General features: G+C 38.7%; 2 pseudogenes; both read right to left on the bottom strand.

Moving 5' to 3' along the window:
- Window positions 1–951, bottom strand: part of LOC125115479 (cytochrome P450 2C18-like) — a 1,955-nt pseudogene extending 1,004 nt beyond the window's left edge.
- An 18,748-nt stretch (window positions 952–19,699) lies between these two features.
- LOC125116650 (cytochrome P450 2C42-like) lies at window positions 19,700–54,232 on the bottom strand (annotated as a pseudogene).
- Window positions 54,233–60,296: the final 6,064 nt, after the last annotated feature.

Raw genomic sequence — 60,296 nt, 5'->3', positions numbered from 1 at the left:
AGTACAGTTGATTTACTATATTGTGTTAGTTTAAGGTGTACAACAAACTGATGGAGTTATATACAATTTTTCAGACTCTTTTCTATTACAGGTTACTACAAGCAAGGTATCGACTATAGTACAATTCTTTATTAAAAAATAAGTAAATTCAGGCAATTCTAATGCCCAGCTTAGTTTTAGATCTGATGGTATTACTAACACAGAAAGCAAGCAAGCATCATATAGGCAGGTCCTGGACATGCAGCATCCTCATGAAAGAACAATATCTTCCATCCTGCAGCATTCATAGGGTATAGACAGCAGCTTCCTACAGAATCCAAATGAATGCTGTTATCATGAATTAACACCAGGCATGATTTGCTTTTTCAGAAAAGTTCTATTTTCATGGCCACCTGAACAAAACACACAGCTTATATAAGTTATAGAGCACATAATATCTACAATAAATGTCTTATCACAAACTTCGTCACCAACCATTTACCTCTAGCCCCAAATCACAGCAACCTGCTGTGAAACAAAGGGAAGCAATACTCCCACTTTTTCCAACTTTATCATTTGGATTCTACCATACAGACCTAAGCATCTCTCTACTCACAAAACAAACTATTTTGCTTCTCCATCTATGACAATGACAGAGCTAAAAAAGCAAGAGGAATATCAAAATCTATAGAAATAATTTTACCTATTTTAACATATGGGTAAATGGAAAAATATTATTTTTAAAATTGGCCTTAATTTATTTACCCTTTGTAAGATGCTCAAGGAGTATTAAAAACTACTTACATTGCTTATGTATTTGCTGATGGCCTTAACATCTAACTGTAGGATATTTCCAAGAATTGGGAGAGAGGTGGGGCCAGGTGGGACTTTCCCTTTCCCAGAGCTCTGATTCCAGAGTGGCAGAAGAAGCAGATAGAAAAGACCAAGCACCAGGGCCACAGCCAGATCCATGATGCCCTCTCTTCCTACTTAGACCACTGTGAGCCTGAAATCTAAAGCTTTTATACCAATTGCTGTTAATTCAACTCATGCCTCTCTGAAGTATTAAAGACACCAGTCACATCCACTTTGCACACTATTCTGAGGTCACTCTGCCCACTGATAAAAAATAACCTGTCATTTAGCCTTGTTTTCTCTGTCACCAATGTTGATTCTGGTTTAATCATAGCCAGTTGGGATACAAATATTGATGATTAAAAAAAAAAAGGTTTCACTGTGCAGCCAGGATTGAGAACCATAGAAACAAATAATTTGATGCCACAAAAGGCTCATAACTATAGATTCAAAATAATAACCAGTTGGGAATGTATCACATTAAGGACAACCAAGGTGTACCATACCTTTTTTATTTTTAAACATGTTTTTCTTGTAATACTATATCTAACACTAGGATACTTTGGCCTTGAAAATGAAAGATTTTAAACTATTTTCATGTACTGTGCTAGCATTACCATCACTCATACATAAAACAGTTAATGACACCATCATATTTAAGATCTTTTACAAATCAAAAAGGAGTAAGCATCATGGTTCAGGTATCCAAAGTGGAGCCAGGTGGTCATTGTGGATGTGGTTTCAGACATGTCCTGCATCACTGAAACTTAAATTCTGACCTGTGTCAAACGTAAAGATTCCACCAGGCATTTTCAAAACAATATATGCTAGTAGTTTCTACCTACAATCTTGTATTTTCAAAGTTCCCTGCCCCCTTTGCAAATACACAATCATTTCTAACCCAACCAATCCTTGCTTAACAAGCACATTTACATCTTGCCATCTCTAATCCTAATTCTTATGGGGGTGGATGTAAGTGCTTATAAAACACTAATTTATGATCTTATGATTCTGCAGGTCAGAAGACTTTCCTTTCCCTTCTTGGCCTCACCTATGGCATATGGACATTTCTGGGCCAGGGATCAAATCCAAGCCACAGCTGTGGCAACACTGGATCCTTGATCTGCTCTGCCACAGTGGGAAGTACTAGAGGTCAGAAGTTTTAAAGCAAGGTGTCAACCGGAATGCGTTTCTCCTGGGGGCTCTAGGGGATAATCCTTTTCCTTGTCTTATCCAGTTTCTAGAGGCCACCTGAATTCCTTAGTTCATGACCACTTCCTCCATCTTCATGGACAGCAGCACAGCATCTTCCAATCTCTGATCCTGTTGACTTTCTCTTACAAGGACACTTGTGATTCCAATGGGCCTACCAGACAACCCAGGGTGGTTTTCTATTCTCAAGATCCTTAACTTTTTTAAACTTTCATACAATTTTTAATGGTTACTTTCCATTTAGGTATTAGGAAAATCTCCAATCCTAATTACTGACAAAAATTCATGTACCCTTGCAGTTTTGGCCTGTACAAAGGTCCCCCATTTTGTAGTCCACAAGAACACAAGTGCTTCTTGGATATATATACTCCTGGGCTGCTGTCCTAACAAACCTCAAATAAACACCTGTTGAGTTCAACCAGCTCTCCATTCTTGGAATTTGTGGTTAAGACTAACACAATTCAAACATCTTGAGTGATCAAAGACATATAAAGTCGTTATCTAAATAAACTGACATGAATTTACCTTGAAAGCTCCTCTCTCCCCACCAAAACAAACATTGAAAGGTAGAGATTTTGATTTTGTGTTTTTCAGATGAGGAAAGGGAGATGCTGGGTGAACAGGAGAGCTGACCAGTGTCACATGGCATGTAAACAATAAAACTCAGATTTACAAGGATATCATCCAATGCCCACTGTGATACACTCTCTTACACCACAAAATATACACTGCCTCAAAAACAATTTTAGAAAAACAAAACCAAACATGCAAAACTTACTCTGCATATAACCCAAATGACTGTTCCCAAAACAACAGGCTTCCCAATAAACAGAAATCCATGGACTTAAAGGAAAAAGAAGTCAAGATTCTCAAGAGAAGAAATCAAAAATAGGGATTCTCCCCTCTCCATCACCAAAGGGCAAAAACTTGCTCACATATAAGGGAAGAGGAAATCACAAAACTTTAGTGGGCAGGGCTTGAGAAGCTATGACTCGAGTCTCCATTTGGCCTACAGACACAATTGCTTCTGTTGCCTTCTGGAGTCTCTCTTTGTCAGAAATAATGGAACACAGTACTCACAGGGTTTAGCAAAATTCTAGAAAATGGGGACCTGATTGAAATAAAAAGCTATTTATTGGGAGCTCATTAGCACTCCTAGCATTCATTTAGTTCTCTCACCAAATCATCTGGAATCTCTCTCTCAACAACAGTGGCACAAAGCCAGCCTGAGAAATATTTTATGTCTTACACTGAACTCTTCACAATGGTAAATGTACTGAAGAAAACAGAGTAGAGAGACCTGAAAACAGGAGACTAAATGTAACAGTTGACCATGTTATAGGCTTGTTCCTAGGCTGGATTTTGATTTGCAAAGAAAACACAGCAATGAAGGTTATTCCAGTAAAATCAGGGAATTTAATATAGGTTGTACACTAGATATGCTATTCTACCAATGATAACTCCTGAGAATAAATGCTGTTGTTGCTATGCATACAAAATTATTGTTTTTGAGATATCCACGCTGAGGTAGGCAGGTGCTGATGCCTAGATGGACAGACTGATCACAGGGTATTAATGGAAGAAATATTCATATACTGAGGTATGGGGAGGTCATTCTGGCTTCTGTATCAATTTAAGCTGAATTTCAAATGAACTAAAACAGCTTCTTTGTGGCCCATCAAACATACACAGCACATCAGTTTAATCATTAAATAAAAAGGTACACTGGCCAGAAATAAAGAATGTCCATGTTAAAAAGAAGATTAATCATAAACAAATGCCTCCCTTCCTGGGGTGTTAATGCCAGGTGCCAAAGCCATACTGACTCACTGTGTACTTGCTGATCTGTTTTTTTTTTTTTTTTGAAACCTTGAAGGAATGAATCCCTGACTTGATGGTCTTTGTTCTGACAAGGTATAAAACATATGGAAAACCCGGCTTCTTCCAGTTCCTCAGAGTTTTCTGAGAGGCTCTGTCCTGGGCCATAGCCCTCAGTTTGGTTCAAATAAAACACCCCTCTATTCGTATTTTAGACTGTTTACTGATTATTTCCATCAACACTGCAAAATAGATACATACATACTAATTCATATCTTATATATATATGAGCATGCTCTCAATGTTTTTAGGCTTAAAATATTTAATGCAAAATTGGTGAAAACTTTCATTCCTAAAATTTATCATATAAAAGATCTATGACTCTATTTCTAAAATTATACCCTTGAATATTTTTATACAAGTAAGATATGAAAGTCTTTAAGATAAAAAAAAAAGATATGAAAGTCAACATATTTTCATCAAATGTTGTTCAATCAATTGGCTATGACACAATGAAGTGGTCACAGATAGAAGAGAAGACAATATAAATACACCCACATTAGGGAACATTTCTCACCTGATTTTATGTTGCCAGCACTGCCTTGATGCTGAGAAAATTCTGAGGAAGAACAAGTATAGACCAAAAATCTCTTATGACTGGGAACAGAGAAGTCCTGAACAAAATGTAACAAAACAGGAGTTCCCATCATTGTGGTTCAGCAGAAATGAATCTGACTAGCATCCATGAGGATGCAGGTTCAATCCCTGGCCTCACTCAGTGGGTTAAGAATCTCACATTGCTGTGAGCTGTGGTATAAATCACAGAAGTGTCTCACATCCCAGATTGCTATGGCTGTGGCTCAGGCCAGTGGCTAAAGCTCTGATTAGACCCCTAGCCTGGGAACCTCCATATACCACGGGTACAGTCCTAAAAAGCCAAAAACAGAAAACAAACAAAAAATGTATCAAATCTAAGTGTGTGTATATTTGCAATATGGATATTTGGTTAGGAAAGTGAGGCCAATATATATAATCACATCAATAGATGGATTTATCAAATGACACTTTCATGTTCATGGTAAAAAAAATAATTAAAAATGAGAGGGCAAGATTCCTTAATCTGATTTTTAAAATCTAACAAATTATACATAAAATCATTCTCAACAATGAGAAGTTAACTTCCACTCTCCTGTTGATCAGAAACAAATCAAGGATAAAACATAGATATTAACCCAGATAGCTACAAGGACCAAGTACAGAGAAACTGTAATTAACCTAGGGATGAGATTTTAGCAATAATTTTAAATTTAGTAAGATTGCTACATATAAAATCATCAAAATGATAAAACCAATTCTATTTTCAAAAGTTCTCATGTGACTCAGCAGGTTAAGGATCCAGCATTGTCAATGCTGTGGCTCAGGGTTGCTGCTGTGGCATGGGTTCAATTCCTGGCCCAGGAAGTTCTGCAAGTTGTGGGTGCAGCCAAAAAAATTATGCTTTCATATTCCAGATGAAAGAATGGATCTGGTATTTTTTTAAAAAATCTATAAAAACACAGACTTCTCATCATGGTGCAGTGGAAACAAATCCAACTAGGAACCATGAGGGTGGCAGGTTTGATCCGTGGCCTTGCTCAGTGGGTTAAGGATCTGGGGTTTCCATGAGCTGTGGGGTGGATCACAGATACATCTCAGATTGGTGTTGCTGTGGGTGTGGTGTAGGCCAGTGGCTACAGCTCTAATTAGACCCCTAGCCTGGGAACCTCCATATGCCATGGGTACGGCCTGAAAAAGACAAAAAGACAAAAAATAAAAAATAAAAACCCTGTAAAAACAACAGTAAACACCTAGGGACAACTAAATGAAAGATATGCAAGCCAATGCACCTTTAAAAAAAACATTATTGAGAAAATTAAGGAAAGGCCTTCAAAATTGGGAGGATATAGTGTATTCATTAATTGAATGGTTCAATATTCATTAATTGAATGGTTCAACATGTCATGAAGTTACATATTTTCAAACTGATCTAATGCCACTCTGAAAAAACTCTCAGCAGTGTTTTGGAAAACTGACAAACTAAGAGATTGATCTGGATATGTAAACAGGTAAGATTGGCCAAACAATATAAAAGAACCAGAACATATTTGGAAATCTTGTAGTGCTAGTTGTCAAAATCTGTTATAAAGCTCTATAGACTAAAGAAGAAGAAACACACAGTCTGTCAACCACCATATATGTTTTTTGTGCTTTTCTCAAATTGTGTTCACAGTGTATTACACCTATACTGTTTAAAGGGGAATTTCAAAACCACTGAGGTCAGAATAAGAGAAATCATTCCTACCTTGGGGATGAAGTATTTTCTGAATTTAACGTCACAAGTCACTGCATTGGGCAGGTTGGTGGGGGCCAGATCATGTACCTCTGGATCTCATGCATCACAGCATCCATGTAGGGCATGTGGGTCCTGTCCTGGAGGCAGGGGCTCTGGCGCCTGCCAATCACACAGTCCATCTCTTTCTGGATCCTATCTAATAAGAGACAAGTAAGACTGATGGGAAAAGAGAAAAAAGGCATACCACATGTGCATCTCAATTTAGGATTACGTAAAACATTATGAAGGTGACTTGACATCATTGCAAAGATCTATTTTATGCCCAGAAATGCACTAGACATACAGAGATAATTGATCTATCTATAATGTAGATACATTTTAGTTTCCTACAAGCTAGGCTTAAGATACAGCTCCAGAGACCTCTATCTTATCATCCATGATAAAACAAAGAAAAATGATGAAATGTTTCATAATATAAATTGAACATAAACACAAGAAGCTCAAGTTTGTGGAGAGAGAAAAACAGAAATCTAATTAATTTTATATCAAAGTAATATAGGGATTGAAAATTTGTGTTTCACTGTATTTGCGCATCATGTGTGTGCAATCTTCAATGCTATCACCAAATGCTATCACTGTCAACGTTCTAGCAGTTTCCTCTGAAATTCATGATCTATTTCTAAATATTAACTCTGTTCATACTTCTGACTTATAGATTTTTTTATCCAATATCTAATGTCCTGGAACGAGAGTTGAGAATTTACATCTCCATTCTTACCTCATAAAAAATATACTCACACAAACTCAGACACAAATGCCTTCATCCGTTTCCCCAATTATATTTATAGGAAATGTTTTGGCTCTTAGAATATTCACTTTAGGAGTTCCCACTGTGGCTCAGTGGGTTAAGAACCCATCACAGTGTTCATGAGGATGTGCATTTGACCCCTGGCCTCACTCAGCGGGTTAAGGATCCAGTGCTGCTGCACCTGCAGCACAGGTTGCAGAGGTGGCTTGGATCTGGTGTTGCTGTGGCTGTGGAACAGGCCAGCAGCTGCAGATCCCCAACCCCTAGCCCAGGAACTTCCATATACCACAGGAGCAGCTATCAAAAGAAAAAGAAAAAAAAAGAGAAAAAAAAGAATATTCATTTTCCACATCTTTCTAACTAACAACAATGTTCCCTGTTAAGGCAGCTATAATTTTGCTTGTTTTAGGTTATTTTCTTGGACTTAACCACATCTCTTTAGTTCAATTCATGAAATTCTATATCTTGATTTAGAATTATTTCCAAACACTCATGTAGCTTTTCAAACTCCTAATCGTAATTATTCCATTATTTGAAAACCAAAGATAACCTATCACCTCTCTTTTGTTCTTAGGGTCTGCCCTTACCTCTGATGCATCTGTCTAGTCTATTCTGAAATGCATATTTTCCAGTCCTGATAGCTAGCAACAGCCCTGACACTTTCATTCTTTTTCATGAGTTCTCAAGATTCCTGGAGTCCATGACATCCTCCCATATGACTTTAGGCACTTGGATGAGAAAGGGAAAAGAGAGTGAGTAAAAATAAGTATCAAACATACGAGTATGAAAATATCTTTTTAAAAATTAATGCACAATTTGATAATTACTGTTGAATTCTTTTTTTCTTTTCTGTATATTGTCTTTTTAGGGCCCCACCTGCTGAGACCAGCTCAGCAGGATGGGGCTGAAGAACAGGTGCTGTGGAGCTTAAGGAAAAAAACCAACCCAAAACAAAATGCCAACACAAAGCAAAACACAGAGACACAGATAGTAAACATGGGAACTGGGGGACTCAAGGTCTCTAGAACCAAGAGCCCCACCCTCAAGAAACCACAACACTTTTATTTTACTCTTTTGATGAGATCACATGTGGAGGGGCTATGGGTGGATAATCAAGCAAGAAGATTGGAAAAACATGTCTCACAACAATGGATGATCAAGCAAGAATATTGGAAAAACGTGTCTCCTGACATCTCCCCCTTTTTGTTTTTACAGGAGGACAAAAACACATCTTGCAACTTCTTTTCTTCATTACTTATTATCTCTCACTTCATGCATCTATAGACAGAGCAAGAGTCCAAGTTAAGTCTCACGTGGAACTCCTCAGGCTTCAGCTGTGCTTAGACTGACCAGTTTCCAGGGGTGGCCAGAGCAGGGCTCAGTGCTCTTTGATGATGGTGAAGGGAGTCTCTGGAACTTGACCATGAGGGGATTCTCGAGGTGCTGAACAGCCTCCCAGGTGTCCATGTCAGCTGCAGATGCAGACTTCTTGAGTATGATGTGATAGCAGAGGATGGTTCCATGGGATAATAACTGTAACCTTTATAGCAGCTGGGGTTCTATGCAACACTTAATTTGCAAATGTCAATCAATAGCCACATCAAAGAATGTATCAAAGCCCATATTCTCAATCCTCACCCCTGAGTTGGAGACTCTAACTGTGGGAAAAGGGGCGATGACCGCTCTAACTGCTGCAAAGGGGCATTGTCAGGGAAAGCAGTTAGGTCTCCATTCATGGGATGGACAAGTGGGCCTTGATACATTACTTTGGATACCCCTTCTATCAACATTTGAGCATTGATAGCTCAATCAAGATGTAATGAAGCAAGAAATACAATTAATTATACAGGGTCTGAATAAAAGGATCAAGATCACAATGAATATAGCGAAAGAAATATTTTCACCAGGAGGAGGAAGTCAGCTGGTTCCACAGGGCAGCTCCAAAAGCTGGAGCTGGATAGGACAGCTCATGAATCTATTGTTGAAAATCTTAGCAGGGAATGAGACACATTCTGTGAACAATCAGGAATACAACATTTAGATTTTATAATAGCAAGACCTTAGTTAAGGAAATGTAGAAACCTTGATTAGGCTCCATTGGCATATATTCCCCCTTCTTTTTTTAATTTTATTTTGGGGGGCATTCTATTAACCATGGTCTGTGAAATAACAGATTGTGAACTGAAAGGAAATAATATTTTCTTCAGATTAACCTGATACTTTCCATGAGTTTCTGCATTAATCACCAGGTTTTAATACTAATAAAAGAAGAGCTTTACATTTGACTGACATACACTATCATTTTGCTAAAATGTGAGGGATTGCTGAGTAATTATGTTGTGAGCCACATGGGAAGTCCTCCATTGCCATGTGAATTGAGGCTTTAACCTCTTACAAAATATCTTTCTAAAAGAGGAGCTGGAGTCTGGAACAATCAGAAAGGCTTTGCGAAAAGAAAATGGATTCCCAGTCACAGCTCAAAGGCTGTGTAAAGATTTTGTCACCGGCTTGCCAGAAATATGAATGTGGCAGATTCATGAGGGAGGGGCCCAGGATTGGAGAGGAGGACTGAAAAGTGGCTCCGTATTCAGAAGGAAGTCAATAGGTTGTCTTCCTACATTTAGAGTCACTCAGGGCTCCTGAGTGGTGATAAGGACAGGAGCCATTATGGAAATGCCCTGCCAGTCCTGATCCTGGGCCTGAGGGGTCAACCACAGAGACCTTCATCTTCAGGGGCAGTCCCTCCTCCAGTGATCTCCCCAACATATGGGGCACAGCTGAGTCTAAGGGCATTCCCATTTAAAGGACCCCTCTTTTCCACAGAGGAAATAGGCTCTGGGCATAGGTCTCTGCCCTAGCCCTCTCACCTTGGAAACTCCCAGGTTAACTCCCTGTAGCACCATAACTAGAGCCTCAGCCTTTTCTCTGTCTCTCTTCTTGTTCTCCTTTCATTCTTCCTGGCCCTGATTATAACATATTTGAGTTGCTACGCTGAGGAGGTGCTCCAGGTCCTGATCAGAACCAAAAGCCAATTTTTTGGAGCTTTCTCCATATACTGGCACCAATTGAGCTGTAAATTTATCCTTAAGAATTATTTGGCCCTCCATTGTTTCTGGGTTGGTTGGTATATGTTTTCTCAATGACTTTGAGTCTTTCTAAGAAAATTGATAGACTCTCTTGTTCCCCTAGTAAACCTCCAATAGTTTTTAATGGGCTTTATTCATGAGACTTTTACTCCCTCTACTATACAAGTAACAAAGTGATTTCTATGTCAATTGTGGTTATCTCCCTCATCAACAGACCAACTGGGATCACTCATAGAAACCACCTGACACCCTTTGGGAAGTCTTGTTCTATCTCTTCTAATTTGCCTCTAGCATTTATAGCATCATTCCCTTCATCTGCCCCAGCTTTGATTTGACACGTTTCAAAGACTTTATGTATATTTTTTTTCTCAAGGCAATGTCTGTTTTAGTAATAACACAATGTCCTTCCAGGCTAACTCAAAGGACTGTGAGACCCTGAAAGACAGTGACCTCACAAATGTCTCTTAATTTGTTCCCATGATATTACACTAGAATTGTACTCATAGGGGGTAACAATATGAAGTAAAAGACTAATTAATTCCTTTTTGACTCTTCATAAGCATAATTTCCATCCCAGATTTGAATATTTTTAAAGTCAAGAGGAATTTTTTCACAAGTCAATTTGAAGCTTGCTATTATCAAATTCAGGATAGGGAGGCAAGAGGCCTGAATCTTTCCAACTTATGGGGCTTTTGGCTTTAGTTATTATTTTGTTGTTGTTGCTGTTGTTCGCCTGATTGGCTGGAGACTGTCCAAGAGAGTAATTCATTAACAGAACACAGAGGTTGATGGCCCATACAGACAGGAATCGGCTTCCCCTTAGGGGACCAATCCCAAACAGTTCCATAGGAACCATTAAGCAGTATGACCCCCTCTATGGCCCTGCATATATTCCAATGAATTTGATTTTTCATTCTCTTGAAGGTACATAAAGTTCTGTCAGGCATCCCCATATTAACTGGTTTCACCTGATGATAAGCAAAACTCCAGTCTGTAATTATTTGGAGTGAGTGGCTTTCTTTAAATTAGCCATTGCTTGGGCTAACATTGAGGCCTTAAAGGACTCCATTCCCACTCCCTGACAGGCTTTAATATATTCAGCAATGTTAGCTTTTCCTTTTAAAAATCCTGTGGCCTTTTTGCAATCAGTATTTGCATTTTCACATGCTAACAATTTAAAAATAGTATCAGACACCTCAGAGTTAGTAATTTGTCTATAATTACTAGTAATTATAATGCCTCTTGTAAATGAGCTAGAAATTCAGTATAAGGTTCCTTAGGGCCTTGTAGGATCTCTTGAAAAGAAGTATTTATTTGACCCTTAGATTCAATTTTATCCCATGCCATCAAGCAACATTGCCTAATCTGTTCAATAGCTAAATCATTCATTCTCATTTGATCTTGAGGATCACCCAAAGGACCAATCCCTAACAACTGTCCCATTGTATTCAGAAGATTTTGAGCCTTTCCTCCAGTGTGTATTCTTGCCTCCTTTGTCATAGATGAGTTGGCTGTAGGAGCATGGGTTGAATTCTGGGCTTTCTATCCTGTTCCACTGATCTATATGTCTGTCTTTGTGCCAGTACCGTACGGTTTTGATGACTGTTGCTTTGTACTATTGTCTGAAGTCATGGAGCCTGATTCAGGCTTTGTCTGGATGTCTTTGGATATTCTGAGTCTTTTTTGCTTCCAAACAAACTTTAAAATATTTCGTTTGAGTTCTGTGAAAAATGTCCTTGGTAATTTGATAGGGATTGCACTGAATCTGTAGATTGCCTTAGGTAGTATGGTCATTTTGATAATATTAACTCTTCCAATCCACGAGCATGGTATATCTTTCCATCTCTTTGTGTCATCTTTGATTTCTTTCATCAGTGGCTTATAGTTTTCAGAGTACAGGTCTTTTGTCTCTTTAGGTAGGTTTACTCCTAGGTATTTTATTCTTCTGGATGCGATGGTAAATGTGATTGTTTCCCTAATTTCCTTTTCTGCTCTTTCATTGTTAGTGTATAGAAATGCTGTCAATTTCTGTGTATTGATTTTGTATCCTGTGACTTTGCCAAATTCATGGATGAGCTCTAAGTTTTCTGGTAGAGTCTTTCAGATTCTCTAAGTATAGCATCATCTCATCTGCAAATAGTGATAGTTTTACTTCTTCCTTTCTAATTTGGATTCCTTTTACTTCTTTTACTTCTCTGATTGCTATGGCTAGGACTTCCAAAACAATGTTGAATAGTACTGGCGAGAACAGACATCCTTGTCTTGTTGCTGATCTCAGTGGGAATTCTTTCAGCTTTTCACCATTGAGAATGATGTTAGCTGTGGGTTTGTCATATATGGCCTTTATGATGTTGAGGAAGGTTCCCTCTCTGCCCACTTTCTGAATGGTTTTTATCAGAAATAGGTGTTGGATTTTGTCAAAGGCTTTTTCCGCATTTATTGAGAGGATCATGTGGTTTTTATTCTTCAGTCTGTTCATGTGGTGTATCACACTGATGGCTTTGTGGATATTGAAGAACCCTTGCATCTCTGGGATAAATCCCACTTGATCATGATGTACAATCCCTTTAATGTATTGTTGGATGTGGTTTGCTAGTATTTTGTTGAGGATTTTCGCATCAATGTTCATCAATGAAATTGGCCTGCAGTTTTCTTTTTGTGTGGTATCTTTGCCTGGTTTTGGTATCAGGGTGATGGCGGCCTCATAGAATGAGTTTGGGAGTGTCCCTTCCTCTGTGATTTTTTGGAATAGTTTCAGAAGGATAGGTGTTAGCTCTTCTCTAAATGCTTGATAGAATTCGCCTGTGAAGCCATCTGGTCCTGGACTTTTGTTTGTTGGAAGTTTTTTAAGCATAGTTTCAATTTCCATACCTGAGATTGGTCTCTTCATCTTTTCTATTTCATCGTGGTTTAGTCTTGGAAGATTATATTTTTCTAAGAATTCGTCCATTTCTTCTAGGTTTTCCATTTTATTGGCATATAGTTGCATGTAGTAATCTCATGATCCTTTGTATTTCTGTGGTGTCCGTTGTTACTTCTCCTTTTCCTTTCTAATTTTATTCATTTGAGTTCTCTCTCTTTTTTGCTTGATAAGTCTGGCAAGCGTTTTATCAATTTGTTGATCTTTTCAAAGAACCAGCTTTTCGTTTCATTGATCTTTTCTATGGTTTTCTTTGTTTCTATCTCATTGATTTCTGCTGTGATCTTTATGATTTCTTCCCTTCTACTCACTTTAGGTCTTGTCTGTTCTTCTCTCTCGAGCTGCTTTAGCTGTCAAGTTAGCTTGTTTATTTGAGCTTTTTCTTGTTTCCTGAGGTGGGCTTGTCTTGCTATATACGTTCCTCTTAGAACAGCTTTTGCTGCATCCCATAGGTTTTGGAGTGTCATATCTTTGTTGTCATTGGTTCCTAGGTATTTTTTAATTTCCTTTTTGCTTTATCCAGTGATCCATTGGCTGTTTAGTAGCATGTTGTTTAGTCTCCACATGTTTGTGTTTTTTGAAGTTTTTTTCTTGTTGTTGATTTCCAGTCATATAGCATTGTGGTCAGAAAAGATGCTCGATATGATTTCAATTTTCTTAAAGCTACCGATGTTGGATTTGTAGCCCAGGATGTGATCAGTCTTAGAGAATGCTCCATGTGCACTTGAGAAGAATGTGTGTTCTGTTGCTTTTGGATGATATGTCCTATAAATATCTATTAAGTCCATCTGGTTCAATGCTTCATTCAGGGCCTGTGTTTCCTTATTGATTTTTCTGCCTGGATGATCTGTCCATTGCTGTAAGTGGGGTAAGTCCCCCACTATGATTGTGTTATTGTCAATTTCTCCTTTTAAGGTTGTTAGCAGTTGCCTTAATTATTGTGGTGAACATGTGTTGGCTGCATAGATATTCAAAATTGTTATAACATCTTTTTGGATTGATCCTTTGATCATTATGTAATGTCCTTCTTTGTCCCTTAAAATATTCCTGATTTTAAAGTCTACTTTGGCTGATATGAGCATTGCTACTCCAGCTTTCTTTTGATCCCCGTTTGCATGAAATATTTTCTTTCATCCTCTCACTTTCAATTTGTATGTGTCCCTAGAAGTGAAATGGGTCTCTTTAAGACAGCATATGTATGGGTCTTCTTTTCATATCCATTCAGCAAGTCTATATCTTTTGGTTCGGGTGTTTAGTCTGTTAACATGTAAGGTAATCATTGATATGTATATTCTTATTGCCATTTTATTAATTCCTTTGGGTTTGTTTTTGTGTCTCTTTTTTCTTTCCTTCTTCTCTTGTTCTCTCCTCTCTGGTTTGATGACTATCTTTAGTGTTGTATTTGAGTTGATTTTTCTTATTTGGTTGTGTATCAATTGTATATTTTTGGTTTGCAGGTATTGTGAAGTTTTGATATGAGTCTATATGTATATGAGATTGTTTTAAGTTGTTGTTCTCTTAATTGCAAGTTTATCTCCAGTGTCCTGCATTTGTATCCTCCTCTTCTCATGATTTCTGATTTTGGTGGTATAATTGCACATGGATGATTTCATATGTTTACTGTATACATATCTTTACTGCTGACCATTTGTGGAATTTTTGTTTCATGTTGCTGTCTTTTCTTTTCTGCCTAGAGAAGTTCTTTAATATTTGTTGCAAGGCTGATTTAGTGTTGCTGAATTCTCTCAGCTTTTGCTTATCTGAGAAGCTTTTGATTTCTCCTTCAAATCTGAATGACAGCCTTGCTGGGTAAATTAATCTTGGTTGGAGGTTTTTTCCTTTCATCACATTGAGTATATCATGCCACTCCGTTCTGGCCTGCAGAGTTTCTGCTGAAAAATCTGCCAATGACCTTATTGGGGGTTCCCTTATTTGTTATTTGTTTCTTTTCCCTAGCTGCTTTCAAGATTTTCTCTTTGTCTAATTTTGGTCAGTTTGATTAGTATGTGTCTCAGTGTATTTCTCCTTGGGTTTATTTTATATGGTACTCGTTGTGCTTCCTGGATTTGAGCGAGTGGTTCCTTTCCCATGTTAGGAAAGTTTTTGACTATTTTCTCTTAGAATATTTTTTCTGTCCCCTCTCTCTCTCTTCTCCTTCTGGCACCTCTATGATATGGATGTTGGTGCGCTTAATGTTGTCCCATCGTTCTCTGAGATGCTCTTCATTTGTTTTCAATCGTTTTTCTCTTTTCTGTTCTGCATCCATAATTTCCACTAATCTATCCTCCACCTCGCTTATTTGCTCTTCTGCCTCCTGTATTCTGCTGTTAGCTGCTTCTAGTGAATTTATTTCAGTTATTGTATTTTGCATCTCTTCTTGTTTAAGTTCTATATCTTGTATCTCTTTGCTCAGTGTTTCCTGTAAGTTATCCATCTTTGCCTCCAGTTTATTTCCAATGTCTTGCATCTTCTTCAGCATCAACAGTCTAAAGTCTTTTTCCTGGAGACTGAGAATCTCCTCATCGCTTAGCTGATATACTGGGGGTTTTCCTTTCTCCCTCATCTGAGTTATAGTTCTCTGTCTTTTCACTTTGAAAGGTTTTTGGTGTGGTGGCCTTTTTACAGATAATAGAGTTGTAGACTCTTGTACTTTTGGTGTCTGCCCCCCATGTGGCTGAAGTCAAATTGGGGGCTTTCTGTAGGCTTCCTGATGGAAGGGGCTGATGCCTGCCCCCTGGTAGGAGGAGCCGATTCTAATCCCTCTGGTGGGTGGGGCTTAGTCTCTGGATGGGATTAGAGGCAGCTGTGTGCCTGAGGGGTCTTTAGGTAGCCTGTTTACTGAGGGGCAGGGCTGTGATCCCACCTGGATTGTTGTTTCCCCTGGGGCTTCTCAGCGGCTGGCTGATGGGTGGGGCCAGATTTTCCCAAAATGGCCCCCTCCAGGGAAAGGCATGGCTGCTGAATATTCTCGAGAGCTTTGCATCCAATGGCCTTCCCTCACAACAAGCCACATTCACCCCTGTTTTCCCAGGATGTCCACCAAGACCTGCAGTCAGGTTTGACCCAGATTCCCTTGGAGACTTTGCTTTGCCCTAGGATCCAGTGCACGTGAAAGTCCATGTGTGCCTTTTAAGAATGGGGTCTCCATTTCACCCAGTCCTTTGGAGCTCTTGCACACAAGCCCCACTGGCCTTCAATGCCAGATGTTCCAGGGGCTCTTTCTCCCCATGCCAGATCCCCACACGTGAGACTTTGATGTGTGGTTCAGAACTCTCACGCCTGTAGGTGAGTCTCTGTGAACCAATTAGTTTCCAGTCTGTGGGGCTTCCCAACCAGGAGGTATGGGGTTGTTTATATCGTGAAATCACCCCTCCTCCCTCTTGATGTGTCCTCCTCTTTATCTTCTGGAGTAGGATATCTTTTTTAAGGTTTCCGGTCCATTTGGGGAAGGTTGCTCAGCCTTTAGTTGTGAATTTTGTTGTTTTTAGGAGAGAAGTTGAGCTCCAGTCCTTCTATTCCACCATCTTAATCCCATCTACTAACAATTTTTGACATAAAGTATATTCAGTCTAATATACTACTGCTTGTTCTCTTTTGGCTACCATTTTCATGGAACACTTCATTACATCCATTTACTTTCTGTACAACCATTAATCTAAAGTGAGCCTCTAGTAGACACCACATAGTTGGATCTTATTTTGTGTGTGTGTGTGTGAGTGTGTCTTTTGTCCATTCATGGCCACACCCATGGCATATGGAGGTTAACAGGCTAGGAGTTGAATCAGAGCTGTTGCTGCCAGCCTACACAACAGCTGCGTCTACAACCTACACCACAGCTCATGGCAACACCAGATCCTTAACCCAGTAGGTGAGGCCAGGGATCAAACCCACAATCTCATGGTTCCTAGTCAGATTCGTTTTGTTTCCACTGCACCACAGGAGAGATGGGAACTCCATGGATCTTATTTTTTTAATCCATTCAGTCACTCTATATTTGATTGGAGAACTTAATCCATTTACATTTAAAGGAATTATTGACAGGGAATGACTTACTATTGTCATTTGTTGCCTTCTTTTTATTAGAGTTCTTTCTTTTTTCCTTTCCATTTGTCTTTCTTTGTTTTTCATTCATTCTCTGTATTGATAACTGTAATTACTTTCTCATTTTCTTTGGTGGAACACCTACAGGTTTTCTTTGTGTTTACTATACAGCTTATGTAAAATATCTTAGTCTATTTTAAGCTCATAACAACTTATCAATCACATACAAATCTTTAAACCTTCAATCCTTCCCCAGTTTGTTATCATTGTCACAATTTACATATATTTATATTGTGTATCCATTCACAAATTTTTTTTATTTTCTGTTAGAGTGGATTTACAATGTTCTTCAATTTCTATTGTCAAGCAATGTGACCCAGTCATACATATACATACATTCTTTTTTTTTTTTGGTCTTTTTTTGCTATTTCTTTGGGCCACTCCCACTGCATATGGAGGTTCCCAGGCTAGGGGTCAAATCGGAGCTGTAGCCCTTGGCCCATGCCAGAGCCACAGCAACGCAGGATCCGAGCCGCGTCTGCAAACCTACACCACAGCTCATGGCAACGCTGGATCGTTAACCCACTGAGCAAGGGCAGGGACCAAACCAGCAACCTCATGGTTCCTAGTCAGATTCGTTAACCACTGTGCCATGACGGGAACTCCACATTCATTTTTAAACTATCTTCCTTCTCATATTTTAATAAGTTGTTGTTTCACTTTTAAAGTAGAAAAAAAGTCATTATTGTACCACCATCACATAGTATTCTTATTTTTCTGTATACTTACCTGTATTAAGGAGGTTTTTTATTCTTCCTTGTAGTACCATGGTGCTGATAATGGTACTTTCATTTCAAGCTGAAGAGCTCCCTTTAGCACGCTTTGTAAGGCAGTCCAAGTGGTGAGCAATGTTACAGTTTTGTTTGTTTGGGAATGGTTTTTTTATGGTTTTTATTTTTTCCATTAGAGTTGATTTACCATGTTCTGTATTGGGTATGTCTTATCTCTCCATTTTTAAAGGAAGTATTGGTGGTATTGGTTCTTGGTTGGTGGGGTTTTTTTTCAGAACTTGTAGTATATTTTCTCATTCCCTTCTTTTCTACAAGGTTTATGCTTTAAAATCTGCTGATAGCATTGAAGGAGCTCTCTTGTGACTAATGGCTTCTTCTGGCTGTTTTGAAAATTCTCTCATTGTACCTGACTTATGGCAATTTGATTCGCCTGTATCTCAGAGTAGATTTTTAATTTTTTTCTCTTATTTGAGGATATTTTGTCTGTTTTGTTGAAACTCCTGCATTATTTTTTTATTGTTCACCTGACCCCATGATGACCATTATAACTGTTATTTTGAATCATCTTTCAGTTAACTCATATATCCCTCATTTTCCATTTTTCTTGACACTCTGCATTGCTGTCTTCACATGAGAAAAACAATCACTTCTCTCAGTCTTCACCAATGAGTCTTGCAGGAGAAGAACCCCACAAATCAATTAGCTAAAGATTCCAAAGTTCTCTTAAACCTGCATGTGAGACCAGCCTGTTTTTTTCTATTCCAGCAGTCCCCATGTGTTTAGAGAATGCTGAGTCCTATCAGCGTTCCAAAACAAGCAAGACAGAAGCCAGTTCCTCATGCAACCCCCGGCCACCACCCCACCCCCAAAAAAAGTTGTGAATTTTTGGAATGACAGAGGTGCCTGCCAACAGCTTTTGTTCTCAGGGAGAAGCTGGGAACTTGTGTGGGGGGGGGGGGGGGTCCTGCCCAATTACATAGCTCTTTGAAGGGTTGGCAGTTATGGGGAAAGTGTATCTCTGCCTTTCTTTCTGGCATGGATATAGCTAGATGCATGTTCAGTACGAGTACAGAAGTCTTTCATCTAGTTCCTGGATTTTTTTAACAAAGAGATTTGCTCCACATGTTGTGGTGAATCAAGGTGTCCACTTGGAGGAAGGAGAGTTCAGAGCTTCCTATAATGCCATGTTAGGGATGTTACTCCTCCTTGCATGAGTTTTGGCAAACTGTACTTAAGGGATGGATCCATTTCAATTAAGTCATCAACGTGGTGGACAGAGCGTTACTCATAATATTCATTTACTATTCTTTTAATGTTCATGGCATCAAGAGATGGCCCCTCTTTGAACTGCAATTTTTGTGATTTGTGTCTTGTTGATTTGGGTGGAGGGGTAGCCTGGCTATAGGTCTGTCAATTCTGTGGAACTTTTCAGAGAACCAGCTTTGGTGTCATTGATTCTTTCTAGTAAGTTCCTGCATGCACATTTCACTTATTTCTGTTCTGGTTTTCATTGGTAGTTTTCTGAAGCTTACTATGAATTTAATTCTTCACCTCAATATTTCCCTACAGGGTGAAGCTGCTCCTGAAAACAATTTATCTCACTTTCAAAACCAACACTCAAATAACTAGGTGACATAGAGCCAAGGGAAGCTATTCTCACTCCCTTTGTCCTTCTCTGTGAATCTCATTCTGAGGACCAACACAACCACTTTGCATTTTTTCTTTCCTTTTTTACCTGCCACATGCACAAAAGTAAGGAAAGTCTGAGAAGTGGCTCATTGAATTCTGCTTTTTACTAGGAATATACACAGGAGAAATGGCTTGGCATTGGCAGATGCTAATGACCTAGTTTTATTTTGTATGGCATTCCTAGTACTAAGTACATAGTACTGCACAATATCAGACAAGTATTAGCAAAACATCTGATACAGGTGAAGAATAGCAGATACATTCCTGTAGTGAAATTACACAAGGAAGAGAGGTGGTCAATGAAGGCATTCTCAGAAAAGATGGATGGCAAACAGGTGAACGATGCCCCAGATGAGAGGGAGGTGAAAACCAGATCATCAAAGAACCCAAAGGATCTAACATTCCTTACAAAGGAATGAAGCAGAGCTGGTAAGAAGGTGGCATGGAAGTTAAACCACCAAATATAGGGGTGGTGTCAATGTCCTTGGGGTCAACCACAGATTGCAAGGTAAATTTTTGTAAAAGTGTGGTCAGGAATAAAAACAGCTCCATGCAGGCCAATCCTTCTCCTACACAAGCCCATTTTCCTGAAAATAACAAACAAAGACAGCACATACTCCTTGAACACTATGTTTCTTGCCATCAGAAAGAGACTCTGTAGTAGTAACTATTTGATGAATGGTTAAATGAATGAATGGAAAGCAAGATGGGTGCATAGACAGATGGACAAAGGTTGGAAAAACATGATAGCCACCTCACATCTTAGGTAGCATTCTTTCAACAAATATTTGTTGAGTATCAGCACTATGCCAATTCCTTCAAGTGTTTGCATATTATGACTGAACGCAATTTTGTTTTTCATTTTTAACATTTTCCTGAAGTATAGTTGGTTTACATGTTGTAATAATTACTCTGTACAACAGTGATTCAGTTATGCATGCACACATATCCATCCTCTTCTAGATTCCTTGATGACTGCAATTTGATTTTTTCAAGTTTCCATTGGTCTTTCTCTAGAGACACCCACACATTTGTTGTATTTTCTCTTTCTAGTTTGATGATCCAACATGATTCTTCGCATTCCACAGCCTCTATTCTCTGCTGTAAGCATACCTCTTCTTCATCAACCTCTATACTGTCATACTTTGAACCTTCATACTTTGAAGTCTCAGGGTTATAACACACAGTTCCTTTTGGCTAAGATGCACTTGTCTTGTGTTTTTTTCTGAAGCTCACTCAAATTTTATTTCTGAATTTGAAAGAACTGGGCCACCTCTCCAGAGCTTCAGTGATCAAGCCCAATGATGAGGATATATCACAAGAAGGGAAAATGCATGGGTACTGGGATTGCTGCTCCTTGCCAGGGACAAAGAGCATTTCTACCAGCCCCAGAGTAGGTCCTCTGTCACTTCCAACTGATCTCCAGTAGGTATCTTGGCCTCTGAAGTCATGAAGAAAATAAATTTTGTTACCTGCTGAGAAAGCCATGAAGTGGTCACTTTTCTGAAAGTTGCCACCCTCATCCAGGAAGTGGCCAGGGTCACACACTTCTGGGTTGGGGAACTCTTTGCCATTGTGTAGCACAGAAGTCAGTAATGTGAATATAGTTGTGCCCTGAAAGAAGAAATCAAGATAAACTGAACTATGAAGAAGACACAGAGCTAGAAGAAACCTTTCCAATTATTTATTCCAATCCATTGACCTAGAGATGAATAAGTTTAACTCAAAATAAGGGCAGCAGCACTTTGATTCTGAGAGAACAAGTAATAACCAAGGATAAGTTGGAAGACCGGTGGAAGTGATGTTGCTAAAGGGGATTTCATTAGTATTTGAAATAATGAATACAAAGGTCCTAGGGTGCCAGATCTTATTAATCCATTCCACTTATCACCACATTTGGGTCCTTGTGTATGTTTCCACCAACTGCTTTATTTTATCACTGTGATTTTTCCATCATCTTATATACAGTTTATGATTTAAGACAGAAGTAATTACAGGGTTCCCATCATGGCTCAGTGGTTAAAAAATCTGCCTAGCATCCCTGAGGACACAGGTTTGATCCCTGGCCTCACTTAGTGGGTTAAGGATCTGGTGTAGCCGTGAGCTGTGGTGTAGGTTGCAGACATGACTCGGATCCCATGTTGCTATGGCTGTGGTATAGGCTGGCAGCTACAGCTCTGAATCAACTCCTACCTGGGGAACTTCCATATGTCATGGGTGTGGCCCTAAAAAAGACAAAAGACAAATGACTAAAAAATAGAAATAAACAAAACAGAAGTCATTATTGGAATTTGAAATCTGGAGTTATCTGTTCATAGTGCTTTTGTAAAGAGACATTTGACTGAATTAAAAATAAACTTTCTGTGGTAAGAACAATGAGCCAGTAACAAATATTAGCATTTATCATTGTCATGAAGACTGTTCATCTTAATTTTTAAAACCAGGGTAGCCTTCTTTATATAATAATCCTAGATTTGAAACACTGAAAACATGATAAGATTAGAAAAATTGTTGCATAATAATTCAGTTTAGTAGCATTAATTTAAGCAAGTTGTACTAGCTATCCTAAAACTGCTAGATAAATGACTGAGAAGCACTATACCCACAAAGCCCTAAAGGGCCACCAACAGATTTTTTAAAATTTCAACAAAATTTTTCTCTTTAGGGCCACACCTGAGGCATTTGGAAGTTTCCAGACTTCAAATCACAGCTGCAGCTGCCAACCTAAGCCACAGCCACAGCAACACCAGATCTGAGCTGCATCTGTGGCCTACGCCACAGCTGGCAGCAACACCAGATCCTTAACCCACTAAGTGAGCCCAGGGATCAAACCCACATCCTCACAGACACTACATCGGGTTAACCTGTTGAACAACAATGGAAATACCTAGATTTTTATGAATTAAATGTCATAAAGGACTTCTGTCATGCAGAAATCTGGCAGATATCACTTTACTATGTGAACAACACTGCATAAATAATTACGGGATAAGTCACATGATGTGCCCTACTCCCCAGTGGATTTCAGTGGGACATACGAGGTGCTCGTGTGGTTCTGTTGCCAAATCGCCTGGAATCTATCTTCTGAAAACAGCAAAGCACAAAACAAGCCCAGGGCATATTTTTCATGACTACTAATCTGAACATTTCACAAAGGTAAATGTCCTGAAGGAAAACAAACAGGGCAAAGAGAACTGATAACAGGAGGTTATGAAGAAAAGATAACCATCATACATGCTTGTTCCTTGTCTGGATATTGATTTGCAAAGGAAAAAAAAAAGCTATAAAGGTTATTCCAGGAACATCAGGAAAAATTTAAATATAGGCTGTACATTAGATAATATTATTACATTAATATTTTCTGAGTGTATTATTACTCTGTATGCAAAAACTGAAGTAGGAAGAGGTTGATGGATAGATGGATAGATAGATAAATGGACAATATTGAATGAGTTTTCACATATTGAGGTATGGGGAAGTTATTCTGGCTTATACACAATGTAACTTGAGTATTATGATAATTAAAACAGCCTATTTGTATCCCTTCAAATATACATTGCACACCTGTTTAACCATTAAGGCAGAAGGTGCACTGTCCATAAATAAAGGATGTCCATATTAGGAATGCCCCTCATGGCTCAGCAGAGAAAAATCTGACTTGTATCCATGAGGACACAGGTTCGATCCCTGGCCTCGCTCAGCGGATTAAGGATCTGGCATTGCTGTGAGCTGTGGTGTGGGTTGCAGACATGGCTCAGGCCTGGTATTGCTGTGGCTGTGGCATAAGCCAGTGGCTACAACTCTGTTTTGACCCCTAGCCTGGGAAACTCCATATGCCGTGGGTGCAGCCCTAGAAAGACAAAATATATTTTTTTAAAAAAAGAATGTCCATGTTAAATATAAAAATTATATGTTGTGAGTCACAGGGGAAGTCCATGTGGAAAAAAAATAATTGTATTTGTGAAATAACAAAAAAAATAAGCACCCATAAAAACAAACATATAAATAAATACATAAATAAATAAAACACTCTGACATCTTTAAAAAAAATAAGATTATATGATTCCTTTCCTGGGATGCCAGTTCAGGAACTCCTTCAAAAATAACACTCCCTTCCATGCACCAAGGCCATACTGACTTACTGTGTAAATGCTGATCTGATTTTTTTAAAACCATGAAGGATTATATCCCCGAATTGTTCGATTTTTTTTTTCCCAAAACATGAAACTGTGCTAAAAATTATGCTTCTCCAGAGCACTTTCTCAGAGTTATCTGAAATGCTGTGTCCTGGGATACAGTTCTCAGTTCGGCAAATAAAACTCTTTTTTACTTCTTTTATAGATTATTCAAAATTTCCATTGATATTGCAAATGTAGATATATAAAGAAAAACATATATCCCTTATGTGTGCACATGTTTTCAATTGTTTTTAGGTTAAAAAACATTTAATGCACACTTGGGGAAAACTTGCACCCCCTAAGTGTATCATACAGAAGGTATATAACTCCACAGTTGAAATTACTCCTTTGTATATTTTTATACAAGTAGTGTGTGAAAATCTTTCAGATACAAAAAAGGTAGAAAAGTCAATATACCTTCAGCAAATATTGCTCTAATAATTGGATGTTTATAAAGAAAAAAGGGGAAACATAACTATTATTTCTCATCGTAAGTAAAAATTATCGGAGCGGATCAATGATCTAAATGTAAAAATTAAAACTATAAAGTTTTAGAAATCAGTAAGGGCAATCTTTGGAATCCTATGCTGGAAAAGGGTCTTTAGACAAAAAAAATCCAACAAATCAATCTCACAGCATTGCAAAGTGTTCCATTAGACAGACGGTCCTAGATACTGACAAATAACCCATGTGCAAATACAGCCTACCACCTGTCTTTGTACAAAGAATGAGCTAAGCATTTTAAATTGGAAAAAAGCAATGAAGAACATTTTGAGACACATGGACATTACATGAAATCTCTTCAGCCTCCACAAAGACTGGGATACAGCCATTCACATTTGTATCAGACATGTCCGATGACTACTTCTATGTTTCAACAGCAGAAGTGAACACTAGCATCAGACACTCCAGTGCTTCAAATTCTGAAATATTTACACTTTGGCCTATTACAGAAAAAAGTTACCAACTCCTGTCTGAGACCATTATTTCTAGCTATCTCAGTGGCTCCAGCCTTAGAGAAATCATTTTTTTGATAGGTAAAAAGGTGGACTCGGCCTCCCAGTAGTCATGTTTCTCACTGGGATGCTCATGCAGAAGGGAACAGTCATTCCTGATACATACTTGGGAATATATACATGACAGTATGAAGGTCATTTCCTGATACAGTGGATGTGAGAGGTGTACAGTCCCATTTTGAGTTCCAGAGCAATTTCCTGTTTACTTAGAAACGAGAGGAGAAACAACTATTACCTTACACCTCAGTATTTTTAAGTCTTTTTCTCATCGTGTCCTTTGGTGAAAAAAACAGAAGACCTGAAGTTCTAACCCTTGTGTGAAATTGCCGATCACTGAGACAAGTCCCATAACCCCTAAGAAAATCCTCTCTTCTCCAAAGAATGGCCTTGGTACTTGCAGCCTTATCAATCTCATTACTTTCTTTCCCCAACAAAATACACATTTTAATTATACTATTTTTTAACTTTAAGAGTAATATGCTTTGGCTCAAGTGGAAGAGAGAAGTTTGCAGCACACCAACTAGAAAGTTTGAATATGTACACAGAAATTGTGTGGTAGAAAGCAGCAGAAATATGCCAAGGCAAAAGTCTGTCTCAGTATTCTCTAGTTGGGAGACTTTCATAGAGGCAAGCTGACACCTGAAGTTAATTTTAGTCTTTGTCAATGCCTAAATTTTACTCAAAACAATCAAAATAGGATGTTACATCACTCTGTCTGCCTAGTAGGAGAGGGATGAACCCTTTCTGGAGTAAGATGAACATTGTTTGAAACCTGGCATTTTTTCATTTATAATAATTGATTTTTAACCAAAATTAATTAGGCATTTCAAAGACACAATTCAGTGGTCACATGTAGAAGAGAGGAAGGCAATAAAAATATACCCACATTAGGGAATAATTTTCACCTAATTTTATGATACCAGCATTAGTTTGATAAAGGAAATAGGATGACAACATTTTGAGGATGAAAAATTATAGATCAAAAATCTCAATAGTAAAAATCATTAAAAATGCTTATGACTGACTGTAAACAGTGAAGTCCTGAACCAAATGTTGCAAACCAAATCCAACTGTGTGGATACTTGTATAATATGCATATTTAGAGAGAAAAGTGAGGCCAATATATACAATCATATCAATAGATGGAGTTATCTAATAAAAAAAAATGTTCATGGCCAAAAATATTATTAAAAATAAAAGGATAAGCTTCCCTAATCTGATTTTTAAAATCTAGCAAAATACACATACAAATCATTCTCCATAGTGAGATGTTAATCTCTACTCTCCTGCAGATGAGAAATGAAACAAGGACAAAACAAAGGTATTAATCCACCTAGCAGCACAATGTATACAGACATTGCCATTAATCTAGAGACAAACTTTCAACAACGATTTTAAATTTTACAAGGCTGCTGCATGTAAAGTCATCGAAATGAAAAATCAAATAAATGAGTTCCTGTTGTGGTACAGTGGAAATCAACCCCACTGGTATCCATGAGGATGCTGGTTCCATCCCTGGCCTCACTCAGTGGGTTAAGGATCTGGCGTTGCCATGAGCTGTGGTATATGGGTCACAGATGGGGCTCAGATATCGAGTTGCTGTGGCTTTGGTGTAGGTCCACAGCTGTAGTTGCCATTCCACCCCTAGCCTGGGAACTTCCAAACGCCACAGGAGTGGCCCTAAAAAGCAAAATAAAATTTAAAATAGAAATCAATTATATTATCATATTTTAGATAAAAGAATGGAAAATTATTTTTAAACATTTGTAACAACAACAATGAGCATCTTGGGAAAACTAAACAAAAGATTTGTAAGCCAAATCACCAAAACACCCCTCGTTATTTAGAAAGTTAAATAAAGACTTTCAAAACTGGGAACATTTACCATATTCATTAATTGAAAGCTTCAAAATGTCCTCATAAGTCTTCCCACACTGATTTAATGTCACCCTGATAAATATCCCAGCAAAGTGTTTGCTAAATTGACAAACCAATACCAACATTCATTTGGAAATGTAAACAGCTAGGCCAAACAAGATGAAAGAAGCAGAATACGTTTGGAATCTTTACACTGACAGCTGTCAAAAATCTGTTATAAAGCTCCATAGACTTACCAGGAAACAAGACATAACCCAAAAAGCCACCAAACACATGGTTTTCATTGGTTTTTACTTCTCTCACCTTGTGTTCACAGGGTATTACATCCATACTCCAGGAAGAGGAACGTCAAGACCACTGAGGTTCATATAAGAAAAATCAATCCTACCTTGGGGATGAGGTAGTTTCTGAATTTAATGTCACAAGTAACCGCATGAGGCAGGTTAGTAGGGACCAGGTCACTGTATCTCTGGACCTCGTGCACCACAGCATCCGTGTAGGGCATGTGGCTCTTGTCCTGCATGCAGGGGCTCTGGTGTCTGCCAATCACATGGTCAATCTCTTCCTCGATCTTAGCTGGCAAGAGACAAGTAAAATTGATGGAGAGAGGGAAAAATGCATACCACATTTGCATACCAACTTAGAGATCCATGAGACATAATGCAGGTGTCCCAACATCATCATAAACATCAGTTATATGCCTAGAAATGCACCTAGACATAGAGAGGCAATGCCCATAATATATACGTAGGTCTTCTACAAGCGAGGCTTAACAACAGCTAAAGAGGCATCTATATTAGCAAACATGGTAACACAAACGGAAATGATGAAATGTTTCAAAATATAAATAGAACATAATGGCAAGAAACTACAGTCACTGCAGAAAAAAAAAGGAAATCCAGTATTAAAAATAATATATGGGTAATTTTAGGATAGGAGTAATTGAGACTGAAATAGTAACAAAACTATTTCATTAGAGTTGCTGTAATAGTACTTTTTTACATTTTAAAGTGAGACCGTTAGGCATTTAATAATGATGATATATGTTTGACAATTCCTTGTGACATTTGCTGGGAAAATTGTCAGTTAGTAAAAAAAGAATAATATACATATGAAAAATTTATTTGCCTGCAAGGAATGTAGATACTTTTCTGGATAGGAAACTAATGTACTACTGAAATAAAAGTACATGCTGTAATACAAAAAAAAAAAAAACAATAAACCACCACGTTTTGAAAAGTGGTACTATATGTGTTTCACTGTATTTGTGTAGTGTGTGTGCAGTTTGCAGCTACTACTTTCTTTAGCGTCTAACTGCCAAATGCCATCACTTTGAACATTCTAGCATTTTCTTCTGAAATTCATTTCTAAATAATGACTCCGTTTCTATTTCTTAGGAATTTTTTAACAATATTTGATGTTCTGGTATTAGAGTTGAGACTTCCCATTTCCACCCCAACCTCATACAAAATATACCCAAATACACACACACACACAAATTCCCTTAGTTTATTTTCACAAAGTTTACATCACAATTTCTGGCTATGAAAATACTCGTTTTAGGGAGTTCCTGTTGCAGCTCAGCGGTTAAGAAATACATAGTGTTCCTGAGCATGCAGGTTTGATGCCTGGACTCGGTGAGTGGGTTAAGGATCCCGTGTTGTTGCAAGCTGTGGCATAGGTCACAGATGCAGCTGGGAACCAGCATTGTTGTGGCCGTGGCATAGGCCGAGCTGAAACTCTGATTCGACCCCTAGCCTGGGAACTTTCATATGCTACAGGTGAGGCCCTAAAAAGAAAAAAAAATTAATTCAAAGATCATTCTGATTATATCAACAATGCTCCCCCATAAGACAACTAGGATTATGCTTCATTTTTGATACTTTCTGGAACTTAAACATGTCTCCTTAATTCATAAAATTCTATATCGTCACTTAGAATTATTCCCAAATATTGACACAGACATTTCAAATGCCTAATCATAATTTCCCTACTATTAGGAAACCGCAGATAATTGATCACCTCTCTTCTCTTCTTGGTTTATTCCTTTACACCTGCTTTAGCCACTGAAACATTGCAGGGTTTTGTTTTGTTTTGTTTTGTTTTGATTGGCTTGTTTGGTTTTTTGGCTGCCCCAATGGCATGCAGAAATTTTTGGGACTGAACCTGCACAACAACAGGGACAACACCAGATCCTTAACTGCTAGGCCACCAGGGAACTCCACATATACCTAACTGTTTTGAAATGGATATTTTCCAGGCCCAATTTCTAACAACAGGTTTGACTTTTTTCTCTTTTAAAAAAATCTTCTTAGGGCTGCACCTGTGGCATATGGAGGTTCCCAGGCTAGGGCTGAATCGGAGCTGTAGACGCTGGCCTACACCACAGCCACAGCAATGCTGCAGCTGAGCTGCACTCTGCCACCTACACCACAGCTCATGGCAATGCCAGATCCTTACCCCACTGAGCGAGGCCAGGGATTGAACCTGCATCCTCATGGATACTAGTCAGATTCATTTCTGCTGAGCCACGATGGGAACTCCACAGTTCTGACTCTTTTATTCTACCCTTCACGAGTTTTCCAAATTCCTGGAGCCCAGGGCTTTCTCTGATATGACTTCAGGCATATGGATGAGAAAGGGAAGAGTGGGAGAAAATTTTTGCCACACATACAGGTCTGAAAAGACCCTCTTTTTAATAATACAGAATTTGACAGTTTCTCTTGAGATACCCAGTGCTGTTTTTCAAACTTAATCCTTTATACATGACCAATACATATCTCCTAAAGCTATCGTGATTTTCTCTGGTGTTCTGAAATGTCATGAACCTGTGTCTTAAGGTGGATGTTTTCATTTGATTCGCTCTGCTAGACATGTTGAGAGAGTTTTCTGTCTACATGGCAACTTTTGGAGGTCTCTTCTCCAGAGTATTTCCACTTTCTGGAGTTTATTTATGGTACTGAATTTCAGGATGGAGAAAGGAACTAAAAGCTTCTGAATTCAAAAAATGAATTCCTATCTAACCTTTCCTCTCAGCTGTACACCTCACTCTTGCCCCCAGTCTCTGCCCATATGGACCTCTTAGGTTCACTTCTCTAGACAGTAAGCACCTCTCATTCTCTTGTGCAAACACAGTTACCGAATAAAAGGAGTTGTCAGAAGGACATGGCAGGGTGACCTACCTTTATCAGCCTGTTGTTTCTCCCTCTCCCCTCACTGAACCCCAGTACTTCCAAATACTGAATCTTATAGGAGTGTAAAGACACAAATGACTTTTCATTATACAACTTCCTCTTCTAACAATTAGGCTATAACTTCATCCTCTCTGCTAATATCATTATCACCTCTCAGTATACTCTCTGTCTTTCAAAAATTTGTTGAAGATGAGTTGGCTGCTTCCTGACCTCTTCTCCATCTTTAAAAGGCTAATTCTGGTTTCAAGAGGCTATAGTCATTCCAGTGGGATCCTAACACAAAGCAAGATAATGTCTATGTCTAAAATGCTATGTATAACTGGAACTCTTTAAAGGTTAATTTCTAACAAATAGCCCTTTGTAAAACTAAAATTATGGACCCCCTCCACTCCACAATTCTTATTCTGGCAATAACCATGATTCTGGAAACAAACTTCTCAATGAATAAAATTCCTGAATACACACATCCCAGGCCAATTCCTTGTGATTCTAACTTTTTAAAGCACTTACAATACTGTGAAAATTATCTCAGGCAGCCTCACTAAATTTCCAGGATTTTCACTAATGCTTCCATAAGGAGCGTTTCCATTTTCCCTACCATGGCTTTATAACGCTGAGTTTTCAGAATGAGGAGCATCAAAATGGCCTTTCCATAATAAAACCAACATGCAGTCTCAGGCCAGTTCATGCCCCTGTGCCTGCTACAAATAACCTCCCATGAAGTCCTGATACTCTTTTGTTGATTCTGCTGCTGCCCACAGTGTCTTCACTCCTCCCAGTCCTCCTTCCACATCATGTAAAGATGTCCCATTATTGTCCTTGCATAAATTTGAGAAAAATACAACAGAGATTTCAGGAGTTCTCTATGAGAGACAAGGTCAAATGCACTCACAGTCTCTTTCCAACATCTCCTCTGAAGTCACCCTGCCCACCATGGTGCTCATCATACCTGTGACATCTGGGTGCTTGAGCAGCAGGAGGAGCCCATGTCTCAGAGTGGTGCTCACTGTCTCTGTCCCAGCTGCAAACAAGTCAGCAATAGTGACCGTCAAGCTTTCCAGTGTATATTCTGATTGGTGATTGTGCTTCTCCTAGGAGTGATTTCATTTGGAAAAATTACAAAGCATGGGAAAAAAGCAGGTAAACAGGGACCCTGAATAGCTAAAAAATTAGCTGACATAAATCATCCCTGAGGAAGCCCAGACACTGGAATGACTAGATAAAAACTTGGAGATCCATGTCTTAAATATGCTTGGGGAGCAGAAGAAAACCATGGATAAGAACTAAAGAGTATCAGAAAAGTGTATGAACAAGTGCAGAATGAGAAAAGTCTTATAAAAGGAGCCAAAGAGAAATCGCCAAAGAAGATATAAAAATGAGTAACAGCACATGAAAACATGGTCACTACCAGTGTTCATTCGGGAAATGCAAATTAAGCTACAAGGAGATACCTCTTCACATTAACTAATGACAAGAAATTAGAAAGTAACTATGGGGAATTATGTGGAAAAATAGGAAATCTTTAGATGGCTGGTGGGATTATAGATGCTGCAGTCTCTGTAGAAAAGTCTGGCTGTTTCTCAAAATGTTAGGTATAAAATGACCATAATCTCACCAATTCCACTCCCAGGAATATACCCAACATAAATGAAAACATACCCATGAGGAAACTCGCATGCAAGTTTGTAGCAACATCTCTCACATGACCCAAAGGAAATGACCCAAAAGAATGATGTTGGTAGCAACATCATTCATACGGCCCAAAGGAAAAAACAGCACAAATGTACACCAATACAGAGAACGCACACTAAATTATGGTATGAACTTAAAACTGAACACTATTCAGCCATAAAAGAGAAAAACAGAGTACTGATACCAACTACAACTTAGATAAGCCTCCAAAACATGACACTAGGTGAAAGAAGCCCAGAAACAAGAGGGGCAATGCTAGAGTTCCTTTATATGATAATACCATAACAAGCAAATCCGTAGAGACATAGAGTAGGTTAAAGGTTAACATAAGAGGGAGTGGAGTGAAAGAGGAATGAGCATTTGATGGATACAGGATATTGCTGCAAAGTGATAGGAAAGTTTTGAAATAAATGAACTAGTTGTCACACAACTTTGTGAATGCACTAAATACCACTAAAGTACACACTTTAAAATGGTTAACTATATGGGTATGTGAATTTCAACTCTTTTGTTTTGTTTTGTTTTATTGTTTTCTGTTTGTGGCTGCACCTGCAGCATATGTTAGTTCCCGGGTTAGGAGTCACATTGGAGCTGCAGCTGTGGCCTATACCACAGCCACAGGAAAACCGAATCAGAGCTACATCTATGACCAATGCCGCAGCCTGCAGTAATGCCAAATACTTACCCTCTGAGCAAGGCCAGGGATTGAACTCACATCTTCATGGACACTATGCTGGGTTCCTAACCCACCAACCCAGGAAGGGAACACTTTCACCTCAATTTTTAAATGCCATTACTCCATAAATTGATCCAGATTTCCACAATCTCTATCAAAATCAGTACTGATTCCTTTGCATAAATTATCAAGTTTACCTATAATTCATCTGGAAATTCAAGAAACTCAGACTAGACAAAACAATCTGGAAAAATAACAACAAAATTAGAGGACTCACACTTCTCAAATTTCCAAGTAAACTAGATGAGATCCTTCTGTGTACCATGGGGTACTATGTCTGGTCACTTAGGATGCAGCATGATAATATGAGAAAAAACATTGTATACATATATGTGTAACCGAGTCACCATGCTGTACAGTAGGAAAAAAAAATAATGTATTGGGGAAATTTAAGAAAATAAATAAAAATTAAAAACTTAAAAAAACAAACTACAAAGCTAGTAATTAATACTAAAAGATATGCTATTGATATAACTATTGACATTCTTTAATGATTTTAATTTTATAGTTGGTTTACAAGATTCTGTCAATTTCTACTGTACAGCCAAATGTCCCAGTCCCACATATTATATACATTCTTTTTCTCACACGATGCTCCACCATGTTTCATCACAAGTGACAAGGTATAGTTCCTCGTGCTATACAGCAGGATCTCATTGCTTATCTACTCCAAATGCAACAGTTTGCATCTATTAACCCCAGATTCCCAGTCCTTCCCACTCCCTCCCCCTCCCCCTTGACAACCACAAGTCTGTTCTCCAAGTCCATGAGTTTCTTCTCTGTGGATAGATTCATTTGTGCCATATATTAGATTCCAGAGATAAGTGATATCATATGGTATTTGTTTTCTCTTTATGACTTACTTCACTTAGTATGGGAGTCTCTAGTTCCATCCATGTTGCTGCAAATGGCATTACTGTGTTCTTCTTTATGGCTGAGCAGTATTCCACTGTGTGTGTGTGTGTGTGTGTGTGTGTGTGTGTACACAACATCTTCATAATCCCTTCATCTGTTGATGGACATTTAGGTTGTTTCCATGTCTTGGCTATTGTGAATAGTGCTGCAGTAAACATGTGGGTGCATGTGTCTTTGTCAAGGAAAGTTTTAGGATATATGCCCAAAAGTGGGATTGCTGGATCATACGAGAGTTCTATACTTAGTTTCCTGAGGTATTTCCATGCTGTTTTCCATAGTGGTTGTACCAATTCACATTCCCACCAATAGTGCCAGAGGGTTCCCTTTTCCCCACACCCTCTCCAGCATTTATTATTTGTGGACTTATTCATGACGGCCATTCTGACCGGTGTGAGGTGGTACCTCATAGCAGGTTTGATTTGCTATTCTCTAAAAATCAGGGATGTTGAGCATTTTTTCATGTGCCTGTTGGCCTTCTGTATATCTTCTTTGGAGAAATGTCTATTGAGGTCTCTTGACCACTTTTCAATTGGGATGTTGGGTTTTTTTGCTGTTGAGTTGTATAAGTTGTGTATATATTTTAGAGATTAACCCCTTGTCAGCTGTATCATTTGAAACTATTTTCTCCCATTAAATAGGTTGTCTTTTTTTTTTTATGGTTTCGTTTGCTACGCAAAAGTTGTCTGTTTGATTAGGCCCCATTGGTTTATTTTTGCCATCCTTTCTGTTACCTTGGGAGTCTGACCTAAGAAAACACTTGTATGGTTGATGTCAGAGAATATTTTGCCTAAGTTCTCTTCTAGGAGTTCATTGGTATCTTAGGTTTAAGTTTTTAAGCTATTTTGAGTTTATTTTTGTGCATGGTGTGAGAGTGTGTTCCAGTTTCACTGATTTACATGCAGCTGTCCAGGTATCCCAGAACCACTTGCTGCAGAAACTCTCTTCTTCCCATTTTATATTCTTGCCTCCTTTGTTGAAGATCAATTGATTGTATGTGTCTGGGTTTATTTCTGAGTTCTCCATTCTATCCCATTGGTCTGTAGATCTGTTTTGGTACCAGGACCATACTATCTTGATTATTGTGGCTTTGTAATATTGCCTGAGGTCTGGGGGAGCCTGCTGCTTGGTTTTTCTTTCTCAGGAATGCTTGGTATAAGTACTGACATTTAGATTACTGGAATAGGTGTCAGGTTACAGGAATAAACCCTCAAATTTTTAACCTATTGATTTTTGACAAATGGTGCCAAGATGACTCATGTGTGAAGAACAGTCTTTTCAGTAAATGGTGCAGGATCCATGCTCTCAGACATGTATCTTCAACTCCCTATCGATGCCAATTCACTTTACGCTCAATTAAGGCTTCTCTCTTCCATCCACCTCCTCTTCTCCATCATATGCCCATGTATACAGTGTTATACATACAGCCTTCACCCATCTGAAATGCCCTCCCTTGTCTTTCAATGCAAATATATTAATATTTATTTCCAACCACTGGCCATGCAGGAAGCCTAGACATATTAAGCCATTCTTTTGCATTCTCTCTCTCGCCACCTCACTTTTTTTAATTTTTTTCTTTTCTTTTTTTTTTTTTTTTTTTGCTTTTTAGGGACACAACTGTGGCATATGGAAGTCCTCAGGCTAGGGTCGAATCAGAGCTGAAGCTACCAGCCTACCCCACAGCCACAGCCACAGCGGATCCAAACAGCGTCTGCAACCTACTCCATGGCTCAGGGCAACACTGGATCCTTCACCCACTGAGCAAGGCCAGGGGTTGAACCTGTATCCTCATGGATTCTAGCTGGACTTGTAACCTGCTGAGCCACAGGAGAACTCCTCTGTGTCTCTTACAGTGTGTGCAATGATCATGCCCATCTTCATACTACAGCCATAATTTTGAATTTTCTAACTGATTTCTAATTGTTTACATGCTACCTGACATGTCATTCTGCCTCTCCTTAAGTAGATTATGAGTATCTACAGAGTAGAAGCAATACCTTCAACTGATTTAATCATTAAATATTATCTCTTTCATAATGCTTCCTGTAGATCCATGAACACAACAGTATGCATTCATGCATACTTAAGATGCTTGTCAGCATCACAAGCTAGCCCACTGAAACATCCCTGATAAATACAAAACTAAACAATGAACCACAAAATGCACAAGCAGTCAAATAACTGAGCTGTCATTAACATGGTACCTGCTCCATCTTGATCAGGAAAAAATCAGTAAAAGTCCCGAGGGTTGTTAATGCCCAGGGATGCTTGGTGTTCTCTGGTTTTCTCCAAAGTGTAACTTCTCATTTGAGCAAAATTTTTAAGGAATGTGTTGTAACTTCCTGGGAAATAATCAAGGAGAACAGGAAATATATTGCAGACCTGCAAGAGAAAGCAAGAGTCTATTAAATAAAGAACACTTCAGGCAGACTTAAACACTATATGCTCAGCCTGGTGAATAACTCTGTTAAAGTATCAATATAACATGGTCTTTGTAGTGAGGGGAATATTTATTTCACAATACACAATTTTCTATGCTGACAGATATTTAAGGGAGAAAATGAGGACCAGGGATCAAAGATAATTATCATTTCCTATACTCGATGTTTATAGTATGAGAGCATTTATATATAAAACTTTTCTTATTTTTACAGCAATTTTTGCCTACAGTCATGAAACATGGGATGGCATGAAATACAATAATTCCCATTTGTAGATGACAGTAGACTTTAAAGGAGTTAAGGCAAATTGACATAGAGCACAGAGATGGTCCCTGATGTTTAGTACCTTCAAGCATAAAATCAGTATTTTACAACTGAGGGGGTCCAAAAGATACCATGAAACACAACTCAAATTTTCATGTATTAAGTAGCCATACACCAGAGCAATTTAGTGATGTCTCTAAGATCACACCATCATCCTTTAGGCAGAGTGCAAAACATGTCAGCTTAGTCCAGGGTACAATTGAGATGTTTGTTTATAGCTCCTCCACCCCCCCCCCCAAAAAAAATTTATTCTCTCATCCTCAACGCAATTACCTCATCAGTTAGGATGCCAACCGAAGCCTCAAACTCTCCTGATTTAGTCAGGGCGCCCTGGCAGCACTCTCCCTCTAGAAGGAGACAGTCTCTTCCTTCCGAAATGCAGATGTTTCTACCAAGGAATGTGCTGAAGAAGGCATTAAATGGTGATTGGTGACGAGACGTGTGGGTAATGGAAGCCGTTACAGAAGGACCAAGAATTCCTTCTATTGCTGTGGTCATGTTTTGGGGAAGTTGCCAGAGTACTTTATGGAAACTGGGCTTTGGAATTTAGAGGAAAAACCACTGGACCAGGGGCAATAGGATAGAAATGCAGTGCTGTACTCTGGGCATGTATTTTCCTGTCTATCATTAGAGGCCTCAGCCAAATGTGTTCTCCATGGTGCTGAGCTCTGGGCAGGATGGTGATCACACATTCACTTCACAGCTTGGTGCATAGAGAGATTTGGACTTCGTGGAGAAAAGAGCACAAATGGCTCTTTGAGAAGCAAGGATCTTGGCCTCCCCTGCCTCCATGGAGAGTTCAGAATCCTGAGGTTTTCCTTCACTTTTTCCATTAGGTTTAGAAAAGTCTGATCTTTATAATCAAAGCAGTTCTGGTAAATAATGGAACTGATCACATTGCAGGGAGCACAGCTCAGGATAAAAGTGGGATCACAGGGTGAAGCTGAAGAATCAGAAACAATTGAAACACACCATTAAAACATACACATGAAACACACTGTCTTTGAGATAACAAGTAATGATGATGTTAGAAAAAATTTCAATCTCTTTCCTACAAATTCCCTTCAAAACAAATATTCCACATGCACAAAATCAATACGCTGTTTTTATCTTCATCTGAAAAGACCCTTTTAACCTAGCTAGGTATACCATGTTTTTTAGAAAAATATTCAGTTCACAACCACTGCCTCTACTTGTACTCTTTTCACACAAGGTTACTGTTAATTTGAAAATATAAAGAACGCATTTTCAAATGCCATTTTCATATCATTTAATAATTAAAATTTTAAGTGCTGAATAGCATCTGTCTGCAAAGCTGTAGAAAATTAAGCATTGATACATAAATAAAGAGAATATTTAGAGACCTCAAAATCAAGACTCTTGTAGAATCAGCAGAGGAAAAACGAAGGAGAGAGAGATGGTACATGAATTCATGTATTTGGAAAGAATAAAGGGAAGTATCCATGTTGTTTGAGAAGTAAGACTAGTAACACAACAATTACCATAAACTGGATTTTTGTCTAAAGTAAAAATGATGTAAAATTTTTATTTCAAATGTAAACTCCAGGTAAGTGAAACAAAAAAGGTAAATTGATGAACATGGTTCTTTTATTTTTTCATTTCAATGTTTAAAAATATTTACCTTCTTAAAAAAAATAAAAAATTTAAAATATTTCCTTTCTTAAGCAAATGTCCATCATTTCCAATAACCACAGAAATACATTTATTTGATTAATTGGGCAAAGCTGCCTTATGTGAACTTCTGGGTACCATTAGGCATAACCATCAAGAGAATACTATGGTTTAATACATTTGAATTTTTGCATCCTTTAAATCAAGTTTTTCATATTTCCTGCAAAGAAATTACACTAGAGGAAAACCTGTCCTTTTTTCTAGGAGGGCTATGAAATAAAACTGGTGTTATCAAATCATCAGTGAAACATATTGAGATCCAATTATTATATTGAGATCCAATATTCACATCTATAGACATAATTAAGGATTACTTAAATCAACCACACAATGGCAACGTCACCTTAGAGAGATGGTGGATAGGCAGTCCCAGCCCTTATTCTCCCATAGAAGCACTGGTTTAGCAATGATATTTGGACTAAAATTTCTCTATGAGATTTCCAGAATCCTTTAAGAAGTCATTGTAATATAGGCAAGCTCAAAGCTGAAAAAAATGATAAAGTTGATAAGAACAGCAATTTCCCTTTACACGCATCACCATCTCCCTCAATCTGGAAAACCTCAATTCTGGAAGAGTGCCCATTCTTACCACTCCTATTCAACACAGTATTATAAGTCCTAGCCAGAGGAAGTCCACAAGGAAAGTAAAAGGTATCCAAAGGAAAAGGTTTCAAAAAAATCTGTTTGCAGATGCAATGATCTTACACATAAAAGACTCTAAACATGCCCCCCAAATTTAAAACTAATCAGTGAAAACAACAAAGTTGCATGATATAAAATCACCCAACAGGAGTTCCCATTGTGGCCCAGAGGTAACCAACCTGACTAGTATCCATAAGGACACAGGTTCAGTTGCTGCCTCTGCTCAGGGAGTTAAGAATCACGCATTGCTGCAAGCTGTGGTGTAGGTCACAGATGAGGCTCAGATCTGGCATTGCTGTGGCCATGGAATAAGCTGGCAGCTGCAGCTCCAATTTGTCTCCTAGCCTGGGAACATCCATATGCCATGAGTACGACCCTAAAAAGAAAAAAGAAAAAAAAAATACACATACAAAAATCATCTGTGTTTCTATATTACCAAGAAACTCCATGAAAAAAATCCCATTTTAAAAAGCAACAAAAACAATACTTAGGAATAAATTTAACCAAAGATGTAAAAGCTCTGAACATTTCTCTCTCATAAGATCTTAATGAAATAAAAAAGACACAAACAAATGGAAAGATATACAGTCCTCACAGACCAGGATTAGTACGCTTAATAGGTCCTTATTACTAAAAGCCATCTATAGAGTCAATATGATTTATATCAAAATTCTAATAGCTTTTAAAAACAGAAATATAAAAACAATCCTAAAATACCTATGGAACCACAAAAGGCCCCAGATACCCAAAGAAGTCCTGAACATGAAGAAAAAAGCTGAATGCATTAAACTTTCTGGTTTCAAATAAAATTCCAGAGCTAAAAAATCAAAACAGCAGTGTATTGGCATAGAAGCAGACATAGAGACCAAGACACAGAATTGAGAGCCCAGAAATAAACTTGCATATGAACTATCAACTAATACTTGAGAAGGGAGTCAAGAATACTCACTGGCAAAAGGATAATCTTGTCAAGATGTGTTATCCTGTCTAGAGCAGCCTGCTTTGTGGCCTTAAACAAGCATTGTACCCCTGTTTAATCACTAAGGAAGAGAATGTATTTTAAAATTAAAATGAGTGGGAGGGACTGGGAGTTTGGGGTGAGTAGGTGCAAACTATTGCATTTGGAATGAATAAGCAACGAGGTCCTGCTGTACAGCACAGGGAACTATATCTAAGCACTTGTGATGAAACATGATGGAGGACAGTGTGAAAACAAGAATGTATATAAAAGTATAACCAGGTCACTTTGCTGTATAGCAGGAATTGACAGAAACCTGTCAATCAACTGTAATAAAAATTTTTAAAAAATAAAATTGAAATGGAGTAACTGGGTTTTATGATTTCAAAATGGGGCTGATGGCCTTTGTGGAGATGGTTTAAACACATTACCGCATTACTAAGAACTTGAATTTTCTAAAGTTTATCAGACTCAGGTTTATCAGACCACTGGGCCTTCTCAACACAATATCTACTAGCAGCTACTGCCTGCAACTATGGGCTCAAGGTCGACCCTTACAACTATGCAATCATTTCAGACTCAAAACCAATCCTTCCTTAACAAATATCCTTACTTCATGCCATCTTCTGTTCTAATTCTTGACAAACAACTTACATGGTTTTGTGGGTTTTGTTTTTACAAACCCTCCCCCATTTTGTACCTGGCCAAACACAATTCAAATGCTTCTTAAATCTGTCTCCCCCAGCTAATAGTCCTCAGTTTGGCTCAAATAAAACTGTTTTCTATTCCACTTACTGATTACTTCCATTCATGAATAGATGACACATACATATGACATTTTACATAGAGTCGACCCTTGAAAATATGGGGGTTAAGGGCACCAACTTCCTGCACAACTTTAGAGTCAGTCCTCCAAAACCACAATTTCAATCAACCAGAGGTCATACACTACTGCAGAACATATGTATTTTTAAAAATTCACATCTAAGTGATCCCACAGTTCAAACCCATATTATTCAAATGTTAAAGAGATATACTGCACACAATGGAATATTATTCAGCCATGACAAAGAAGGAAATCCTTACATTTATAACAACATGGATGGATCTTGAGCATATTATGCTAAGAGAAATATGCCAAAGGGAAAAAGATAAAGTGTGTAATCTCACTTACATGTGGAATCTAAAAAAGCCAAACTTGGAGTTCCCATGTGGCTTAGTGGGTTAAGGATCCAGCATTATCAATGCTGCAGCTTGGGTCGCTGCTGTGGTGTGGGTTTGATTCCCTGGCCCGGGTACTTCCACATGCTGCAGGCAAGCCATCCCCCCCTGAAAAAAAAGCCAATCTCCTAGAAACAGAGAGTAGAAGTGTGGTAACCAGGGGCTAAGGAATATGGAAAATGGAGAGGTATTGGTCAAACAATACAAATTTTCAGTTAGAAGTGAAAAAGGTCTAAGGGGCTAATGCAGAGTTCTCTTTAAAGTTAACATTACTGTTAATCATATACCCGAAAGGTGCTAAAGGAATCTATTGTAAATGTTCTCCAAAGAAATGTTAATTATATGACCTGAAGGGAGTGTTAGACAATGCTATTGTGGCAATCATATTGCAATATTAGGTATATCAAATCAACATATTTTACATCTTAAATCTACACAATGCTATATATCCATTATAGCTCAGTAAAGCTGAGGGTAAAATCCTGAGTGTAGATTACCTACTTTCAAGAAAGGTGATGGGTTATTTCCACCTGGATATGCAGGTATAATTCCAGCCACAATGTAGGGAAAATGGGTGGGTCCTGCCAAAAACTGCATCTATAGTTCACCCTTGTCCTTTAGCTGACTGTGATTTTCCTGGGGCTATATGAAAGAATTTATCAATTATCAACAATGGAGAGCAATGCAAAATAATTCTTGTCTCTAAACAGAGAGTAGAAGCTCCCTATTCTTTTTTTATAATGATTTTTATTTTTTCTATTATAGTTGGTTTACCGTGTCCTGTCAATGTTCTACTGTACAGCAAAGGGACCCAGTCACACATGTATATATGTATATACATTCTTTTTCTCACATTATCCTCCATCACGCTCCATCATAAGTGACTATATAATAGTTACCAGTGCTGTACAGCAGGATCTCATTGCCCATCCATTCCAAAGCAATACTTTGCATCTGTTAACCCCAGACTCCCAGTCCAAATCCCACTCCCTTCCCCTCTCCCCTGTCAACCACAAATCTATTCTCCAAGTACATGAGTTTCCTTCTGTGGAAAGGAAAGAGCCATATGATAGATTCCAGATAGAAGTCACACCATATGGCATTTGTCTTTCTCCCTTTGACTTACCTCACTTAGTATGAGAGTCTCTAGTTCCATCCATGTCGATGCAAATGGCATTACTTTCTTCTTTTTCATGGCTGAGTGGTATTCCATTGTTTATAGATACCACATCTTCTTAATGTGGTCATCTGTGGATGGCAAGGTCTCTGTTCTATCCAGTAGATGTTCACATGACTGTCCTAGCTAGTTTTTCTTTGTTTGAACATTCATGTCAGTAGTCCTATAGATAAGTATACACATTTTTACCCTTCTTCTCCTATGAACTGGTAGTAACACCTTATTACAAATAGACGCAAATGACTTCCTCATTAATGAATTAAAAAATATCTTTAGCTTTGTTCATTTTTTCTAAAGTAGAAGAAGAAATCCAAATGGCCAACAGGTATAAGAAAAAAAGCTCAACATCACTAATCATATTTTGTGCTGGTTTCAGTCTAGCAACAATCATTGCTATGCTTAGACCAGACTTTGTGATTCTTAAAATGACTGCAAGAAGCCCTTCAGCAATAACCATCCAGAAACTTTGAAAAATATATGCTTATTTTTTATAAGAGCTGGAAATGGGCAACACACCTGGGGACAGACTGTAAGATTGTTAAGCGGAGAGAGATGGCTCCCAATTGGGCCTGGGTTTCTGTTCTCAATGGAGTAAAGTGTCAAGGCCCAGGGTTCTGAGGGCACATTGCTGATGAATTTAAAAGATATAAGCAGGAAACTAAATCACTAGAAGAGAAAAAAAACAAGCAATGCAAACTATCAGTAACTGAAATCAACCAAGAACAAAGGAGCCTCGGTTGGGGGAGCTATTTATCTAGTCCTGTGGCTGGCATGTACTTATTTGAGATTGACATTTTTGGAAGAGATGCTATTTGAAATTGTTGCCTTGGCAATAAAAGATTACATCAGGCACTTGCATTACATAAAAGAAAAATAAATATAGCTATCTGGGTTTACACTTCACATTAGAAAATGCAAATCAAAAGCAATGAGAGTTGGAGTTCCCTGGTGGCCTAACAGTTAAGAATCTGGCATTCTCACTGCTGTGCCTCAGGGTCAATCCCTGGCCCTGGAACATATGCATGCCACAGGCATGGCAAAAAAAAAAAAATTACTTAGGTATCACCTCACATGGGTTAGGATGACCATTATCAAGTAGAAAGAAAGAAAGTGGCAGCAAACAGGATGGAGGTAGGAAGAAAGAAAGCAAGGAAGAAAATAACAAGTTTTGGAGAGGGAGAGGACAAACTGAACTCTTGCATACAGTTGGTAGAATGTCAAATGGTTCACTATGAAAAGCACTAAACCAGTTCCTCAAAAAATTAAAAGAGAATTACCATATTGCCAAGAAATCACACTTCTGAGGGCTTCCTGTGATTTTTTGTTGGGTTTTTTTTTTGTGTGTGTCTTTTTAAGGCCACATCCATAACATATGGTGTTGCAAGACATGTTTCCTTGAAAACTCCATCTTGTCCTTCTTTACTTTATCCCATCTTCTTGTCTTACTTTATCCCATCTTCCTGCTTTGAAAAACAGTCACAGTGCTGGTAAATGACTTAAGCTTAAGAGCAAAGACCTAAAGGCATAAGTGACTTAAGCTTAAGAACTGTTATGTGCCTAGAGGTCAGAGTAAGAGCTTAACCCTTTACCACCTAAGTGGCTTTCTAAATACTAAAAAGAACTTATATAATAGTAAACAAACCCTGTATCATCCACCCATAGCCACTCCTCACTTGATCTCATCTAAAGAGGACAATAAAAGCAGTGTGGTTTCTTGAGGCAGGGCGCTCTTGGTCCCTGAGACCTTGAGTTCCCTGGCTCCCACCTTTACTTAAGATAAATGTCTCTGTGTCTTGTTTTATGTTAACTATTTTTTCCTTAAGTTCCACAGCACCCGTTCTTCAGCCCCATCCTGCTGAGCTGGCCCCAGCAATATGGAATTTTCCAGGCTAGGGTCTGAATTGGAGCCATAGCAACTCCAGGATCAAGCTGCATCTGTGACCTATGCCACAGTTTGCAGCAACACCAGATCTGTATCCCACTGAGTGAGGCCAGGGATGGAACTCACATCCTCATGGATGCTACTCTGGTTCTTAACCCACTGAAACACAACAGGAACTCCCACACTTCTGAGTTTTTATCTGAAGAGCTGAATGAGGATCTCAAAGAGATATTTGCACTCCTGTGCTGACAACAGCCAAGAGATGGAAACAACCTAAATGTCCATCAGTGATTAATAATTAATGGAAATGTGGAAGAGATAAGCCAACAGGGTAGAGCAGAGGAGCCTAAGCTCACCTGCGATAATGGACAAAACAAAAATTACAATTATTAGTGAACAGCCATCAGTGAAAAAGACCAGAGCCTACCAGAAAACATCTTCTACAACTAAAGATATAAACAAGGAACCACAAAGAGATGGGTCCATGAGGCAGAACCTTCAAGTCACACTTATTGTTTACTATGACCCTGGTATAGTGAAATTCCATACACACATGTGGATGACCCACAAAGAGCAGAATCATTACAATTGCAGCAGTTCTCCCAAAGGAGTGACATATCCGAGCCCCACATCAGGCTTGCCAGCCCAGCAGCTCTGAGACATGAATACAAGCCCCTAGAATGTTTGGATTTGAAGGCCAGGGAGGCTTACTTTCAGAAGTCCCAGAGGGTGGAAGGAAATAAAAACTCCACTCTTAAAGGACACACATAAATTATCAAATGCTCTCTGGGATGCAGGGCACAGACAGCAATTTGAAAGGAGCCTGGGTCAGACCTACTCATTGATATTAGAGAGACTCTTGAAAAGGCAGGAGGTATCTGGAGATCACCCTGGAAACAAAGATACCAGCCACAGCCATTTCTCAGAGTTCCTTCTCCTCATAGACACTGGTGCTGTCAAGTACCACTTTGGAATCCTCCTTCTAGCTTATTAGGATCAGGGCCCAGCCCTGCCCTTCTCAACAACCCATAGGCACCAACACTGGGATGCCTCAGGCCAAGCAACTACTGAGTGAGAACATAGGCCCACCCATCAGCATAGAGTTGGCCTGAAGGCTTTCTGAACCCCACAGCACTGATGGACACAGAAGGCCCAGAACACAGCCCCACAGACCCTTGCACAGACACTAGGCTCAAGACCCTGAGGGCCCAGTTGCCAGAACCCCAGGACACAGCTCAGCACACCAGTGCCTAGGCACTAGTCCCAGAAACTGTGGCCCTGCCCACCAGGAAGACTGCTCTAGTCTCTTGAGCCTCAGGACCAACCTTACCCACCAGCATGTAGATACCAGCTCAAGGACCTTGACAGACCCACAGCTTGCACAACAGAAATCTGGCATCTGTGCTGGGACCAGCTGAGCTGCAACCCCACCACACAGTGAGCCTGCTCTAGCCTTGGGACCAGCCTCACACACCATAAGCAGACACAAGTCATAGGACAACCACAGCCCCACAGCCTACAGAGACACACATGCAAACTGAGAATGACAGGATGGAAAATGGTCATCAATGGAAATGGAAATCAAAGGAAAATTGGTGTACCAATACTAATATCAAACAAAATAGACTTTTAAAGGAGGAAAGTGATAAGGAAAAAAGGTCATTACATAATCATCAAGGATGAATTCAAGGAGAAAACAGAATAACTGTAAATATATATGCACTCAACACAGGAGTGCCTAAATCCATAAGGAAAACATTAACAGACATCAATGGGGAAAATTACAATAACACAGTCAGAGTAAAGGATTTCAATACCTCCCCTACATCAATGGGCAGATGATCCAGACAGGAAATGAAAAAGAAAACACTAGCTTTAAATGATGCATGAAACCAGATGGACTTAATAGACATACATAGAACATTCCATCCAAAAGGACCAGAATACATATTCTTTTCAAGTGTACATGGACCATTCTCCAGAGTAGATCACATGCTAGGCCACAAAACAAGCATCAAAATTTAAGAAAATCAAAATAATATCAAGCATCTTTTCCTACCATAACATTATGGGAGCAGATCAATATTGGAAAAAAACTGCAAAAAAAAAAAAACCCACAGGAATACATGGAGGCTAAACAATATGGTACTCAACAACAAATGGATCACTGAGGAAATCAAAGAGGAAATCAAAAAATACCTGAAGAAAAATGAAAAAACAAAAGACAATGAACCAAAATCTATGGGATACAGAAAGAGCAGTTCTAAGAGACAAGTTTACAGCAACACAAGTTTAGCTCAGGAAACAAGAATAATCTCAAATAAACAACCTAACCTTACCCTTAAAGGAACTCATAAAAGAAGAGCAAACCAAACACCAAAGTTAGTAGAAGGAAAGAAGTCAGAGATCAGAGAAGAATTAAAGAGAAAGAGGCTTAAAAATAGTAGACAAATCAAGGAAGTTAAGAGCTAATTCTTTGAAAAGATCAACAAAATAGGTAAATATGTAGCCAGATTTATAAAGAAAAAAAGGTAGATGTCCCAATTCAGTAAAATCAAAAATAAAAAGGAGAAGTTACAACCAACACCATAGAAATACAAAGGACCATAAGAGGTTAGTATAAATAATTACATTGCCAAAAAAAAAAAATCAACAACTAAGAAGAAATGGGCGAATCCTTAGAAACTGACCAATGCCCAAGAATGTACCAGGAAGGAACTGAAAATAGGAATAGATAAATTACCAGTGATGAACTCGAATCAATAATAAAAAAAAAAAAATGTCCAAAAACATAATAGTCCAGAATCAGACAGCTTCATAGGTGAATTCTACCCAACATCTAGAGAAGAGTTAAGAGTTAATACCTGTCCTCAAATTATTCCAGAAATTTCAGAGGAACAAATGATCCTCTACTCATTCTAGGAGCCAAACATCACCACTGATACCACATCACACAAAGATAGCACAAAAAAAGAAATGTACAGGCCAATGTCACTGATGAATACAGATGTAAAAAGCCTCCACAAAATATTAGCAAACTGGATCCAACCATACAGTGAAAGGATCACACACCATATGACCCAGTGGTATGTATCTCAGGGATACAGGAAAGGTTCCATATCTGCAAATCGGTCAATGTGATATACCACATCAACACACCGAAGGGTTAAAACCATAAGATTATCTCAAGAGATGCAGAAAAAGCTTTTGACAAAATTCAACAGAGATTCATCATAAAAAACTCTCCACAAAGCAGGTGCAGAGGGAACATCACTCCGCACAATAAAGTCCAGAGCTAACATCGTGGTCAATGGTGAGGAGTTCCTTCTGTGGCACAGTGGGTTAAGACTCCAACTCAACAGCAGGACTGGCTACAGAGGACTGGGTTAGAGCCACAGCCCAGTGCAGAGGGTGAAAGGATCCAGCATGCCACAGCTCCGACATAGGTCACAGCTACAGCTCACATTCAATCTCTGGCCCAGGCATTTCCATATGCCATGAGTGCAGCCATAAAAATAAATAATGGTGCAAAGTTGAAAGTGGTTCCCCTAAGACCAGGTACAAAACAAGTAAGCCCCCTCTATCAACAGAGTATTGGCAGTCCTGACCATAGCAATCAGACAAGAAAAAAACTAAAGGAACCCAAATTTGAAAGGAAGAGGTAAAACAGATTGAACTGTTTGAAATTCACATGACACTAGACCCAGAAAAGCCGAAAGATGCTACCCAAACCTATCAGAAATCATCAATGAATCCAGTAAAGCTGCAGGATACAAAATTAACAAACATATTTCAGTTGCATTTCTCTACACTAAAAACAATCAGAAAGAGAGTAAAAAATAATCATCCCACTTCGAATCACATCAAAAAGAAGAAAATATCTAGAAATAAAATTATCTAAGGAGGTAAAAGATGTGTAATTGGACAGTTCCCGTTGTGGCTCGGTGGTAATGAACCCAACTGGTATCCATGAGGATGCAGGTTTGATCCCTGGCCCCACTTGGCAGGCTCAGGATCTGGCATTGCCATGAGCTGTGGTATAGGTTGCAGATGAGGCTCAGATCCTACACTGCTGTGGCTGTGGTGTAGGCCAGCAGTTGCAGCTCCCATTCAACCCCGAGCATGGGAACTTCCATAGGCTGTGGGTGAAGACCTAAAAAAACCAAACCAAAACAACAACAAAAAAGACAGATACTTGGAAAACTATAAGACACTGTTGAAAGAAACTGAAGATGACACAAACAGAGGGAAAGATGTACTTTGTTCATAGACTGTTAAAGTGACCATAAAACCAATGCAGCCTACCAATTCAATGTAATCCCTATGAAATACCAATGGCATTTTTCACACAATGAGAACTAAGAATTGTAACAATTCATGTGGAAACACAAAAGACACCAGAAAGCCAAAACACTCTTGAGAAGGAAGAACAGAGCTGGAGGTATCATGCGCCTTGACTTCACACTATACACTAAAAAGCCACAGCAATCAAAACAGTATGCAACTGGCACAAAAACAGACACATGGATCCATGGAACAGAATGGAGAGCACAGAAATAAACCCACACACCTATAGTCAATTAATCTATGACCAAGGAAGCCAGAATATACAATAGTGAGAAAACAGTCTCTTCAATAGGTGGTGCTGGGAAAATGAAACAGCTATATGTAAAACAATAAAGTTGGAACATTTCCTCAGAGTGCATACAAACATAAACTCAAAACAAATTAAAGACCTAAATATAAGGCTGCAAACCATGAAACTCCTAGACGAAAACGTAAGTGTAACACTGTTTGACAAATCACATAGAAATATTTGGGGGGAATCTGTTTCCTAGGCAAAGGAAACAAAAGCAAAACTAAACAAATGGGACCTAATTAAACTTAAAAGCTTTGCACAGCAAAGGAAGTCATCAACAAAAAGAAAAGACAACCTTCAGAATAGGAGAAAATATTTGCAAATGATGTGACCGATAAAGGGTTAATTTCCAAAATAAGTTTTATACATATATATATAAAATATAAATACATAATATCCAAAATATATATATAGCTCTTATAACTCCATAACAAAAATACAAACCCAATTCAATTAAAAAACAGGCAGAAGACTTGAATAGACATTTTTCCAAAGAAGACACGCAAATGGCTACTAGGCATATGAAAAGATTCTCAACATTGATAATCATCAGAGAAATGCAAATCCAAACCACAATGAGATATCACCTCACACCTGTCAAAGTGGCTGTCGTGAAAAGACCACACATAACAAATGTTGGAGAGGATGTCATATACTATTGGTGGGAATGTACAGTGGTACAACTACTGTGGAAAACAGGATGGAGTTTCCCCCAAAAAGGAAAAACAGATCTATAATCCATCAATTCCACTGCTGGGTATACATCTAAAGAAAGGAAACACACTAATCGGAAGAGATATATGAACCCCATTTTTCATAGCATCATTTACAATAGTCAAGATACAGAAGCAACACAAGTTGGGCTCAACAACAAGATGGGAACCTGAGCACTCAAGCCAAAACTTGTCCAGAAGTTACTTTTGCTTCATATTAATGCTAAAATCCCCCCCTAAGAAAAGGAAACCCTCCTGCACTGTTGGTGGGAATGTAAGCTGGTACAACCACTCTGGAGATCAGCATGAAGATACCCTAGAAGTCTATACAGAGAACTACCATATGACCCAGCAATCCCACTCTTGGGCATATATCCAGACAAAACTTTCCTTAAAAAAGACACATGCACCAGCATGTTCACTGCAGCTCTATTCACAATAGCCAAGACATGGAAATAACCCAAATGTCCATCGACAGAGGACTGGATTAGGAAGATATGGTATGTATACACAATGGAATACTACTCAGACATAAAAAGAACAAAATAATGCCATCTGCAGCAACATGGATGGAACCAGAGACTCTCATCCTGAGTGAAGTCAGTCAGAAAGAGAGAGACAAATACCATACGGTATCACTTATCTCTGGAATCTAATCTAATGCACAAATGAACCTTTCTACAGAAAAGAAATTCATGGACTTGCCGAATAGACTTGTGGTTGCCAAGGGAGAGGGGGAAGGAGTGGGGTGGTTGGGGAGCTTGTGGTTAATAGATACAAACTATTGCCTTTGGAATGGATTAGCAATGAGATCCTGCTGTGTAGCACTGGGAACCATGTCTAGTCACTTATGAAGGAAAATGATAATGTGTAAAAACAGAATGTGTACATGTATGTGTAACTGGGTCACCATGCTGTACAGTAGAAAAAAAATGTATTGGGGAAATAACTATTAACATAATAATTAATAAAAAGTTTTAATTAAAAAAATAAAAAATAAAAGCCCTCCCTGGTGAGAGCTTAACACGCAATATATGAAGAAGCATCTTCCCAAACTGTGCTTATGTGAGATTATGCCCCCTCTTTCCATATAATAACAATACTTTCTTGCTTGAAGATCCATCCCCTGCCCTAACAAAACAACTAATCTTTCCTTGCTCAGGGTGCCACAGCATTGAGAAATGACTCCCTGTGGTCTCCTTGCTTGCTGCAAATAAAAACTTCGCCTTGTGTAACAATTCATCTTGGTGTCGTCTCTGATTAAAAACTCACCAAAAAGTGAACTCCATCTGGTTTGGTAACAGAGTGACAGTTCAGTGGGTAACGAGGGCACCATGCAAGATGAAAAGTTCTAGAGATCTGTTATACAACAGTGGGATTATAGTTACCAATACTCAACACAGTAGTGTTCGCTTAAGAGTTTGTTTAGATGGCAGATCTCATGTGTTTTTTTACTACAAATTTTCTGAAAGTGTTGGGAACAAATGGTAGGTCAGAGAATAAAAGAAACATGTAGAGTTTGTGGCTTCTATGCTACACTCTTAAGCATTCCTGGGCTCAAAGTCTTTTTTAATTTTATTTTTATTTACTTTTTTAATCTTTTTAGGGCTACACCTGCAGAATATGGAGGTTCCCAGGCTAGGGGTCAAATCAGAGCTATAGCCTCTGGCCTACACCACAGCCACAGCAACACAAGATCCGAGCCACATCTGCAACCTACACCACAGCTCATGGCAACACTGGATGCCTAACCCACTGAGTTGGGCCAGGGATCAAACCTGTGTCCTCATGGATGCTAGTCAGATTAATTTCTGCTGAGCCATGATAGGAACTCCCTCAAAGTCTTAAAAAAACTTCTATTTTACAAGGATGGATAGAAGGTAATCTGGAAAGTCTTGGATACATTTTTATGTGATTCAAAGGGAAAATGTGATTTTCTGTCTTTCATTTCACTTAATGTAGAATAAAGAATTTTAACCCGGTATAATTTGTAACAAAAGTGGAGATCAGAGTCATTGCAACACTAAGTAATAGGAGGTAAATAATTACCGCACATTTGTTAAAAAATCCAAAAAAGATGGGGCAAAGTTTGCAAACAGTAAAGAGAGTCAAAGTCCACTTAGAGGAAACAGGAGAAGCCGGCATTAATAATGCTGAAATCTAGTTAAATAAAACATTTTATAACTTGGTATTTTGCAGACTTGTAACATAATAAAGTGGAGTTCCCGTCATGGCGCAGTGTTTAACAAATCTGACTAGGAACCATGAGGTTGCGTGTTCGGTCCCTGCCCTTGCTCAGTGGGTTAAAGATCCGGCGATGCTGTGAGCTGTGGTGTAGATTGCAAACCCAACTCGGATTCTGCATTGCTATAGCTCTGGCTTAGGCCGGTGGCTACAGCTCTGACTCAACCCCTAGCCTGGGAACCTCCATATGCCACAGGAGCGGCTCAAGAAATGGCCAAAAGACAAAAATAAAAAATAAATAGAAAAGAAAAAATATATGTCAATATAGAGAGTAGAGATTAACAACAAATAATGACTGCTGATATTTTTAAATAGTGTTGCCTTTGTAGAGAAATCATAATTTATGAGAATTTCAGTAAGATATCCCTAAATGGTCAAAACAGAGATGGGGTTACTCTTGACCAGAACTGTATGCCTAGCCTCATGTAAGTAACTCTCTGACATGTCTGTGAGGCCGAACATGTAAATACAGTCCAATTAAGTAAACACACAGCACTTGTTTCATGCTCTGTAAGGATGTGATGAGGTCATTCCCACCCTGTCTGCTTAACCAGTATTCCCTGGGGAAATGTTCTGGAATAGATCATCACATTTACATTATAGGAAAAACATTGTTCTCTAACTCTTTCAGGAAATGTCTCAAACTATAATTTGTGAATCCTGGATTGAAAACACACAAAAGTCAGGGTAAAGTATGATTAAGTGACCCTTGTACCCACACAGTGTGCACCATCAGGGGTGGACACACACGAGAAGCATAGATACTCAAAAGCCCCCTTGGCTCTGCTTCACACGCTCCCTCCTCCACACGAGGGCTGACAACCACAGCCTATATGGAAGATGTGGCTGCCCCTGAAATGTTTCCAAGGACGTCACAGGAGAGAGCGAGCATCTGTTAAGGTCACAGTTACAGAGCATAGACTCACCCACCATTGGTTCTTCTCAACTCCTCCACAAGGCAGAGGGCTTCCTCTTGAACTCCGTCCTCAATGCTCCTCTTCCCCATCCCCAAGTTCCACAGCATCATGAGGGAGAAGCACCAGATCTGCTTCCATCTCTTTCCATTGCTGAACATGATTCCTACCAGGAAGGGAACCAAACAAGGGAAGGCCTAGGCCATGAGGAGTGAGCTGACACTTGGAAGCCTCGCAGAAGGACTGAGCTCTGCTGGGAGCCTCTTCACATACCTCTCTTTCACCCACTCCAATCTTATTACCAATGCCAAACATGTGCACATGCACACTCACCAAGGCCTTTCCTAGATTTTTCACACACTGGGTTACTGGCTCATCCAGAAAACTCCTCTCCAAGATGAATCAGGGCTTCTTTCACTGCTTCATATCCACAGAACACCACCACTGGCTTCATGCCAAAATACAGAGTGTATGCGGGGCCATAGGCTTTTGAGAGCTGGGAATGGAGATGCATGTAAGAGCAAAAGAAGTCAATATCTGATCATATATTGGGCCTGATGCAGAATGTATTATCAGCCTACTGTTATGTCTTTATTCTGCCACATATAGCCTAAAATATTTCTGAATTTAATACATAAATATGATGATGATGATGATGATGATTATAGCTCCGGCTTATAGATGTCCTGTGATGTGCCAGGCAATTGGTACAAACTGCAATTAATCCCCATATGAGCACCTTCAGCGAGTTCATTTGCCCCACATAAATTAGGGGCAATCCTTTGGTCAAGGAGTTACAACTAATATCCAACATCCCATGGATACTATATAGAGGATTCAAATCTGAAACTCTTATTCAACCTCTGATCCTTGAACAAAATATCAATCCTTAAAGCCTGTCTTTGAAGAAACACTGGGATGACCGCATCAGAATCATCTATGGAGCACTCCCCATGAGAATTCTGATTTCTTAGCCCTATGAGGGATATCACAATTATTTTTTTATTGAAGCACAGTTGATTTACTATATTGTGTTAGTTTAAGGTGTACAACAAACTGATCGAGTTATATATAATTTCTTCAGATTCTTTTCTATTACAGGTAACTACAAGCAAGATATTGACTATATTACAATTCTTTATTTAAAAAATAAATTCAGGAGTTCCCGTCATGGTGCAGTGGTTAACGAAACCGACTAGGAACCATGAGGTTGCAGGTTCGGTCCCTGCCCTTGCTCACTGGGTTAACGATCTGGCGTTGCCGTGAGCTGTGGTGTAGGTTGCAGATGCGGCTCGGATCCCGTGTTGCTGTGGCTCTGGTGTAGGCCAGTGGCTACAGCTCTGATTCGACCCCTAGCCTGGGAACCTCCATATGCCGCAGGAGCGGCCCAAAGAAATAGCAAAAAGACAAACAAAATAAAAATAAATAAAAATTAAAAAATAAATTCAGACAATTCTAATGCCCAGCTTAGTTTTAGATCTGATGGTATTACTAACACAGAAAGAGAGCAAGCATCATATAGGCAGGTCCTGGACATGCAGCATCCTCATGAAAGAACAATATCTTCCATCCTGCAGCATTCATAGGGTATAGACAGCAGCTTCCTACAGAATCCAGATGAATGCTGTTATCATGAATTAACATAGGCATGATTAGCTTTTCCAGAAAAGTTCTATTTTCATGGCCATCTGAACAAAACACACAGCTTATGTAAGTTATAGAGTACATAACATCTACAAGTAAATGTCTTATCACAAACTTCGTCACCAACCATTTACCTCCAGCCCCAAATCATAGCAACTTGCTGTGGAACAAAGGGAAGCAATACTCCCTCCTTTTCCAACTTTATCATTTGGATTCTACCACACAGACCTAAGCATCTCTCTACTCACAAAACACACTATTTTGTTTCTCCATCTATGACAATGACAGAGCTAAAAAAGCAAGAGGAATATCAAAATCTATAGAAATAATTTGACCTATTTTAACAGCATGCCCCTGGAAATATACATTATTTTTTAAATTGGCCTTAATTTATTTACCCTTTCTAAGACACTCAAGGAGCATTAAAAACTGCTTACATTGCTTATGTATTTGCTGATGGCCTTAACATCTAACTGTAGGATATTTCCAAGAATTGGGAGAGGAGTGGGGCCAAGTGGAGGTTCCCTTTCCCAGAGCTCTGATTCCAGAGTGACAGGAGAAGCAGACAGAAAAGACCAAGCACCAGGACTACAGCCAGATCCATGATGCCCTCTCTTCTTACTTAAACCACTGTGAGCCTGAAATCTAAAGCTTTTATACCAATTGCTGTTAATTCAACTCATGCCTCTCTGAAGTATTAAAGACACCAATCAGTTACATCCACTTTGCACACTGTTCTAAGGTCACTCTGCCCACTGATAAAAAATAACCTGTCATTTAGCCTTGCTTTCTCTGTAGCCAATGTTGATTTAATCATAGCCAGTTGGGACACAAATACTGGTTTGTTTGTTTTTTTAAAAAAGGGGGGGTTCACTGCGCAGCCAGGATTGAGAATCACAGAAATAATTTGATGCCACAAAAGGCTCATAACTGTAGATTCAAATCAATAACCACTTGGGAATGTATCACATTGAGGACAACCAATGTACACCATACTTTTTTATTTTAAAAAATGTTTATCTTGTAACGTGATATCTAACACTAGGATACTTTCACCTTGAAAATGAAAGATTTTAAACTATTTTCATGTACTGTGCTAACATTACCATCACCTATACATAAAAAAGTTAATGACATCATATTTAAGATCTTTTACAAATCAAAAAGGAGTAAGCATCATGGTTCAGGTATCCAAAGTGAAGCCAGGTGGTCATTGTGGATGTGGTTTCAGACATGCCCTGAATCACTGAGAACTTAAATTCTGACCTGTGTCAAACGTAAAGATTCCACCAGGTATTTTCAGAGCAATATATGCCAGCAGCTTCTAGTTGCAATCTTGTATTTTCAAAGCTCCCTGCCCCCTTCGCAAATATGCAGTCATTTCAAACCCAACCAATCCTTGCTTAACAAGCACATTTACATCTTGCCATCTCTAATCCTAATTCTTATGTGGGTGGAAGGAAGTGCTTAAAAAACACTAATTTATGATCTTCCAATTCTGGAGGTCAGAAGTCTTTTATTGGGACTTCCCATAGTGGCGCAGTTGTTAACGAAACCAACTAGGAACCATGAGGTTGCAGGTTTCATCCCTGGCCTTGCTCAGTGGGTTAAGGATCTGGGGTTGCCCTGAGCTGTGGTGTAAGTCACAGATGGTGGCTCGGATCCTGCGTTCCTGTGGCTCTGGCGTAGGCCAATGGCTAAAGCTCCAACTAGACCCCTAGCCTGGGAACCTCCATATGCCGCAGGAGCGGCCCAAAGAAATAGCAAAAAGACAAAAAAAATTAAAATAAAAATAAAAAAGTTCCACAGAATGTAAACTGGTACAGCCACTATGGAGAACAGTTTGGAGATACCTGAGAAATCTATACATAGAACTTCCATATGACCCCATAATCCCACTCTTGGGCATCTATCCGGACAAAACTCTACTTAAAAGAAACACATGCACCCGCATGTTCATTGCAGCACTATTCACAATAGCCAGGACATGGAAACAACCCAAATGTCCATCAACAGAAGATTGGATTCGGAAGATGTGCTATATATACCCAATGGAATACTACTCAGCCATAAAAAAGAATGACATAATGCCATTTGCAGCAACATGGATGGAACGAGAGAATCTCATTCTGAGTGAAATGAGCCAGAAAGACAAAGACAAATACCATATGATATCACTTATAACTAGAATCTAATATCCAGCACAAATGAACATCTCCACAGAAAAGAAAATCATGGACTTGGAGAAGAGACTTGTGGCTGCCTGATGGGAGAGGGAGGGAGTGGGAGGGATCGGGAGCTTGGGCTTATCAGACACAACTTAGAATAGATTTACAAGGAGATCCTGCTGAATAGCATTGAGAACTATGTCTAGATACTCATATTGCAACAGAACAAAGGGTGGGGGGAAAGAATGTATACATATAAGGATAACTTGATCCCCTTGCTTTACAGTGGGAAAGAAATTTAAATAAAGAAATTTAGTGTAAGAAAAAAAAATGAAGAAATAAATAATAAATTGAAGTATAGTGGATTGACAATGTTGTTAGTTTCAGGTGTACAGCACAATGATTCAGTTATAAATATATTCTTTTCAGATTCTTTACCCTGTGCTATACAGTAGGTTCTTGTTGGTTATCCATTTTAAATAGAGTAGTGTGTATTTGTTAATCCCAAACTCTTAATAAATTGGACATAATTTTAAAAAAAAAACTTACAACAAGCAAAAGTCCATGACCAGATGGCTTCAAGGCGAATTCTATCAAGCATTTAGAGAAGAGCTAACACCTATCCTTCTGAAACTATTCCAAAAAATTGCAGAGGAAGGGATACTCCCAAACTCATTCTATGGGGCCACCATCACCCTGATACCAAAACCAGGCAAAGATACCACACAAAAAGAAAACTGCAGGCCAATTTCACTGATGAACACACATGCAAAAATCCTCAACAAAATACTAGCAAACTGCATCCAACAATTCATTAAAAGGACTGTACATCATGATCAAGTGGGATTTATCCCAGAGATGCAAGGATTCTTCAATATCCACAAATCAGTCCATGTGATACACCACATGAACAGACTGAAGAATAAAAACCATATGATCCTCTCAATAGACGCAGAAAAAGCCTTTGACAAAAACCAACACCCATTTCTGATAAAAAACCCTTCAGAAAGTGGGCCTGGATGGAACCCACTTCAACATCATAAAGGCCATATATCACAAACCCACAGCAAACATCATTCTCAATGGTGAAAAGCTGAAAGAATTCCCACTGAGATCAGCAACAAGACAAGGATGTCCTTTCTCGCCACTACTCTTCAACATAGTTTTGGATGTCCTAGTCATGGCAATCAGAGAAGCAGAAGAAATAAAAGGAATCCAAATTGGAAAGGAAGAAGTAAAACTATCACTATTTGCAGATGACATGATCTATACCCAGAGAATCCTAAAGATTCCACTGGAAAACTGTTAGAGCTCATCCATGAATTTGGCAAAGTCACAGGATACAAAATTAATACACAGAAGTCGATGGCATTTGTTACACTAACAATGAAAGATCAGAAACAGAAATTAGGGAAGCAATCCCGTTTACGATCACATCCAAAAGAATAAAATACCTCGGAGTAAACCTACCTAAAGAGACAAAAGACCTATACTCTGAAAACTATAAGACACTGATGAAAGAAATCCAAGATGACACAAACAGATAGAAATATATACCATGCTCATGGATTGGAAGAGTTAATATTATCAAAAAGGCTATACTATCTAAGGCAATCTACAGAATCAATGCAATCCCTATCAACTTGCCAAGGGCATTTTTCACAGAACTCCAACAAAATATTTTAAAGATTGTTTGGAAGCACAGAAGACCCAGAAAAATCCTGAAAAAGGAAAATGGAGCTGGAGGAATCAAACTCCCAGACTTCAGACTATACTACAAAGCAACAGTCATCAACATCATATGGTACTGGCACAAAGATAGAAATATAGATCAGTGGAACAGAATAGAAAGCCCAGAATTCAACCCACACACCTACAGCCAACTCATCTATGACAAAGGAGACAAGAATATACAATGGAGAAAAGACAGCCGCTTCAACAAGTGGTGCTGGGAAAACTGGACAGCCACATGGAAAAGAATGAAAGTAGAACACTCCCTAACACCATACACAAAAGTAAACTCCAAATGGATTAAAGACCTAGATATAAGACCAGACACTATCAAACTCCTAGAGGAAAACAGAGGCCAAACACTCTCTGACATAAACGACAGCAACATCTCCTCAGATCCACCTCTTAGAGTATTGACAATAAAAACAAACAAATGGGACCTAATCAAACATCAAAGTTTCTGCACAGCAAAGGAAAGACTAAACAAAACAAAATGGGAGAAAATCTTTGAAAATCAAACAACTCACAAGGGATTCATCTCCAAAATTTATAAACACCTTCTTCAGCTCCATACCAAAAAAAAACAAACAACCCCATCAAAAAATGGGCAGAAGATCTAAACAGACAGTTCTCCAAAGAAGACAAACAGATGGCCAAAAAACACATGAGAAGATGTTCAACATCACTCATTGTTAGAGAAATGCAAATCAAAACCACGATGAGGTACCACCTTACACCAGCCAGAATGGCTATCATCAAAAAGTCTACAAACAATAAATGTTGGAGAGGGTGTGGAGAAAAAGGAACCCTAGTACACTGTGGGTGGGATTGTAAATTGGTGCCACCACTGTGGAAAACAGTATAGAAAGTCCTCAGAAAACTCAAAATAGAACTACCATTTGATCCAGGAATCCCACTCCTGCGCATCTGTCCAGAGAAAACCATGACTCACAAAGACACATGTACTCTGATATTCACTTCAGCACTATTTGCAATAGCCAAGACATGGCAACAACCTAAATGTCCATCAACAGAGGAGTGGATCAAGAAGATGTGGCACATATACACAATGGAATATTACTCGGCCATTAAAAGGAATGAAATACCAGCATTTTTAGCAACATGGATGGACCTAGCAATTATGATGCTAAGAGAAGTCAGCTATACAATGAGACACCAACATCAAATGCTTTCACTGACATGTGGAATCTGAAAAAAAGGACAGACTGAACTTCTTTGCATAACAGATGTTGACTCACAGACATTGAAAAAATTATGGTCTCTGGAGGAGACAGTTTGGGGGGTGGGGGGATGTGCTTGGGCTGTGGGATGGAAATCCTGTGAAATTGGATTGTTATGATCATTATGCAACTACAGATGTGATAAATTCATTTGAGTAATAAAAAAAAAAAAACTACTTGACCTGATCAATGAATTCAATAAGCAGCAGGATATAATATTAAAATTCAAAAATCAGTTGCATTTCTGTATACTAATAGTGAAATAAATACTAGAAAAGGAATACAAAAACACAACACTTCTAAAAAATCACCACCCAAAAAATTAAATGCCTATGCCTAGGAATAAATCTGACCAAGGAAGTGAAAGACTTATATGCTGATAAGTATAAATCATTAATCAAAGTAATTGAAGAGGATTCATAGAAATGGAAAGATAGTCCATGCTCCTGGACTAGAAGATTTAATATTGTTAAAATGGTCATACTACCCAAAGAAATCTACAGATTTAATGCAATCCCTATCAAACTACCCATGAAATTCTTCACAGAACTAGAACAAATAATCCAAAAATGTATATGGAACCATAAAAGATCCAAAATTGCCAAAGCAATCCTGAGGAGAAAAAAACAACAAGCAAGCCTCTCCCAGACTTCAGACAGTATTACAAAGCTACAGTAATCAAGACTGCATGGTACTGGTACAAAACAGGCATACAGATCAATGGAACAGAACAGAGAACCCGGAAATAAACCTAAACACATAGGGTCAATGGATATTCAACAAAGGAGCAAGAATATAAAACAGGAAAAAAACAGTCTCTTCAGCCGGTGATGCTGGAAAAACTGGACAGCTGCAAGTAAATCAATGAAACTAGAAAACACCCTCACACCATGCACAAAAACAAACTCAAAATGGCTTAAAAACTTAAACATGGAGTTACCATTGTGGCTCAGAAGTAACGAACATGACTATTACCTGTGAGGGTTTGATCCCTGGTTCTCAGTGGGTTAAGGATTTTTCATTGCCATGAGCTGCAATGAAGGTTGCAGACACGACTCAGATCTCTCTTTGCTATGGCTATGGTGTAGGCTGGCAGCTGAAGCTCCAGTTCAACCTGTAGCCTGGGAATGTCCATACACTGCTGCTGTGGCACCATAAAGACAACAACAACAAAAAAGACTGACACATAAGACAAAACACCATAAAATTCCATAAAACTACCATAAAACTCCTAGAAGAGCCATGAGCTATGGTGTGCATCGCAAACATGGCTTGGATCTGGCATTGCTATGGCTCTGGTGTAGGCCAGCAACAGTAGCTCCAATTCAACCCCTATCCTGGGAATCTCCATATGTCCCCTATAAAGCAACAAAACAAAACAAACAAAAATTCCTAGAAGAGAACATAGGGAAAACTTTCTCTGACATCAACCTTACAAATGTTTTCTTAGGTCTGTCTCCCAAACAAAGCATTAGAAATAAAAATAAAATAAACCAATAGGACCTAATAAAACTCACAAGCTTTTGCA

This window comes from Phacochoerus africanus, chromosome 15 (genome assembly GCF_016906955.1).
Source record: "Phacochoerus africanus isolate WHEZ1 chromosome 15, ROS_Pafr_v1, whole genome shotgun sequence".
Taxonomy (NCBI): domain Eukaryota; kingdom Metazoa; phylum Chordata; class Mammalia; order Artiodactyla; family Suidae; genus Phacochoerus; species Phacochoerus africanus.
The sequence above is the reverse complement of the archived record's forward strand: the minus strand, read 5'-3'. Positions and strand labels throughout refer to the sequence as shown.